General features: G+C 39.4%; 2 protein-coding genes and 1 pseudogene across 4 annotated transcripts in view; 2 read left to right on the plus strand and 1 right to left on the minus strand.

Annotated features, from left to right (window-relative positions):
- The first annotated feature begins 226 nt into the window (after positions 1-226).
- On the plus strand, positions 227-36869 carry PPP2CB (protein phosphatase 2 catalytic subunit beta). The gene is made up of 7 exons (XM_032329407.1): positions 227-711; positions 24581-24790; positions 26355-26528; positions 28959-29048; positions 29163-29324; positions 30866-30984; positions 36166-36869. Exons 1-7 carry the CDS (start codon positions 610-612, stop codon positions 36236-36238), a joined length of 930 nt encoding a protein of 309 aa, XP_032185298.1. The 5' UTR covers positions 227-609; the 3' UTR covers positions 36239-36869.
- On the plus strand, positions 12893-13007 carry LOC116582060 (annotated as a pseudogene).
- A 22226-nt stretch (positions 36870-59095) lies between the features above and the next one.
- Positions 59096-72089, minus strand: part of UBXN8 (UBX domain protein 8) — a 22977-nt gene continuing 9983 nt past the window's right edge. For 2 of the 3 annotated variants that reach the window (XM_032329409.1, XM_032329408.1), the window contains 5 exons: positions 69154-69276; positions 67589-67726; positions 66220-66261; positions 63208-63282; positions 59096-59754 (listed from right to left, as the gene is read on the minus strand). In XM_032329409.1, coding sequence (XP_032185300.1) covers positions 59557-59754; positions 63208-63282; positions 66220-66261; positions 67589-67726; positions 69154-69276 — 576 coding nt within the window. In that variant the 3' untranslated portion in view covers positions 59096-59556. The remainder of the gene's footprint in view (positions 59755-63207; positions 63283-66219; positions 66262-67588; positions 67727-69153; positions 69277-72089) is intronic. The other variant, XM_032329410.1, reaches the window with a different exon arrangement.

The raw sequence follows: 72089 nt of genomic DNA on the forward strand, positions 1-72089 counted from the left end.
AGGCTGTGAAGGAACGACCAGAGATATTAGGCCGGACCCCAAGCAGGGAAGGAAGATAGAGAAGGGAGGCGGGGGACAGAGCCGTCCTCCGCGCCCTCCCTCGGGGCCGTTTATCCGCCGAGCCACACGGGGGCGCTGCACCCTTCCTCGCGTCCCGAGCCCTGGCGGCGCCTCCTGCTCGCCTGTTCCTGGCGGAAATGCCCGGGCGATGACGGAAACCCAGAGGGAGGGGAGAGAAAGAGCGAGAGAAGGGGTGAGAGAGCGGGGAGAGGCCGGCAGGCGGGAGGCGGCGGCGGCGGCGAGTGGTTAGCGTCCGGCAGGTGCTGCGTCGAAGTCCCGCGCCGCACTCCCGCCAACCTCCCCGCGCCCTTCACCCACTCCCGGAGCGCGCAGCCGGGCGGGCGAGGGTCTCCTCGAGGCCGCGCGCCGGGAGCTGCCTGCTGGCCTTGGGCGGGGCGAGGGGCCCGCAGCCGCGCTCCCCCGCTCCCTCCTCTCCCGCTGGGAGCTGGCGGCCGCGGCGGCGGCGGGAGAGGGGAGCGGCGCCCGGGGCGGGGGTGGGAAGGGGCGGGGAGGGGGGAGGGAGGCGGCGGGCAAGGGGATCGGGCCGCCATGGACGACAAGGCGTTCACCAAGGAGCTGGACCAGTGGGTCGAGCAGCTGAACGAGTGTAAACAGCTTAACGAGAATCAAGTGCGGACGCTGTGCGAAAAGGTGAGAGAAAAGAGGAGAAATGCGGGAGCGCCAGGCCGGGTGGGGGCGACCCCGGCGGCCCGGCCCCTCCCCTCCCCTCCCCTCCCGGGCCTGTCCGCGCTGTGTCCGGCGTAGCCGGTCCCGGGCCCCGCGGGTCTGTGTCTCCGTGCTGGGACGCCCACCTGGGCGGCGGGACGGGCCATTCCACGACCGGACTCGAGAGCTGGCCGCCCCGGGCCCCTCTGCCTCCCCTCCGGACGCACCCTGCGGCCCCCTCCGGAAGCTCACTTCACTGGCCCAAGGGACCGGTGTAGATGGGAGGGGAGACGTGGCGCCGGCCTAGATTTTATTGGGGTCACCGACGCTCTCCTGGGGCTTACTGACCCTGACATTTCACACGAGGACTGGCGATCTCGGCGCTTTAGAATGCCGGCAAATTAATATAATGCAGTCTCTTATTTGGAGATGCACCGAAAGTTAACCTGGTGTTAGTGTTAATGAACTTGTTAATAGATGTTTTCTCAGGTGGATCGGGCCCTTGAAAAGCCACTAACTTGGAATGTGTCAAGCGTTTGTTTTTAGAGAGGTGGGTGTAATGGCAGACTGGTTTTTAAATAGAGGTTGGCTTTGGTTTACACCGACGGTAACTAGTCTTCGCACTGACTCTTGGAAGCATATGCGGATCGTCGAAAACGAGACGGTGTGTCTTAAGTGTGGTAACAGTGATTACTTGAAATGATACCTGGGGTACGTGTTTTTGGTGCAGGATGGCTCACTTCAGAAACTTTTTTTCTATTTCTATTATATGGGAAGTGCTTTGGGGTTTTGGCGGTTGTGGTGTTCTTTTCTATACGAAAGAGTAATACGGTATGCAGGTGGTTAACTGCTCACAGACGTTCTCGATTGGGTGATCTTGGACTGCTTTCTGAATTCTGTATCCATTGTTTTCTTAACCGCTCGAATTATTTCACTCTTCCTCTTTCAAGTCCAGAATTTTTCTCGTACAGTTTTTATAATCTGGACCAAATAATTTTCACACATTTTTTTTTGTAGAGAGGTGCTGTATGAGAGCACCTCTCATAAGATTTATTCTTAAGGTTGGGTTTGTTTGTATTTTTAAGACTTTCTTGGTAGTTTGTGTTTGGAAGTCAGAATGCCTCAGAAATGCATTGGAAGAGGAAAAAATAGGGCACTTTTAAGATTTTACAATTTAGGGATGAGGAATAATAGCTAATATTAAGATAGGATAGTGTTTTTAACAAGTGTAATGTTACCTAAGATCTTTATATATTAAATAACACTTTGTTAACACGGGAAAATTTCTTAAATAGAACTGCCAAGCCAATAGTGGTTTTTTTTCTTTCTGAAACAAACGTTACTTGTAGCTTCAAGTTGACGGTTTTCTTGTTTGATAACTTGTAATTTCATGAGTCTTAAAATTTACATTTTAAATTGCTTTCTCAAGGTCTAGTGTCAACATTAAGTTTTAAAGCACTTAGTTTTGAAATTAGTTGAACCTGTTAACCCTGCTATGAAAGTTAGATGTAGACTTGAAGTTTCGGACAAAGTTGGTGTTGAATCAGTTTTTCCCTTTGACTCTCTAATAATTTTAAGATACATTCCTAGAGAATAACATTGTACTGCTACTCAGTCATACTTAAAACTTTTTTTGTTTGTTTTTATGGATTTTTTTATTAATTTAATCTCTACACCTAACGTGGGGTTCAAACTCATAACCCTGTGATCAAGAGTGAGATGGCGGCTCTGACTGAGCCAGTCCGGTGCCCCTCCGTCACACTTAAATCTTGAGGAAGCTTTCTGTAGTTGTCAGGAGAGATTATTTGTACTTCAGCTCTTACATAAATTGGACTACCAATCACTAGGACCTTATAGGTCTGTATTTAAGCTTGTTATGTTCCTCACTTAAAAAAAAAATATTTGTACTTAATCTACTAAAATGTAATTTTATTTTTTTATTTTTTTAAAGATTTATTTATTTGAGAGAGCACGGGATTGGGGTGGGGGAGACTCAGTGCAGAACCCCATGCAGGGCTCCAGCCCACCACCCTGAGATCACGACCTAAGCCATACCAAGTCGGATATTTAATCAAGTGACCACCCAGGCGCTCCTAAACATGAATTTTTAAGTGAAAAATCCCCAGTCATTTATGTTGGCCTCCACCCCTTGTTGCCAGTGGAATGGAGAAGTGTAGTATTCCTTTCTCGCTACCCTTTTGAGCAGAGCTTAGTTTTACAACTGTCTTCTAGCTGCTGTGGCATTTCTTGGTGGCATATATAGTCTATCTTCCTACTTTAGCCTTTGGTTCCATTTTATATCCCTATCCCTAACATTATTTTTCCTGACAAGTGTAATGTTTACATATTTTAAACTCTGGTTGTCTGCTCTCTGAATTCAAACCCTGGCTTCACCCAGTCTCTTTGCACCTGATTTCTTTTTTGTAAGACAAGTGTAATTATTTGCCTATCTTAGCCTAGGATGCTTGTGAATTTTAAAATAATACCTGTGTAAAGTACCCCTAAGCAATAAGCTATTTTAGGAAAAGCCAAATAAAAATAGCTATTTCATTTTGTTTGGAATCTGTCATCTCATTTTCTTTTGGAGAAAGATGCAAAATAAATAGGTGTGTTGACATGACTTCTCTATGGAGAATGTACTTCAAAAGAGGTTTTATGTATAGAGGTTGTAGAACCCTGAAAAATACACTTGCAGTATTTCATGTGGTCCCTGTTACCTGGAGCACAAAGTACTAGGATTAGTAGCGATTTTGTGAAGTAACTTTAAACTCTTTGCCTTCTCTCCTTAATGCTTCCTCTCTCTTTCCAGAGAATGAGAAATGGCAGACATATAGAAAGAATGTAAAAGAAAAATAAAATGTTAAACCTAGTTAAACAAATCCTCTTTTTGTTTAATTCTTTGTGACTGGATTGGTTGTTTTTTTTTTTAATAACATGAATTTTTGGAGTCTCTTGAAAATATTACTCTATAGGAAGTTCTATTATATGGTGGTGATTTTTCCCCTCAAAATTAAATTCCTGTTCTAAATTGGGTTGCTTAAAAACTGAGGGAGTCAGCTGAAATTGAGACCAAAGTGGTACTGATAAAAGCCCTATTTTAAGGTAGTGGCAAAACTAAGATCCATTCTAATGCCAAATGGCGAAGAACTACAAAAAATATGGGTATGGATGGTCTGTCCTTTGAGGTTAATTTCTGTGAGAAAAAAATGGTTAACATAAAATAGTAAGATACGTCTTCTGAGATAACTAGCTCCTAAATTAAGGCAGTCCTGGGGCGCCTGCGTGGCTCAGTGGGTTAAAGCCTCTGCCTTCGGCTCAGGTCATGGTCCCAGGGTCCTGGGATCGAGCCCCTCAGCAGGGAGCCTGCTTTCTCTCTCTCTCTCTCTCTCTCTCTTTTTCTCTCTCTGCCTGCCTCTCTGCTTACTTGTGATCTCTGTCTTTCAAAATAAAATAAAATCTTAAAAAAAATTAAGGCAGTCCTGCTTTTGAAGCTAATTGCAAATTTGACTTATGTGTATGGAGAAACTGTTTCTGTGATTCATTTCTGGAACAGCAGTGTGTACAGTAATTTTAAAAAGATAGTGTGCCTGGAGAGCCAGTCTGGCGCTGTTCAGGACATTGTGTGACTAGAACTATATTTAACTCTTGGTAGCATTGCAGGAAGAGAAACTTTTTAGGTTCTTTTACCTGATAAACTTTATTTTTACTGAAGAACCTGGGTAATGATACTGTTAAGTAGATAGGAAATTTAGCCTGTTTGTGTGCATGCAGATCTTTAGTCTGATGATTATAAAGTACCTACTTAGAAAAATTCTGAGCCTTTTGTAGGAATATAAATACATAAATAATATGTAAGACTAATAGATAGTTTTCTGGATTGTGGCTTCAGCCTTGAGATAGAAAGATCATTAGGATATTAGTTACCTCATTAATGTGAAATAGCTTGCTTAAATTCCTGAATGCCTGAAACCATCTTAATGAAGATTAGAGTCTAGTAAAAATGATTTTGTGTATAGGAAAAATCTCTTGCATTACTGTTTTCTTTGATAGGTTGTAGCTAAAAATTAGGGTCTTAACAGGCAGAAAGCCTAACTAGTACTTCATTTTAATTTCCCTTGAGCTTTGGTGGTCTATCTGACAGAGTCTAAAATGTCATGATTTAGAAAGTAATTGCTTCCTTTCTTACTGTAACACAAAATGACCTGATTACAATGGAATATGAGGTTAAAACCCAATTCTGCTGACTGAAGCAATTGTTTTCCACGTGTATCTAAGCCAGCCTCTTAGCAGACAGGTAAAGAAACTGAAGCAAACTAGACTAGCATGAACTGTTAATGACAAGAGCAGACTTTTAAAATTAAATCAGTTCATTTCTCAACTTTATATATGATGTGTGAAACAGTATCTGTAGGAAGATAAAAAGAAGAGTCTACATTATATACTGTTTTTTTTTTTTTTTCCCCACATGGAGTAGTTTTTTGGTAGCATTTGTCTTCTAATTTGAAGACCTGTGGAAATTTTTTCTTCACCATCTTTTCTTCAGAATATATACTGTGAGAGACCTACTGAATGAAATCCTTCTTTGGTAAAAGGAAACCAAATACCAGACTTTGAAGATAAAATTAGAGCCAAAACAATCACTGTGGTTTAGACTATATTTACGGAACTTAGTCTAAGAAGTATGGCATTAAAATCAGACATCTAAAATCATAGTCAATGGATTATCTATTGTGTATGAGAATTTGAGTTTACTTTAGATTAAGTAGGAAATTTGAGTTATTTTGAACTGATTTCCTTATAATAATTCTTCATGTAAATGTAAGTTAAATGTAAACTTGATCTTGGTTCTTTAACTTGCATAAAGAAATATTTTCTTTCACAGTATTCCTTTACTAATGATTAAATCTTGTCTCTACTTTCTATAACATTACTTTTCAAATCTCAATTTCTTTAATAATCATATTAAGCTAGGAAATAGGGAAGCTCAAGCTTAGAATTGGTTTGCTGTCTCTTGTAGTCTGGGACAGTTACTGTGCTTTGCAAACTGCCATTTGATTGAAATAACTTTTGCACAAAAGAATTAAATGGTAATCTTGAGGTGCAAGCTGAGATAACTAACTTGTACTGTGATAGCACTATGATATAGTACAATGGAAGTGTGCAATATTCCATTGAAGATCTGCTAAATAATGTTTTATATAAGGACAGTCATCTTATTTTGAGAATGGGATGGGAAGGTGAGACTGTCTTGACCAATTCAGTCTTTTTTTTTTTTTTTTTTAAGATTCTATTTCTTTATATTTAGAAATAAATAGAGCATGGGGACAGGGGGCAGAGGGAGAAAGAGAATCTCAAACTTCTTGCTGGTTGTGGACCTCCACGTGGGGCTTGATCTCATCATCCTAAGATCATGACTAGAGCAGAAACCAAGAGTTGGATGCTCAGCCGACCCACCCAGGTGCCCCTCACTCATGCAGTCTTCTGTGAAACTTTGTTTGAAGTGACTTTTTAGCATGTGATTTTTTTTTTTTTTAAGATTTTATTTATTTATTTGAAACAGAGATCACAAGTAGGCAGAGAGGCCGGCAGAGAGAGAGGAGGAAGCAGGCTCCCTACGGAGCAGAGAGCCCGATGTGGGGCTCAATGCCAGGACTCTGGGATCATGACCCAAGCCGAAGGCAGAGGCTTTAACCCACTGAGCCACCCAGGCGCCCCAGCATGTGATTTTTTTTTTTTGAATGTGCCAAGATAGTGTGTAGGCTATCCTTTAATTTTGCTCTTTCCATTTCATAGAGAGGAAAGTAGTTACAAAGTTTCTTCTACCTTTGATAGATTTCCCATGTGATATTTATTCCTGAATAAGGAGAATTGGCTCAGTGTGGTCTTGCCTTTGCTTTGGTAGCAAGAGAGGCACTTGTTCTGTGGGAAATGAGGGGAAAAAAAGAAAAGAGTGACCGAATAAATGCTGTCATTGTGTTTTTGCACCATAAATTTAGCAAATTTTAGTTGTATTCCTGTGTGCCAGATGCTGTTCAAAGTGCCAGAAATTCAGCTGTGAACAGAAGAGGAGAGAGTGCCAGACAGTAATTCTTGGTAGGAAGAAAAAGCAGAGGATAGGGAAGAGAGATGGGCTTGAGCTTAGGAGGCTCTTTTAATAGAGTGGTCAGGGAAAGTGTTGCAAATTACTCATAAAGGTGGTTTGCTTTTGTGATCTGAAAGGGTATTGCAGGAATTAGAAGGCACAGTTCCCAGGACTGCTCTCAGTTGTGACGCCAGTTGCATGTTCAGTGGGTTTCAAAACTGCCCTCCCAAGTTCAGTAATTCACAGGAAGCCCACACAGAACTCACTGAAAGCTGTTATACTCGTGATTGTAGGGAAAGAATAACAAATTAAAATCAGCCAAGGGGAGAGACATGTAGGGCAGAGTTCAGGAGGGCCTGATACCTTCAATCTCTAGTTCCTTCAGAGGCAGAACAGACACTGGGTCACCCAAAGCTCTCATCATAAATCACCTTGTTAGACTGTCCAGTGGTCAAAGCCCTCTGGCAAAGATACTCACATGAAGCAGGACTTTTTGGGGCCTGGCAGTCACCTCCCAGTAGGCAAGAGCAGATGGCAGACCACTCTGTGGGTAAGGTTCTTAACTGCACAAATTTTTACTCCGTAACAAATTTTAGGTGACAAGACAGTTAATAAATAAGTGAAAAATAATGCCAAAATAAATGAAGAAAACATTGGGTAGATTTATCAGAATCATAGTGTATAGGATATGAGAATATTTTCCTGCTAATTAAGTTGTGTATTCTTTGTTGTAATTTCATAACATTTTCTTGATTCTGTAAACTCTTTGAAAATGCAGAAAGTTAGCCATTTAATGTTTAAAATACTCTTTCCCTTTAAAAAAAATTCTGCTGGATATTTTAGCATTTTTGTGTAGTCAAAATGTTCCAACTTTTCCTTAAGCTTTGTGTGTGCATAAACATCACTTGGAAAGGAAATAAAAAGTTCAGGTTCCTGGGGCGCCTGGGTGGCTCAGTGGGTTAAAGCCTCTGCCTTCAGCTCAGGTCATGGTCTCAGGGTCCTGGGATCAAGCCCTGCATCGGGCTCTCTGCTCAGCGGGGAGCCTGCTTCCTGCCTCTCTCAGCCTGCCTCTCTGCCTACTTGTGAGCTCTGTCAAATAAATAAATAAAAATCTTTAAAAAAGAAAAAGAAAAGAAAAAGTTCAGGTTCCTTAATTCCATCCCAGAGACTGATTAAGGCTTTGCAGGTTCAGAAATCTGCATTTTTAAAGATATCACAAGTCTTGTTATCTAGATATTCCAGACTGCATTTTGAGAAATGCTACTTTGAGGAATATTCTAAGATTCTGATTTACCTTTTTTAAGTTTGGATCAGCTTCCAACATCAGATTTCTCCTTTGTGCTTTCAGTGTTACAAGATGTCTCTAAGAATTTCTTTACTGAGATTTTTGCCAGTGTCACTTCTTCTGGGATATGTTCATTCTTTTCCCTGCAACCACTTTTCCTCATATATGTCAATAAATTTCCATATTTATTTATGTCACTTAGTCTGTGTATTTCCTGGCTGCGTATCTAGAGTCTCTCCAAGGGCAGCAGTATCCACATCCCACAGTCAGCCATTTCTTCTATATATTTGTTACTTGAATTTCATTTCCAGTTTTACCACTTTTCCTTTTCTTTGCTGCAGTTTCATCATTGTTGACCAAATCCCTCTTTTGAGTATCCATTTTTGTAAAACGTCACATGAGTTTATTGCTAAAAGGTAAGGGGGCAACACAGCTATATAACACTTTGCTGTCTGGGTATAAACTAATAACAAATGTGCTATGACCCATCCCTAAATGACCCAGTCACCTAAACCTTGGTGACTGAAATTCGTGCATATGGAAACTAAGACAAAGTGAGAACTGTCTATGTTAAAGAGAAATGACTGGGTAAGATTCAAATCCACTAAATAATTTTGTTCTAACTCCATTGGGCTACAACAGTATTTCACACATTTTCATCACCCTGGGAAAGAAAACTCTGCCTATTAGCAGTCACTCTCCATTCTCCACTCCCTCATTCCTTGGCAACCACTAATCTGCTTTCTTTATAGATTTGGCTATTCTAGACATTTTATATAAATGAAATCACTCAATATATAGTCTTTCTTTGGCTTCTTTCACTTGGCATAAAATGTTAAGATTCTTCTATGTTGTAGCATGTATCAGTACTTCATTCCTTTTTATGGCTGAGTAAAATTCCATTATATGGATATAGCTCTGTGATTGTTTTTATAATTAAGTTACTGCCATCTGGATTTTTTTTTGAAGTTTAAAATTAATTTTTCAGATTTAAAAAGTAATATACTTTTAGGGGCCCCTGGGTGGCTCAGTAGGTTAAAGCGTCTGCCTTCGGCTCAGGTCATGATCCCAGGGTCCTGGGATCGAGCCCTGCATCGGCTCTCTGCTCAGCAGGGAACCTGCTTCCTCCTCTCTCTCTCTGCCTGCCTCTCTGCCTACTTGTGATTTCTGTCTGTCAAATAAATAGATAAAATCTTTTTAAAAATTTGAACATTTATAAATGTAGGGGCAAGAACACAAATGCTCTTCAGTATTGCACCCACCTTCCCCATCCACAGCCCTCCTACCACAGAGACAAACATAGTTTTTTCACTCCTTGTTCCTGATGTGCAAAAAACATGTGTTGGGGAACGGGGTATTTTTGGTATATTCTTTTTATTAAAATGGGATCATTGGTATAACATTCTAAAACTTTTCCTTGAGTAATAGATTTTGACTTACATTGCATGCATGTACCTCGTTTTTTTTTTTCTTTCAACAGAGTATGATTTATTCTTATGTATGTTTCCAGGCTTGAAATTGCTTTGCACACAGACACTTGACTGTTGCTGAACTGAAAGGAAAGGTTTGCTTCCTTACATTAAAAAAAAAAAAAAAAAAAAAAGGGCAGCTGTCCATTTATTATTTATGGAAGAACCTTGTAACTGTATGGCTAAAGTAAAAAACACAAGAAATTGCAAATGTTGGCAAGTATGTAGAGAATAAGGAAACTTTGTGCACCATTGGTGAGAATGTAAATTGATGCAACCCGTGTGGAAAACTGTGGTGAGTTTTGAGTTTCCTCAAAAATTAAGAATAGAATTATCCTGGGACGCCTGGGTGGCTCAGTTGGTTAAGCAGCTGCCTTCGGCTCAGGTCATGATCCCAGCGTCCTGGAATCGAGTCCCACATCGGGCTCCTTGCTCCGCAGGGAGCCTGCTTCTCCCTCTGCCTCTGCCTTCCACTCTGTCTGCCTGTGCTCGATCTCGCTCGCTCTCTCTCTCTCTGACAAATAAATAAATAAAATCTTTAAAAATAAAAAAAAATTTAAAAAAAAAGAATAGAATTATCCTGTGATCCAGTAATTCACTACTGAGTATTTACCAACAAACAAACAAACAAACACACACAAATTAAACAAGATCTGTGCACCCTTTTATTTATTGTAGCATTATTAAAATGGAAGCAGCTGCAGTGGCCAGTTACAGATGAATGGATAAAGAAGATGTGGTACATACATAGTGGGATATTACTCAGCCATTAAAAAGAAAGAAATCTTGCCATTTGCAATAACATGAATGGGCCTAGAAGGTATAATGCTGAGTGAAATAGAGAAAACAAATACCATATGATTTCACTTATAAGTGGAATTTCAAAAACAAGACAAATGAACAAAGAAAAAAATGAGATGAAAAACCAGAGTCTTAAATACAGAGAACAAAGTGGTGGTTACTCAAGGGCTGGGGGGACATGGGGGTAGGATGAAATAGATAAAGGGGATTACGAATACCTTAAACACAGATGTATAGAATTGTTGAGTCATTCTGTTGTACACGTGAAACTAATATAGTGCGTGTTAACTGTACTTGAATTTTAAAAATTAAAAAAAAGATCAAATGTCATTTATGGAAGCACCTTTAACTATAGGAAGAAAGGCACCCTACTTATATTAACTTAGGTCTGTAGGATTTTTAACTTCATTTAATCTTACTTGTTTCACAGATCAGTCTGTTCTGTGGCTTTCCTCAGATGAATTTACCTGTAATAATTTTTTTTTATTTTTTAAAAAATACCTATAAAATATTTTAGATACTTTATATTTAGAGCCGATTATTTATGTATATATAGAGGGGAAAGAAAATTTGCGTACTGACTCCGGCAAAACCAAATTCAGTTGCTTTTCATTATTATGGCTCTGGCGATGGACACCAGCACAAAAATAGAACATCACCTGTTAAAAGAAATCTTAGTACATTTACATATTCTGCTTTCCTAAAATATGGGTAGAAGGGAATATAGTTCGTTTTTCCTATTTTATGTGAATGTCATTCCCAAATTGTTGTTTTCTCAGTTCTCTTCCTAAGATAGCTTTGGTTCATAGCACAAGAAAGAATATGTCTTAAATGGATGAGGAAGGCAACAAATTTGAATGGATACATAATACAGCATTGCGTGCAACAGTAACAGCCTCCTGCCACGCATTTACCATCCCCACAGTCATTCACTGTACAGGTTTAAACTTGGTCTTATATCCCAGAGATAATTAAAGTTTCAGTGCTAAGCGGAGAGCCTGCTTCCCTTCCTCTCTCTGCCTGCCTCTCTGCCTACTTGTGGTCTCTCTGTCAAGTAAATAAATAAAATCTTAAAAAAAAAAAATCACTCGTGGCCATTACATATAGGATCACAAGGTGTGCAGAAAAGGGTTGACATAGCAGTCCTGAGACCACTATCTGTAGAAAGGCCTCATTTCAAGGTCGCCCTTGGACAGTGTCTGGGAAACTTGAATTTGGGGAAGGTTCCCACCATCCCCTCTTAAGAATGACTCAGTGTGCCTAAACTGTTACACAAACGGTATGATTTCTGCTGAGCACATGCTTTCCTCCGGTAAATACTAGGCAGAGAGTACCTATGTTACCAGCTCCCAATTACAATTCCTGAGCACTGAGTCTCTAATGAGTAGACTTTTCCATGGTAGACAGCATTTCATACTCTGGTCAGAACTCATTGCTGAAGGCATTTAGTGTACTCTGAGGTGCGTCCGTCCCCCCCCAACCCAGGGGAGAGGACTCTTGGAAGCTTGCCCCTGATATACTCAGGACTTTGCTTCCCTGTGCCTTTTCCTTTTGCTGATATTACTTTGTATCCTTATGTTGTAAAAATTAATAACCATAAGTATGATTCTGTATTGAGTTCTGTTGGTCTTTGCAAATCACCACCAAACCTGGGAATGTTTTAGGGGGCCCCTGACACACAAAGGGTTTCACATTAAGAATTTTAAATATTAGATGAACTGTATACTTCTGCCATCCTAACACATAATCTCCCTGAAGGCAAGCCAAAGTGATCTTAAAATAATATGAGCACTTGGTGAGCTAGGAATATGAAGAAAGGGTGTGAGTTAAAAATCAAATGTTTCAAAACAACAGGGGATCTGTACAGTAGAGATAGAAATTTGGGGGGTGGGGTGGATATCGCAATGCCTGAGAACTACTTTCTTCACTACTATGTAGTTAGAAGCTCAGAGAGTATTACTGTGAAACATATACATGTTCTATATCCTGTTTTTTTGTTTTGTTTTTAAGATTTTATTTATTTATTTATTTGACAGAGAGAGAGAGAGACAGTGAGAGAGGGAACACAAGCAGTGAGACTGGGAGAGGGAGAAGCAGGCTTCCCGCTGAGCAGGGAGCCCAATGCGGGGCTCAATCCCAGGACCCTGGGATCATGACCTGACCCAAAGGCAGATGCTTAACCGACTGTGCCACCCAGGCACCCCTCTATATCCTGTTTTAACCCATCCATGTGGTTTTGTAAAATCTGTGCTGGTTTAAGATAATCATATATCCTTAAAAGAAAAATTGAATTGGAGAATATTTGTATTTTGGTGCTTTTCATTTTTGTATTTAAAGTAAATGATAAGGATTGCATATGAAGCAGAATTTCTATTTAGAGTTGGAACCGTCAGCTGAGTGTTGATTTAAAAAATAATAGTAATAAAGAGACAACACTAACTCCAGTTGAACCTTCCACTGATTTGTACTATTCAGTAGATTTTTTTTCCTGACCAAACTGGGAAGCTATCTTACGGATTAAACTTGGTCAGCTTTGCGCAGTGGCAATATCATAGCCAATGAGGTTTATCTGAGGCGCGATTATTGCTAACTGAAAAGTTGTTTCATTTGTGATTTTAAACATTTTTGAGCTATTTGTCAGACTCTGTATTAGATAACTAATAATTTAAAATTTCCTTCAGGTGTAATGGGAATTCCACTTGCAGTGACTCTACCCACATTCTAGTCACATGCCAGTGATGCATTAGGGCAGCAGCGAGCACGTCTCAGCTGGCTAGTGAAATGTAACAGGAGTGGCTGAGTGAGACTTCTGGGAAAGTTTTAGAAGATGGATAGACTAGGCTAGCATGTACTCTTCGGTCTTTTGTCCTTTCTGCCTTCTTGCTGAAATAGGGTACCAGAAACAGTGACTAGAGATGCACCACCCTCTTGTGACCATGAGTTGGCAATTCAGTTTACTGAGAGTGAAAAGAAGGTAGGTGGAAAGATGGAAGTAGTGCTGCCCTGTTGGTCCTTGAGAAGATGCACCAAGGGATGCCTACCTCCAGGCTTCTCAGAGCCTTCAGTTTGTCTGCTCTGCCTTCCCCACTGAAAAGGATAGTTTTAGTAACATAATGTTAAGTAAAATAACATATTTGCCATACAGCTGAATATCAACCCTTAAAGAATTTCAGTTTGGAAAAGAATAGCTATTTCCAGATTATATTGTGGAAGTAAGACTGCGTACTTTTTAAAGTTTTTTTATTTGAGTAATCTCTACACCCACCATTGGGCTCAGACTCACAACCCCAAAGATCGAGTTACATGCTCCTCCAACTGAGCCAGCCAGGCACCCCAGTACTGCCTGTTCTAGAATTACAGACCAATATATACCTTGTCTACATGTAAGAAAGTAAAAAGTATGTAAGTCTTAAGGTTACACAGTTAGATTTGAACCGGGGGAGAGTCCCTATTTCCTGGAAGATTTCTGTACATGTAATCTCATTCTAATGAAACCGTTGGCAAAGAGAAGTAAAAACATGAGCTACATTGTTCATAACTCTTGGAAAGGTCTACCAGGCTAATTTAAGCAGAAACAGAAGAATATTTGGTACCCTAGAATCAGAAGGGAAGCTGGAGAACCCAGGTTGGAAATTACACAGAAATTAAAGCACATGGAGTCAAAATCACACCTTAGAAAGGTTTTAGAATGCTGTAGAGAACAGCTCTTTTAGAATAGAACTTGTCATTGTCCCTACTGCGTAGAGTCACTTCAAATGAAAAGTCTGGGCTAAGTGCACCCAACTGACATAGATGAATCTGGAGATAAAGACTTCGTGATTTCTACAACATGTATGCGAACCTTCATTGTGATTTGTTTTACATATTCTAACATCAGTACCTTGGATTACTGTAATAGGACACTAATAGTCACTGAAAACAAGTTGATGTGAATAGGATACATGGCTTTGTAGCAGTGTGAACCTGCTTACCCTTTACATGATCTCTGTTATCTTACATGTAGGTTAAACAGAACAGAGGCATTAACATAGAAATTCTTAAGCTTTTTAGTCTCCTGACCCCTTTATACTCTTAAAATTTAAGGACTGAAAAAGTTTTTCTTTATGTAGGATGTATTATTGATACTTACTATATTGTCAATTAAAATTTCAAAAGAATAAAGTTTTTTCAGTCTCAATATTACAACTCTTGGAACTATTAAAACCATCAGTATTATAAATATCTCCTTACCCAGACTTATAAATAACTTTTTGATGTTATAATACAGGAAAATACAACTTTTTTAAAGGATTTATTTATTTGAGAGAGAAAGCACAGAGGGAGAAGCAGACTCCCCGCTGGACAGAGAGCCCTATGCGGGGCTCCATCCTAGGACCCTGAAGTCATGACCTGAGCAGAATGCAGACGCTTAACTGACTGAGCCACCCAGGTGCCCAGAAAATAAAACTTTAAATTACATTTTAAGTCAGTTAGTATAAAAATAATTACAGGCCATCTTCATTTAACAATTGAAACAAAGATGGCTAATTTAGAGCTTTATATTCCCAGATACTCACATAGTTTCTTAGGGTTTCTCAAAAATGGTCTTCACTATTAACACTGACTGCCAGTTAGTGATATTTTTAGACATACTATATTCTAGAGATATCTAAAGATATCTATTTAGATCTATTATCTAAAGATAATAGATGTCAGTATGTTTCTGTTATCTTGTGTGCTCTAAATATTTTCCCAGGATTCTCCTTTGTCTCTTTTTGTATAGAGAATTTTTTTTAAGATTTTATTTATTTATTTGTCAGAGAGAGAGCACAAGCAGGCAGAGTGGCAGGCAGAGGTAGAGAGAGAACCAGGCTACCTGCTAAGCAAGGAGCCCAATGCTGGATTCGATCCCAGGGACTCTGGGATCATGATCTGAGTCGAAGGCAGCTGCTTAACTGACTGAGCCATCTAGGCGTCCCAGAATTTTTTTTTTTTTCTTTAAAGATTTTATTATTTATTTGAGAGACAGCATGAGCAGGGAGGAGAGGGAGAAGCAGGATCCAGGGAGCCTGACTCGGGGCTAGATCTTAGGATCCCAGGATCATGACCTGAGCCAAATGCAGGCACTTAATCAACAGAGCCACCCAGGCGTTCCCAGAAATTTTTATTTTGTTTGGTTGAGCCTGTCTAAGCTAGCCTGTTGATGCTAGAGAGTTTAGCTGTTCCTCTCTTTATCTCTGGTGCCCGGCCTACAATAGACACTTTGCATATTTTGCTGCATGTACACATAAACATAACATTCAGGAATATTTTGATGTGTCAGGTGATTGCTGTGTATGTATGGTGTATATCAAAGTGAATGGTTTATCAGCCTGATGAATGCTGTCCCATACAGGGTACTATATGTTAAATAAATTTTACTTTGTTTTCGGTAACATTTCCTTTAATAGATTTTTACATATGATTAGCTTGTTAAATTCTTAATGTTCTGACTTAAGGATTCTCTTTAAACTCTTTCTGCAAAATTTTGGTTACTCACTCTTGTTTAACTTGAAAAACAAATTACTTGTTGCTTGCTAAGTAAATGACAGTGATTTTCTCATTTTAAGCCTGTTGCCATTGACTTTGTTTTCCAGCTTATAGTTCCATTGCAGGAGGTTATGTTACTTTTGAGAGACTTCTGCTGATTATTTTCTCAATCTTCAGATATTTTACTAGGATCCTGTTGACTTTGGGATTTGGTTTTCGTAAACTCCTTAAGGACTTTCTTCTTTACCCCCGATGCATTTGTGGTTTCACTGGCCTTGGCTGACTTTGCTATAAGTATTTTGCCCCATGACTTAAACCAGCTATTTGGAGAACATAACCTACTTAAAAATTAGAGCACCTTCTTAGAGTGGAGCTCCTAGACAGTTTTCCTTATCTAACAGGTGATCATGTAGTAGTTTTATGACTTGGTTTTTCATTTATATATCAAATGCTCTTTATATCAGATATCTGCTTTAGGTTTCATACATATAAAAGAAAACCTAAAGTAAGGGCTTAACCAAAGTAGCAGTTTTTATATTTTTCTTAATGTATAGGCAGATCCAGAAATAAGCACTCCAGGGGTGATACGGTAGCTCTACAAAGTTGCTAGGAAATCAGACACTTGTGTTATTTTTCTGTGGTTGCTGCAACAAATTACTACAAACTGGCTGCCTTAAAATAGCAGAAGTCTATTTTTCTCACAGCTGTGGAGGCCAGAAGTCCAAGATCAAGGTGTCAGCAGGGCCACACACCCTCTGGAAACTTGGAGACAATCTGTCCCTTGCCTCTTAAGCTTCTTGCGGCTGCTGGCATTCCATGGCCACATCACTTCATTCTATCTCTGTCTTCCTGTGTGCGTGTGTGTGTCTGTCTGTCTGTCTGTCTCTCTCAAAACTCCCTCTGCCTCATTTAGGGCCTGTCAGGATAATGTAGGATGAGCTGCTCATGTCAGAATCCTTAATCCCATCTTTTTCATGTAAGGTCATATTCACGGGTTTTGGTGATTAGGATGTGACTATATCTTTGTGGGTGTTTTTTCAGTCTGCCACATCTTCCAGCACTCTGTTCTGCTGTTGCTAGGGAGCAGTTCTTGTTCACATGGTCTCACGTGGCTTCTGGAATTGCAGCTGTCGTCACATAAATTCCAGGAAACAGAATGGAGAGTGTTGAAGTGCATGTCCCCTCCTTAAGGAAACTTTCTGGTTGCTACGTAACACTCCTTACGTCTCCCTGACCAGAACTTGAGTCTCATGGCCATTTGTAGCTGCATGAGAGGCTGGTGCTAGGGCTGACTATTCGTGTCCTCCCAGAATTTATATATGAAGCCTAATTGCCACTGTGGTGGTATCTGGAGGTGGGGCCTTTGAGAGGTAGTTTGGTAAAGCTCGCATGAGTGGGATTGGTGCCCTTATCAGAAGAGACACTAAAGAGATGATGTCTCTCTCACACTACTGTGTGAGGTGCAGAGGCATGCTTCTGAAAACAGGGTGTAAGGGTCCTCACCAGGAATCGAGTCGGCTGGCACTTTGATTTTGGACTTCACAACCTTCAGAACTGTGAGGGAGCAATTTCTGTTTTTCTGTTGTTGAAAGCCACCTAGTCTATGATACTTGTTATTGCAGCCCGAACTAAGGCAGCTGGAAAGTGTAGTCTTTGAGCTGGAAGCGTGACTGCCTTGGCTACAGTTAGATTAATTACAGAGAACAAAGAGAAGAGTAGATACTGAGGTTAGGCAGTCTTTGCCTCAGATCACTTTACATTGTGTTAGCTACTGTCAGTTGCTTTCCAAAGAAGATGTATAAATGTGCATGCTCACCAGAGGATTTGAGAATAGCCTTGCTTTAAAAAAAAAGAAAAAAAAGGGTAACAATGGGTAAATGTCATTTTTGCCAATCTCGTGAATGGAAAGGAAGCATATTTTTGTAGGCCTTGTCCTTTAATCACCACCTAATAATGCATCAGGTTACTCCAGATGTGGTCTGGCCAACAGCAAGGAAAATGGATAATTACCTGTTGTTTTTTCTGACTACTAATAATGATAAGAACAATAAACAAAAAAGTTAAAGGACAGGAGATAATCAGTAACTGAAAAGAGGCAGAGCAGGGCTGTGATCACTGAGTGACACAGTGAGGTACTATTCCTCAGTACACCCTGCCATTCCAAGCCATGTGGGTGAGCCAGCAAAACCCAGAGGATTTTCTTTGATATCCCAGTATCTCTGAATGGACACAATTAAAGTGGGACTTTAAACTCGTTTCTCTTTTGTCTGAGAAGTGGTAGAAATGGCTATTGGAAAGGAATAGGGAATGATAGGGACAAAATTGAATGCATCAAGGCTGCCCAAACTAAGACAACACGTTGATTGGGGAACATGTCCAGGGTCTCAGAGTATTCCCCTCTGGGAATGGAGTGAACCATAAAAATCCTCAGAAGTGAATAGGCATTCTAGACTCCACACTCCCCCTTGCGAGCCCTTTCACCCACTCCCTTGTCTACAAAGAGAATTGAAATAAACTATCTTGACTTTAAACCTGTGGTTCATTGGCAGAAAACAAACCAGTCTCACATGTGGTAGAGTGGGAGTTAATAAATGCTGCACACAATGGAAACAGTCAGCAAAACCAAAAGAACTGACAGAATGGGAAAAGATATTTGCAAATGACGTATCAGATAAAGGGCTAGTATCCAAAATCTATAATGAACTTATCAAAATCAACACCCAAAAGAACAAATAATCCAATCAAGAACTGGGCAGCAGATAAGAACAGACATTTCTGCAAAGAAGACATCCAAATGTCGAACAGACACAAAAAAGTGTTCAACATCACTCAGCATCAGGGAAATACAAATCAAAACCACAGTGAGATACCACCTCACACCAGTCAGAACGGCTAAAATTAACAAGTCAGGAAAGGACAGATTTTGGCGAGGATGCAGAGAAAGGGGAACCTTCCTTCACTGTTGGTGGGAATGCAAGCTGGTGTAGCTACTCTGGAAAACAGCATGGAGGTTCCTCAAAAAGTGGAAAATAGAGCTGCCCTACAACCCAGCAATCGCACTACTGGGTATTTACCCTAAAGATACAAATGTAGTGGTTCAGAGGGGCATGTGCACCTGAATGTTTATAGCAGCAGTGTCCACAATAGCCAAACTATGGAAAGAACCCAGATGTCCATCAACCCATGAATGGACAAAGAATACAGTGGAATACTATGCAGCCATCAAAAAATTGAAATCTTGCCATTTGCAACGACGTGGATGGAACTAGAGGGTATTATGCTAAGCAAAATAAGTCAGAGAAAGAGTTATCATATGATCTCTCTGCTATGAGGAATTTGAGAGGCATGGCAGGGGTCATGGGGGATAGGGAGGGAAAAAATGAAACAAGATGGAACCAGGGAGGAAGACAAATCATAAGAGACTCTTAATCTCACGAAACAAACGGAGGATTGCTGAGGGGAAGATGGGAGGGATAGGGTGGCTGGGTGATGGACATTGGGGAGGGTATGTGCTATGGTGAGTGCTGTGAATTGTGTAAGTCTGATGATTCACAGACCTACACCCCTGAAGCGAATAATACATTATATGTTAATAATAAATAAAAAATAAATGCCACACAGTGTGTTGGAGTAAGTAGAAGGCTTAGACTGATAGCTCAGCAACAAAGTGAGAACAGCATGGCAAGCAAGTAACAGCAAGTAAGGGAGAAACATAGCTTGGGAAATAGACAACCCAAAATTAAAACAAGTCTTACCCTGAGGAACAGAAAGAAATTACGCAGATGTGCCCACGTTATAAAACAACTCACTGTGATGTGAATTAAATAAAAGATTAAAAACAAAAGCATAGCACAAGCTGAATATTTAGGAAACAAGTTGAAGGCAAAACTAGTAGTAATAACAAGAAAAGCAGCATAGATGTAACAACGAAAAAATCTAACTGCCTCCAGAAAGTTAACACTTAGTCACAGGGAATGCAGGTGACAACAAAAAAGAAAGAGTGCCTGGTTGGCTCAGCCAGTTAAGCATCTGATTTTGGCTCAGGTCATGAGCTCAGGATTGTAAGATTGAGCCCCACATAGGGCTTCATGCTGAGTGTGGAGCCTACTTAAGATTCTCTCTCTCCTCCTCCCCCTGCTCCACCTTCCTCACTCTCTAAACATATTTTAAAAATTTTCTTTTTAAGTTCTAGATTAACATACTCTGTTATATTGGTTTCAGGTGTACAATATAGTGATTCAGTCCTCCATACATGACCTGGTACTGATCACAAATGTGCTGCTTAATCCCCATCACTTTAAAATGTCCCCTTAAGAAATTACGAGACTTGGGGACGCCTGGGTGGCTCAGTTGGTTAAGCAGCTGCCTTCGGCTCAGGTCATGATCCCAGCGTCCTGGGATCGAGTCCCACATCGGGCTCCTTGCTCCGCAGGGAGCCTGCTTCTCCCTCTGACTCTGCCTTCCACTCTGTCTGCCTGTGCTCGCTCTCTCTCGCTCTCTCTGACAAATAAATAAAATCTTTAAAAAAAAAAAAAAAAGAAATTACGAGACTTGTAGATCAGAGGAGTTTGATCTTACTAAGTTTCAGGAAATCTTAGACTTCTAGAACTGTGAGAAATAAATCTCTGTTGTTCCTTATGACATTAGTAACTATAAGATTTATAAAGGGAAAAAACAAAAGTGTCATTCTATAGTATGTATGAAAAATCCAAGAGACTCTATAAACTAAAGTTTTAAGTATTCCACATTATAAGAGTATTAAGTAAAAATCTGGCATAGGAGGTATTTTTTAAATCCCAGCATAGTATCAAATATAAATTACTTTGGATTATATCTGACAGTAGCAACAGCAAGTAGGTATTATTAGACAATTATGAAATTGAATAATAAGGGAGACCTAAATAATGGGCAATACCGTTTTCATCAGTGAAAAAAAACAGTATTCTAAAGATGACTATAGGGGCGCCTGGGTGGCTCAGTGGGTTAAGCCGCTGCCTTCGGCTCGGGTCATGATCTCGGGGTCCTGGGATCGAGTCCCGCATCGGGCTCTCTGCTCAGCAGGGAGCCTGCTTCCCTCTCTCTCTCTCTCTCTCTCTGCCTGCCTCTCCATCTACTTGTGATTTCTCTCTGTCAAATAAATAAATAAAATCTTAAAAAAAAAATAAAATAAAGATGACTATAAATATATGTAAATTCAATGCAATTTGAGTCAAAAATCTAATAGGTGGCTCAATGGGTTAATAAGCCTCTGCCTTCAGCTCAGGTCATGGTCTCAAGATCCTGAGATCGAGCCCGGCATTGGGCTGTCTGCTCATCCCCTTTCTCTCTGCCTGCTTGTGATCTTTCTGTCAAATTAATAAATAAAATATATTTTTTTTAAATCTAAACAAAGTTTTAATAGGCCTTGACAGAATAGTTTTAAAATTCATATGGCAGGCTTAATGAAGGGATCAAAAATAGATAATTTTGAATAAAAGAAATAAGGAAAGGAGCTTCAGTTCCCTGTTACCATGATTTCTCATCGTAATTAAATCAGACTTTTATTGATGCATGGGCAGTAGACCAGTGAGAAGGAAATCTGAGGCAAGGATTAAGACGCTGACACTTTATTCAGGGACTGTGCAAGCCCTAATAGATAAGGGGAAGGGGGAAAAAATCAGGCAAGAAAGCTGTGAAGCAGGGTGACCTATGATGTGTTACCTTGGGAAGTGGAGCTTCTGCCAAAGCAGACAAATACCTCAGAGAAGTTCATAAAAGGAAAAAAAACAGGTTGGCAGTTTATTTCCTTGTTGCCTTCATTCTCTCTCTCCTTCGGGTCAAGGTACACTCCACGAGATGACTCCTACATGTCTCCAGATTGTGCATCCTTCCTTCAGCCCCAGCTCAAGAAGCCAGATGCCCCCATCCCACCATGTGGCATTCCATCCACATCCGGAAGGAGAGGAGCAGCGGGGCGTAGTTAGGGCTTGAAGTGAGGCCCAGGCAGCTCCACCACCACTGCTTAGACTCTAGCCAGGCAGGGCGCCGTCAGCGGTGACTGCAGTGCAGTTCAGAGGACAGGCAGCGTCTTCAGAAAAAGAATTCTAAGGGAATCTAAGAGGGTGTACAGGGTTGTTTCAGTGCAGGTAAGAAATCAGGAAATAGAACGCTGGTCTTTACAAAAGGAAGCGCTGTATAAATAATAATGCTGAGCCTGCTGACTAGCCATTAGGAAAAATCAAGTCAAAAATGAATCACAGGGTGCCTGCCAGCTCAGTCAGAAGAGTGTGGGACTCTTGGTCTTGGAGTTGTAGATTTTGAGCCCTACATTGGGTGTAGATTACTTAAAATCTTAAAAAAAGAACCCTACATTATGTCATATAAACAAATTCTAGCTGAATTAAAGACGTGAAGTATGAAAAACAAAACTCGGATAAAAATGCAAAAATGCCTTTTTTGACCTCTGTGTGGAGAACAAATTTTTTAAAGATTTTATTCCTTTGAGACAGAAGCAGGCTGTACACAAGGGCAGGGGGGAAGGACAGAAGGAGTGGGAGAAGCAGACTCTCCACTAAGCAGGAAGCGTGACCCAGGGCTTGATCCCAGAACCCTGAGATGATGCCCTGAGCCAGAAACAAACACTTAACCAACTGAGCCACCCAGGCACCCCAGGAGAAAAATTTCTAAAACAAAACCCAGCCAAGCAGCACAGACCATAAAGAGGGAAAACTGATACAACTATATAGGGAAAATATAAACAACCAAATAAAAGCCCGATTTTGTGAGTTAGGCATTTCTCTCTCTCTCTCTCTCTCTCTCTCTCTCTCTCTCTCACACACACACACACACACACACACACACACAAAGCTGCTTTAAAAAAAAAAAAGTAGAGGTGCAAATTAAAAGATACTGTTTCACACCCATTGGCAAGAATGTTAGTCTGTTGACAGAGAGATACAGAGCAATAGGAACCTATGTATAGAAACTCAAAATTCATGTTTTTAAATGCTCCTAGATGATGACATCTGGCAGGGCAGAGAAATGTCCCTAAAATTCTACTCTCCTACCAGTTTCAGCTCTCCTCTTCTGGGTCCTACTTTAAGTTTCATCCTTAGTGTTTGACTTTTGTTGCTATATCATTTTCTATGCCATCACCCTGTTTCAGGTTGTTTCTTATTCTTGGTCCCAGTTCCTACGACTTGGTTTTGTGGTTTTCTGGTTTTCTGTTCCTAATCAGCCATAGACCTGGAAGCTGTAAATCTCTTACTAGAATTTTACAAAAAAAAAAAGAAAGAAAAAGAAGAGGAATTTTGCACATAACAAAAGGGCCAGAAGAAGGCCTAAAGAGCCAGAAGAAGGCCTAAGAGACTCTTCTGGCAGATTGGTGGGGAGGTACATACACTTTTATCATCATCTGTTTTAGTACTTCAGAGGCCTTTTTTAATTTTCTCTGATTCTGGGCTCTTTCTGTTAGGCAAAGTTGCTGGGTAGATGAGGTGTAAGGAACTTGAACTTAGTTCATTTATGTAATTTGCCATTGTTTATATATAAATCCTGTCCTTCAGGACCTTCTAGTTTTACTGATACATAAAATGGTTGAAATAAGGAAGTTGAACGTTAGCCTATGAATTGGTATAAGATGTTTATTTGCCAGAATTTTGAATAAGCGATTTGTTACTTTTATTAACCTTTTTAAAAATGCAAATAAGATTTATTGGTGTGGTGCATAAACAGTGTATCTTGGAACATTGAAAAAATTAAGATATTTTTTAAAAAGATTATTTCTTGTGGGGGGAAGGAAAGTTTGTTTTGTTTTTAAGTAGGCTGCATGCCCAACGTGGAGCCCAGCACAGGGTTTGAACTCCTCATCCTGAAATCAGAACCTGAGCTGAGATCAAGAATTGGATGTTTAACCGACTGAACTACCCAAGTGCCCCCCAAAAACAACTTTTTTGAGATCGAATTCCCCTAGATGTACTCCTACTGAATATAATGCATTTCATTTAGAGTGTACAGCTCATTGGCTTTTAGTATAGTCAGATATGGACATCCATCACCACAATATTTTCATTTCCCACAAAAGGAACCCCTGTACCTCTTAGCTTTTATCCCCCAATCCTCTCAGCCCTAGGCAATTTTCTGTCTCTGTATATTTGCCTCTTCTGAACAGTTCACATAAATGGAGTCATAATATATATGGCCATTTGTGACTGCCTTCTTGCAGTTAGCAATGTTTCCAGAGTTGTGACATGTATCAGTACTTTCTATTGCTGAATAATACTCCGTTGAACAAATAACACCACATTTTATTTATCCCCTCATCACTTATTGGACATTTAGGTAGTTTCCACTTTTTAGCTGTTATGAATAAAGCTGCCATGATCTTGTGTAAACTTAAGTTTTCATTTCTCTTAAGCCTATATCTAGGAACAGAATTGCTGGATCACATGGTAATTATGTTTAACGTCTTGAGGAACTGCCAGACTCTTCCATGGCAGCTGTACCACTTTGCATTTCCACCAGCAGTGCGTGAGAGTTCCAATTTCTCCACATCCTCAGAAACATTTGTTACCTTTTAAATTTAGCTATCCTAATAATCAGATCTCATTGTGGTTTTAGTTTTATGATTTTCTAAGGCTCATTTCAGATGTCTTTTTTCCCAGGCTTTTCTTTTACTGTGCAAGAAATGTTGCTTTTAATGATTTCTTTTTTTTTTTTTTTTTTAAACAGGCTAAGGAAATTTTAACAAAAGAGTCAAATGTGCAAGAGGTGCGTTGTCCTGTTACGGTGTGTGGAGATGTGCATGGTCAATTCCATGACCTTATGGAACTCTTTAGAATTGGTGGAAAATCACCAGATACAAACTATCTATTCATGGGCGACTATGTAGACAGAGGCTATTACTCAGTGGAGACTGTGACTCTTCTTGTGGCATTAAAGGTATGATTAATGAAATTCAATTTTACTTTTTTTTTCAAGCTTTAAACTTCCAAAAGGCGAGGATGGCAGTATTGCATATCATCTGTTATATTTTATGATCTATTCAGTTTACAGCCCCTTGAAATATAATAGTTGGTTTTACATCTTGGAAAAGAGAGAGAAATGAAAATTATACATTCAATGTGTCCTGCGTAATTCTGGTAAATTATTCCCTTAGATAATCCACAGCTGAAGTCTTGGAACCATCTTTTCCTTAGGTTTCCCTCATATATAGTCAATTTAATTCTTGCCTTAAGAAGTCTGTTATTCCTGTGTCTGTTTTTCTCTATCACACAGTTATGTCTACAGTCACTTCACAGCTTCAGTTACTGTAAAAGTATGGGAGCTAATGTTGCTGATCCCTCCAAATCTGCCTTACGTATGCTTCAAGATTAAATCTCTGTTATTTAACACTTCTTCTTACTACTCTTCTGTCCCCAAACTCTTCAGAGATTCCATGTTGCTGGTAGCTCAGACTGCTTGGCTGGCCCTTTATAGTGTAGCCTGAATTTGCCTGCCAGTATTTGGTAGCATAAACTCTGTATCTCTGATCAGAGTTTCAGTGCTCTGCCTGTCTTCATTATTTCCATCTGATTTCCCCATAAGGTTACTCTGACTTCTTAACTCTTCTGCCAAGACTTACTTAAACCCTACATCTTTCTTGAAGCCTTCAACCACTTTAGCGTTATTCCTTTTACTCTGAATTACTGAGAAACTTAATTTCCCACCCCTTACATATATCACATAGTGGCTTTTTACCGTGTATTATTTATGTCTCCTATCTCCTTGATGAGATGAATCCCTAAACAGAAGTCATGTATTATTACATTTATGTAGACCTGGTACCTAACTTTAAACGTGAGCTTAATGTTGGGCACATAATGGATAGTTAATACATATAAACTGAAATATGCATTTGCAACTTTTAGGTTAATTTGGTTTACAGAATTCTTACCAGACACATTCCTGACCAAATAGTATGCTGTAAGGTATGTCTCTCTGTTTTGTTGTGAAAAGGAGACTCTAAATACATTTGAAATCTTGCTCAAATTTGACAGAGGCCTGTTTTTGTTAGCAAATACAGTCTTTCTGTGGGAAATAAGAAAAGGGGAGAGAGGAATTAGTATATAAGGGAATTTATCTTAGGTCCAAATCTTTAGCCATCAGTATCCATTCAGCAGTAAGACATAGTGTTCTGAAAAGACATAGAAGACTGGTGAACCTTTGAAGATCAAGAGGATATTAAAGACCAAGAATCAGATACAGTTTTGTTACAATAACATAGATATCAGTTAGTAAGCATTCCAGTGAGGGTGGTATAAATAGTAATGAAGACGATGGACTATAAATATTTCAAAGGTCAGTTAATAATAAATGAGAAAATGTTTAACTATGAATAAGAATTAGCACTTAATGTAACAGCACACAAAAGAACCATTTTTTAAAAAAATGGGTCAGAAGTTAATGTGTTTAACACCAGTAAAAATATGCTTTGTACCATGAATTTCTTTTGCTTTTCCTGCAGGTGCGTTATCCAGAACGCATTACAATATTGAGAGGAAACCACGAAAGCCGACAGATTACCCAAGTATATGGCTTTTATGATGAATGCCTACGGAAGTATGGAAATGCCAATGTTTGGAAATACTTTACAGATCTATTTGATTATCTTCCACTTACAGCTTTAGTAGATGGACAGGTAGGGTATGTGCTTATACGGTGGGTGGGGCAGAAATAAAAGTAAGAGAAGATTTTCTGTTAGTAATTTAGGGTTTAGATTTACATGACATTTCTGTATCCCCTTGGCCTTCTCTGCCTCTTTTCATTATAATTAAAATTTCAGAATAGAGAATTAGGGTAAGTTTTATGTACATTGTGATCAGCAGATTTCCCTGTTGTCCTCAGATGTGTGTGTAAATATTATTGCTAAGGAATTTGACAATATGCTTTCCTATTAGAAATATCATAAATAAATGCTTAAGACCCTAAAGTACAATACTAGTGTAACGCAAAGCTGTTTTTTAAAACTAGCTCCATCTGTAAACACATTGTTGGCTGGTTACCATTAATAACTTTTTATTCCTATTTTCGTGGTAATTGCAAGCAATAATGTGTATTACATAAGAAGTGCATGCTTTGTTTCCACCTGTAACGAGTATTATAGACATACTGTAAAACATTCAGAAGTATAAGAAAATTGCACAAGTTTCTATATTCGAGTTTCTAAGAGATAAATCCCTGTGAACATGAACTGACTTAACTTTAAATATGAAGCATACAGTACCAGTAAATAACATGTGGTGCAAGTCTGCAATTCCTAAACTGTATAAAAGCCTAGAATTGTCATGGGCATAATAGATCACTCATAATTTGGTGATAGCCTTTTCTGTGTGGCCCTGACGGTCCACATTTTCCCAGCCATGATATTGGACACTGCAATAATTAATTTTAAAGAACAATATTTTGCCTAGACTTGGCTAAAATGAAAGAAAACAATGTGGACTTTAAGAGTTCACAAATTATTTCTAAATGACAGTGGAAGTACAATGTAGACCAAAAGTTTTGGATGTAAACAGGGGTGAAATGCAAGGAAATACATAATCTCACATTTCATTTTGTTAAAAAAAAAAAAAATTAAAGGAAATGTGAAATATTTAACTCAATGAATGGCCATAGTAAATAAACTTAATAATATTTATAATAAATAGTTTATGCATAAATAAATTTATAAATTATAAATAAAGTTTATAATAAATAAATAAACTTTAAGTAAATAGCCATAGTAAAATAAACTTAAAGGATTAAAGATAAAAGCAGACATGGAGGGGTGCCTGGGTGGCTCAGTTGTTTAAACATCTATCTCTTGATTTCAGCTCAGGTCATGATTTCAGGATCCTGGGATCAAGTCCCCAAGTCAGTTCCCAGCTCAGCAGGGAATCTGCTTCAGGATTTGTCACTCTGCACCCCCCCCCCCAAATAAATAAATCTTTAAAAAAGCACAAATGGATACCAAAAAATCACTAGGAATGAGGTCCATCAATATGGATCTGCTTACATATCACAGTAACAGGGCACAGCTTTATTATAATCAGATCTGGATACTTTTATGGGCAAATTCTACCAAACCTTTAAGGAACATGCATAATTTATGTTCTAGAGCTTAGGAATGGAGAGCTTCAAAAGTATCATCTCACTAAACCAGACATGGCAAGCACCAAAAAAATAAAACTAATTAAGTAGTAAAATAAGATAACATTAATTGAATAAGGAAACTTATACTGACTGTACTTGATCAGCAAAACATCAGAAACCTCATCAAAATCAGGAAAAAAAAAAAGCCCTCTAAAACTTTTTATTACTATTCTCTCTGATCAGAACCCTACAGGATAGGTCTGGGAATAGATATTTTATCCAAAACAAACAGAAAAATTGTATTTTTCAGTTTTGTTTTAGAAATCCTAGCCAGTGCACTGAGCATTAAAAAGAATTAAAAGGTATAAACATTGAGAAGTTAATAAATATTTTTGCTAACAACATGATTTATGTACTCAGAGAACTCTTTAAGAAAGCTGAAAAAGTGTTGGAGCCAGTAATAGGATTGGTAGTGTCCTTGCTGTTAGAGAAACAAAAAAATTCTATATGTTAGCAAAAAGTGTAATGCTGAGTCACAAGAATAGAGATCCCATTCACTAGAGAAGGGGGAAAACACTACACAAAATATTAGGATTATAAGGACAAAAGTATTTTAAAGTATTGGTAGCTTTCTCTAATAATGTGATTTTTGTTTCCTTTTTCATTGTATTTTATAAATTTTCCACAGTGAATTTTTTTTTTTAAGAATTTATTTATTTGACAGAGAGAGAGAGATCACAAGTAGGCAGAGAGGGGTGGAAGCAGGCTCCCCGCTGAGCAGAGAGCCCGATGCAGGGCTCAATCCCAGGACCCTGAGATCATGACCTGAGCCAAAGGCAGAGGCTTATTAACCCACTGAGCCACCTCAACGTGAATATTATTAAACTTCATTTTGTAAAGCAAATCTATTAGGATTTACATTTTGTAACCATTAGTTTTTTTACTCTCCATTAACTTTCAGCATTTAATAAAGACTTCTTTTTTTATTCACAAACAGATATTCTGCCTCCACGGTGGCCTCTCTCCATCCATAGATACACTGGATCATATAAGAGCTTTGGATCGTTTACAAGAAGTTCCACATGAGGTAAACTTAGTTTCAATTTTAAAAAGAAAGAAATATAATCACATTATGGTAAAGCTAAATTAGTTCAACTTGACTGTTAGTAATTTATAACATGTACTTAATTTTCTTGGCCAGGGCCCAATGTGTGATCTGTTGTGGTCAGATCCAGATGATCGTGGTGGATGGGGTATCTCACCACGTGGTGCTGGCTACACATTTGGACAGGACATTTCTGAAACATTTAACCATGCCAATGGTCTCACACTGGTTTCTCGAGCTCACCAACTTGTAATGGAGGTATGTCTTTTTCCTCGGGGATGAGGATCTTTATTTCAAATAAGTATATATTTCTGTAATAAGGCTTTGTGAAACATTCCTCCCTATTACCTAAATGAAATGAGAAAAAATTGAGTTGGTTTCAGCAAATAGGGGAAATTACTAGTTGGCCAGAGCAAAATTAAAACTCACTTTGGAAAATAATTTAGACATAGACAAAAGTTCCAAAAATATTATCAAAAAAATCCCCTTGTATTCTACATTGATTCCTCAAATATATTTTCATATTTTACTGTTCTGTCTCTGTCTTCCAGCTTCCCCTCCTCCACATGTTTCTTTTTCTTTTTTTTTCTCTTTTTTTAAGATTTTTTATTTATTGGGGTGCCTGGGTGGCTCAGCTGTTAAGCATCTGCCTTTGACTCAGGTCATGTCCTGGGATCAAACCCCAGTCAGGCTCTCTGCTCAACAGGAAGCCTGCTTCTCCCTCTCCCCCTGCCATGTTCCTTCTCTCACTGTATGTCTGTCTCTCTCGTCAAATAAATAAATAAATAATTTTTTAAAAGATTTTATTTGTTTGACAGAGAGACAGCAAGAGAAGAAACACAATCAGGGGGAGTGAGAGAGGGAGAAGCAGACTTCCCGCAGAGCGGGGTGCCTGATGGCGGAGCTCAATCCCAGGACCCTGGGATCATGACCTGAGCTGAAGTCAGACGCTTAAGGACTGAGCCACCCAGGCACTCCTGAATTTTATTCTTTTAAGTCAGGGAGTGACTTCAAGATGTTAGAGAAAACTTCACCCAGTTGAGGCAGGAGGAAGAGTGAGAACATGGTTATTAATAAGGAATATAAATTCATATGGTAAAGATAAACCTAATTATATCAGTAATCATAAGAAATGTGAACGGTTAAAATTTTTTACTTCCCTAAAATACTGAGACTCTGAATTAGATAATCAGAATTCAGCTGCTACTTGGGATGAATCTAAAACATAATGAAAAAATAAAACATAATGGCACTATAGACTAGAAGTAGAGGGAAAATGGTATATTGGTATATTAGTTAGATAATTATCCAAAATACAGCTAATAATGTGTATCAGAACAGCCTCTGAAATTAAAAATGCATATAGAAATAAGAGGTCTTTACTGATGGAAACTGGCCCAGTTGGCTAGGGAAGAAACAATTCTGAGTTTGTGTTTACCTAGTAATAGATTCAAAATATATAAAGCAGTAACTCAAGGAAAAGTAAGAAATCTTCCATCTTTGTGGAAGAAATTTTAATACGTACCTGAGCCAAGAGCCGAAGCATAGATGTCAGTGGAAGAGCGCCGTTCCCGAGCTCCCGCCACAGTACCCTGGCCCAGCAGTGCACTGCAGTGTTCCGTGCGGGTGCACAGTGTTAAGGATGGACACCCTCCCTATAAGGGAGCAGAGAAGACTACATTGCCACCAACAATATTTGGAATTTTTGAATTTACTTTTCTAAACTGACCCATGTCAAGATTACAATTTCATAGTGAAATGTTGTTTTGTGTTTTGTTTTTTTTTTTTAAACATTGCAGGGATACAATTGGTGTCATGATCGGAATGTGGTTACCATTTTCAGTGCGCCCAATTACTGTTACCGTTGTGGGAACCAGGCTGCTATCATGGAATTAGATGATACTTTAAAATACTCCTTGTAAGTAACCTGAAAATTGTTTAAGTTGTATGTAATAGCTTTTAGAAATGCAATTACTTAAATGCAATTACTAAAATTGGAGGATTTCTGCTTCTGGAATAGTGGAATGAGGAACGTGGCAAACCCTTTCCCCAACAGAAACAGTTATTTACATGGAAGGTTATTTTAAATAATTATTGTCTTTTTTTTTTTTTAAGAATTTATTTATTTATTTGACAGATCATAAGTAGGCAGAGAGGCAGGCAGAGAGAGAGAGAGGAGGAAGCAGGCTACCCACTGAGCAGAGAGCCCAATGCGGGACTCGATCCCAGGACTCTGGGATCATGACCTGAGCCGAAGGCAGTGGCTTAACCTACTGAGCCACCCAGCGCCCTAAATAATTATTGTCTTAAATAAATATTGTCTGAAATGCATACAGCCCATAGAGAAACACAGACTAGAAAATACACTAAATCTCAGTAATAGCCAGAATCTGTGGATTGGGCTCAGTATAACCTGTTCCCTCCCCGTCTTTCCAGATCCCGTGTACAGAAACTGCTTCACAGTCATTCTACTCTGGGACCTGCTCAGACTTTTTTCCTAGGTTTAATCTTTAAACCTTTGTTAATTTTTTTTTTTTTAATTTATTTGACAGAGATCACAAGTAGGCAGAGAGGCAGGTAGAGAGAGGAAGGAAAGAAGGCTCCCCGCTGAGCGAGAGCCTGACAAGGGGCTCGATCCCAGGACCCTGGGATCACGACCTGAGCCGAAAGCAGAGGCTTTAACCCACTGAGCCACCCAGGCCCCCTAATCTTTAAACCTTTGTTAACTAAACAACAGATTTATTTAGAGGTTCCCTCTGGGTGGGCATAAGCCACTTTGACTGGTCAGAGGTTATGCTCCAGCCCCCTTGGTCACTGAAATTTTAGGGCTCACCCTAATCCAGTGAACTCACTGGGACCATACATGGCTAGAAGTTGCTATCAGAGTAGAAAGAATACGTATTTTGGCTCACAATTCAACGAAGCATACTAGTACCTTGGATTTTCCTTGCTTGATTAGTCCTTAGAGGGTGCAGCCTTAAGGATGCACATAATGTCATTTTCCAGACCATCAGAGATGTATGTGGCTGGGATTTTAAGCCTGGCTTCCTGGGTCAGAGTAACTTGATCAGTATTGTGTTTAAACCTCTGGTATCATTGAGGGTTATATAACCTTTTGTTGATTAATCTATGTTTCAGTTTCCTAGGGCTGCTCTAACAAAGTACCACAAAGTGGGTGCCTTAACGGAATTTATTCTCACATTTGTGGAGGCTACAAGTTTGAAATCAAGGTTTTGGCAGGGTGATGTTTCTTGTAAAGGCTCTAAAGAAGAATCTTTTCTTGCCTCTCTCTAGCTTCTGGTGGCTCCTGAAATCATCACCCCAGTCTGTCTTCACCTGGCACTCTCCTCTGTGTGTCTCTTTCTTCTTTAATAAAGATACCATCAGATTGATGGGGTGCCTGTGTGGCTCAGTTGGTTGAGCATCTGACTTGATTTTGACTAAGGTCATGGTCTCGGTCATGAGATGGAGCCCCATGTTGGGCTCCATGTTGAGCATGGATCTTGCTTGAGATTCTCTCTCCTCTTCTCCCTCTGCCCCTCCCTGCTCATCCTCTCTCTCTCTCAGAAGAAAAAGAAAAGGATACCACCAGAGTAATTTAGGGCTCAACCTAATCCAGTAAGACCTCACCTTAACTAATAACATCTGTAAAGACTTTATTTCCAAATAGTGTCACATTCTGAGGTTCTGAACTGACATGAATTTTGGAGGTAAACTATTTGACTCAGCATAGTCTGTGTGTGGCTTAGGAATGTTTTCAAGAGGGACGCCTGGGTGGCTCAGTTGGTTAAGCAGCTGCCTTCGGCTCAGGTCATGATCCCAGCGTCCTGGGATCGAGTCCCACATTGGGCTCCTTGCTCCGCAGGGAGCCTGCTTCTCCCTCTGACTCTTCCTTCCACTCTGTCTGCCTGTGCTCGCTCTCACTCACTCTCTCTCTGACAAATAAATAAATTAAAAAAAAAAAAAGGAATGTTTTCAAGAATGCTCTAATTGTTCCTGTGTGGGTATAGCTAATATATGTGCACAGTCATCTTGTCTCCCAGTGGTGACTGTGATCCCAGGAAAGCTTTTCTTTGCTCTTCTTTTGTCTGTTACATTTCTTAAAAATTCAGCTACACTACAAATACATCCATATTGTTTTTGCACCTATATGTAGCTGGTTTTTAAATCCGTTAAAAAGATGCAGTTATACTGTCATTTACAGTTACTGTCGTGTATGTGTGTTTAACTAATAACTTGAATCCAAAGGAAGAATATGAAGAAGATAAAAATGAGAAGTTAATGTAACAAAATCTATACACACCTGCTCTTTCTCAGCTTCTTTAAGGGCATGAGATTATAGGAAAAAGTAACTATAAATGCATTTTGGGGATTTTAACATCGGTAGCAAAAAAATTAAGAAATGGAAAGCAACTTACTATATAGAAGTAAATTTCTCTAAATTGACTGGAATTTATAAACTGCAGTAGAATTAAGTTGTGTATTGTTAAGTTCTCAAGCAACCAATAATAATTTAGAAAATAACTGAACTTACTAAAGGATTTTAAATGGCACACTAGAAAATATGCTTTTAATAAAAAAGCAGTTGAAGTGGGAACCAAGAAACAAGACAAAAAAAGAAAAAATGGCAGGTATAAATCCAGTCATGTCCGTATTAAATGTGAGTGGTTTAAGTTATACAGTCAAAAAGGCAAAAATACTAGATTTTTTTTTTAAGATCCAGCTTTATATATCTACAGAAAGCATAATTTAGATTAAAAACAAATGGGTTGAAAGTAAATTAGGTGAAAAATATACCATGCTAACAGCAACCACATGACTTGAACTAGTTAATACTAATAATTAGACAAAACAGATTTCAAAATAAAAATTGTAAATTAGACATAAAGACATTTCACAGTGATGAAAGAGTCAAAGCATTAGGAGTATATACCAGTTGCAAACAACACACTTAACTATGGAGCAAAAAATGAACAGAATTGAAGGGAGAAATAGACAATTTGACAAGAGTTGGACTTTATTATGCCACTTGCAATAACAGAACTAGGCAGAAGATCACCAGTGACATAGAAGACTTGAGAAGTACTGTAACTTAACATTATGGGACATTCCACCCAACAGTGGCAGAATACAGTTTGGTCAAATGTACATGGAACATTCTCTAGGATTGACTGTATGCTGGGCTATAAACCAAGCCTCAGTAAACTTAAGACTACTGAGGAGTGTCTGGGTGGCTCAGTCAGTTAAGTATCCAGCTCTTGATTTTAGCTCAAGTCATAATCTCAGGGTCACGAGATCAAGCCCCATGTTAGGCTTCACACTGGGCATGGATCCTGCTTAAGATTCTCTCTTTCCCTCTGTTCCCCCTTAAAAAAAAATAATATTGAAGTCCTACAAAATATGTTCTCCAAATACAGTGGATTGAAAATAGAAATCAGAAGTAGAAGGGAAACTGGAAAATGTATAATTGTGGAAATTTACATACTCCTAAATGACCTGAATCAAAGAATAAATCATAAGGGAAATTGAAAACACAAAGTGCCAAGACATAGGAGAGACAGTGAAAGCAGTGTTTGCAGGGAAGTATATAACTGTAAGTGCCTATATTAAAAATCAGATTTTAGAAAGATCAAGTCCATAACCTAACTTTACATTTTAAAGCCCCTAGGAACAGAAGAACAACCTAAACCCAGTGCAAACCAAATAAAGAGGGAATAAATGGAAAAAATACCAAAGCCAGAAGTTGGTTCTTCTCAACTAGACTAGCCAAACAAAAATCAGTAAAGAGTCACATTACCAAAGTCACTGTAGACCTTACTGAAATAAAAAGAATTACAAAGGAATACAATGTATAACTGTCTGGCAACCAACTAGGTAACGTGCATAAAATGGACAATTCCTAGAAAGATAAACTGCCAAAATTGAGTCAGAAAATCTGTATAGACCTATAATAGGTGAAAAAGTTGAATTAGTGTTTTAAAACTTCCTACAAAGGAAAGCCCCCAAGCCCGGTTGACTTCACTGATGGAACGACTTAAAAATTTAAAAAGGAGGGCGCCTGGGTGGCTCAGTGGGTTAAGCCGCTGCCTTCGGCTCAGGTCATGATCTCAGGGTCCTGGGATCGAGTCCCGCATCGGGCTCTCTGCTCAGCAGGGAGCCTGCTTCCCTCTCTCTCTCTGCCTGCCTCTCTGCCTGCTTGTGATCTCAGTCTGTCAAATAAATAAATAAAATCTTTTAAAAAAAAATGAAAAATAAAAAGGAATTAACAGGAATGTTTCACAGAGACTAAGAATAGAATAGGAGGGATCATTTCCCAATGTATTCTTTGAGGTCTGTATTTCCCTAATACCAAAATCAAAGATAATTTAAGAAAATTACAAACCAATACTCTTTATGCTTATAGTTGCAAAAATCTGCAACAGAGTATTAAAAACTGAAGACAGAGTTGGTTCAAAATATGAAAAATCAAAGCAATAAACTGTTGGACAGAAAAACACATGATCATCTCAGTTAAGCCAGGAAAAACATTTGTCAAAATCCAGCACACTTTCCTAATAAAAATACTCATCCTGATAAAGTCATCTACAGAAACCTCACAGCTAATACCATTTTTTAAAAAAAGGTTTTATTTATTAGATTATAAGCAGGAGGGGCAGAGAAAAAGGAACAAGAAGATTCCATGCCAAGTAGGGAGCCCAACACTGCTCCCCTGGGATCATGACCTGAGCCTAAGGCAGACACTTTACTAGCCAAGCAACCCATGCATCCCTAATAACATCATTCTTAATCATGAAAGACTAAATGCTTTCCTCTAAAATCTAGAACTAAAAAAAAAAAATGTCCATTCTCACAGCTTTCATTCAACTGATAATTATACTGCAAATCTTTTCTGCCAGCCACTGAATCAGACATTTTGTCTGCTTCAGTTTTCATCGTAGCTCTGTGAGATCGTTTTACGGAAGAGCACACATGCAGTGACTTGCCCAGGGTTATTCCAGTCCTAAACATAGTAAAAGACCCTTTCTACAGGGTCTTATTCTTGGATTTGCTTTTAAATTCAAATCCTTTAACTACTTGCTTGCTTCTTTGCCATTTATAGCCTTCAGTTTGACCCAGCACCTCGTCGTGGAGAGCCTCATGTTACCCGGCGCACCCCCGACTACTTCCTGTAAATTCCTCCTGGGAAAAACCTGCCTTTGTATGTGGAAGTATACCTGGCTTTTTAAAATATATATATTTAAAAACAAAACAAAAAAAGCAACAGTAATGTATGTGTTTCTGTAACAAATTGGGATCTGTCTTGGCATTAAACATTATCATGGACCAAAATGTGCCATACTAATGATGAGCATTTAGCACAATTTGAGACTGAAATTTAGTACAACACTATGTTCTAGATCGGTCAGTCTTAACAGTTTGCCTGCTGTATTTGTAGTAACCATTTTCCTCTGGACTGTTCAAGCAAAAAAGGTAACTAACTCCTTCATTGCCTTTTGCACTTACTTGGAAATTTTAGTTATAGTGTTTAACTGGCATGGATTGGTAGAGTTGGAGTTTTATTTTTAAGAAAAATTCACAAGCTAACTTCCACTTAATCCATTACCCTTTATTTTATTGAAAATGTATAGTTAAATTAACTGAAGAAAAGATTCTTGGGAGTATGTTGTCATAACATTTTAAAAGGTTTCCCTTCATTTAAGTGACTGTTTTCTGTCGATCTGCATATTTCTGTGTACTTGTCATGACAGTGCTTGCATCCTATTTGGTGTACTGAGCAAATAAACTTTCCATTTTAAACAAAAATTGGTTTACTGTGGTATGCTTTAAATGAAAAGTTCTTTTTTGACACTTGATATAAAGCCTCTTAAAAAATAAATCTCTTGGGGAACCTGGGTGGCTCAGTGGGTTGAGCCTCTGCCTTTGGCTCAGGTCATGATCCTCGGGTCCTGGGATCGAGCCCCGCATTGGGCTCTCTGCTCAGCAGGGAGCCTGCTTCCTCCTCTCTCTCTGCCTGTCTCCCTGCCTACTTGTGGTCTCTGTCTGTCAAGTGAATAAATAAAATCTTTAAAAAAAAATAAAAAATAAATCTCTTGACCTGTGATAAACAGTTGTGTTGAGATAATTTATTGGCAATGTTTTTTGTGTCGGGCTTATATTCAGAAGAAAACCTCAAATAGTAGGCTGGAAAAGTTTAGAGCATAAAAACCATTTTTATTTCTAAACATTTTACTAGGTAGTTTATATTAATATATTCAAATATGTAGTATATGCTAAAACTAGAATGTTCTATAGCTAGGAAGAATCTTCTAAAAGCCAAAATATATTTTGTCTTTCTCCATTGCTCTAGAAATAAGAATTAATCTCCAAAAGAAAGTTTAGTAGAAATAGTAAGTAATAAATAGCTCCATTACTAATATATAAATTCCGAGGGGGGTGGATATAGAGTCAGTGTAAGGGTGAGTATCGGAGGGTGGAAGACACTAGAGAAAATTAGATTTTTTAAGTCTTTATAGAAGAAAACAAGATGGTAGAATAAATATCTCAATGGCAATGGATGGAGTTCTCTAGTTAAAAGACATAGGGTCATTTTTTATTTTTTTTAATCCAACTATGTCCTGATTGCAAGGCACATACCAAAAGCAAAAAGTCAGGCATGTTGAAAATTAAAAGATGGAATAGACTGAGAAGATACTAATCAAAGGAAACCTGAAATAGCTATATTAATATTAAAATAGACATTGAGACAAAATTTAAGAACAGAACATTAGTACAAATAGAGTTAACTCATAATTCTAAACTTGTATGTACATACCAGAATAGCCTCACTATGAAAATAAAAAATCCTGAAAAACCAGGTTGACAAGTTTTTATTATAATGGCAGAATTCAACTCATTGTTAAGTCAAAGATGTAGAGTATTTAATAAAACATTTTAATAAGATTTATATAATAGAAGGGCACCTGGGTGGCTCAGTCAGTTAAGTATCCAACTTGATTTTGGCTCAGGTCATGATCTGAGCCATAAGATCAAGCCCCATGTTGAACTCCATGCTCTCTCCCTCTTCCTCTGGCCCTCCCCATTCTTGTGCACTCTCTCAAAAAAAGGAAGTGGGGGGAGGGAGGAAGAAAGGAAGGAAGATGTAATAGACATAGGTAGATCTCTGTGCCCTAATAGAGCACACATTTTTGTCAAGTTTTTTTAATAGGACACCTCTGAGTACAATGCAATTTAGAAAATAGAAAAAATAAGAGGACATGATATTCTGTAGAAAATGTAAAAAGACCAAAAAATTACTAGAACTGATACATGAATTCAGTAAAATGGCAGGGAAAATATTGTTAAAATGTCTGTATTACCCAAAGCAGTCTACACATTTAAAGCAATCCCTAACAAAACACCACCAGCATTTTTCACAGTGCTAGAACAAACAATTCTAAAATTTGTATGGAACCATGAAAGACTCTAAATAGCCAAAGGAATGTTGAAAAGCAAAGCTGGTGGCATCACAATTCCAGACTATTATTACAAAGCTGTAATGATAAGACAGTATGGTAGTGGCACAAACACACATAGATCAATGAAACAGAATAGAAAACCCAGAAATGGTCACACAATGCTACGGTCAACTAATCTTTGACAAAGCAGGAGAGAATATCCAATGGGAAAAAGTCTTTCAGGAAATGGTGTTGGGAAAACTGGACATCAACATGCAAAAGAATGAAACTGGAGAACCTTCTTAAACCATATACAAAAATAAACTCAAAATGAATGAAAGACCTAAATGTGAGACAGGAAACCATCAAAGTCCTAGAGAACACAGGCAACAACCTCTTTGACATCAGCTGTAGCAACTTACCAGGTACATCTCCGGAGGCAAGGGAAACAGAAGTGAAAATGAATTATTGGGACTCCATCAAAATAAAAAGGTGGTACACAGAGAAGGAAACAACAAAACTACAAGGCAGCCTTTGGAAGGCGCAAAGATACTTGCAAATGATACATCTGATAAACGGTTAGTATCCAAAATTTATAAAGAACTTACACAACTCAACACCCCTTCATAAAAGTAATCCTGTTAAGAAATGGGCAGAAGACATGAATAGACATTTTTCAAAGAAGATACACACATGGCCAACAGACACGTGAAAAGATGCTCAAAATCAGGGAAGTAATGAATCAAAACTACAATAAGGTATCATCTCACACCAGTCAGAATGGCTGAAAATAACAACACAGGAAACAACAGATTTTGGCAAGGATGTGGAGAAAGGGAAACCTTACACTGTTGGTGAGAATGCAAACTGGTACAGCCACCCTGGAAAATAATACGGAATTTCTTCAAAAAGTTAAAACTAGAACTACCTTATGACCGATCAATTGTCTACTAGGTATTTACACAAAGGATACAAAAATAGTGACCCAGAGGGATACATGCACCCTGAAGCTTATAGCAGCATTATCAACAATAGCCAAATTATGGTAAGACCCCACATGTCCGTTGATGAATGGATAAAGAAGAGGTGGTATATGGGGTATTTGGGTGGCAAAGTTGGTTAAGCATCCATAAAAACCATAGAAGAGAATGAAATCTTGCCATTTGTAGTGAAATGGATGGAGTATATGCTAAGTGAAACAAATCCGAGAAAGACAACTACCAAGTGATTTCACTCAGTAATTTAAGAGAAAACAGATGAACATGGGGAAAAAAGATGCAAACCATAAACATATTCTTTAACTATAGAGAACAAACGGGACTACTGGGGAGGTGAGCGGTGGGATAGGGTAAATGGGTGATGAGTATTCAGGAGAGCACTCGTGGTGATGAGCACTGGGTGCTATATGTAGGTGATGAATCACTACATTCTACTGAAACTAATATTACACTATATGTTAACTAGAATTTAAATAAAAACTTGAAACTATTAAAAGCAAAAATTTTCAGAAGTACCTATTCTTTTTGGAATTTAAAGAGTTAAATTCAAGGGTAAATGAACTTTTAACTTCCATAAAACAAAATTTAGAAAAACTGGTTATGAAAAAATAAATTTTACATATGTGGACAAAACCTCTACAATAGCCAAAATAATTTGGAAAAACAAGAACGGGTACATTCACTTTCCAATGTCAGAACTTGTTATAAAACTATAATTTTCAAGACCGTGTTGTATTGGTATGCCCAGATACACAGATCAATGAACAAAATTAAGAGTCCAGAGGGTGCCTGGGTGGCTTAGATGGTTAAGCATCTGCCTTTAGCTCAGGTCATGATCCCGGGGTCCTGGGGTCAAGTCCCACATCAGGCTCCCTGTTTGGTGGGGAGCCTGCTTCTCCCTCTCCCTCTACTGCTCGCCCTGCTTGTGCTCTCTCTCTCTCAAATAAATAAAATCTTTAAAAAAAATTAAGAGTCCAGACATAAATCCTTACATTTATAGTTAATTATCCTTTGAGAAAGTGGTAAGGCAATTCATTGAGGGATTCTACAACAAATGGTGTTAGGACAATTCTATATACACATGCTACAGAAGGACAAATTTAAATGCATACCTCATACTGTAAACAAAAATTCACTAAAAACAGATCAGACCTAAACATAAGAGCTGTTACAAACTTTAGAAAACACAGAACCCTGAGGCACCTAGCTGGCTCAGTCAGAAGAGCATGGGACTCTTGATCCTGAGGTCAAGAGTTTGAGCACCATTTTGGGAGTAGAAATTACTTAAAAATAAAATCTTAAAAAAAAGAAAAAAAAAACATAGAACCCCTTTGAGACCTTGGGTTAGGCAATGATTTCTTAGGGGTGATATCAAAAGAAAGGTTCATAAAAATTTTTAATTGATAAACTAGACCTAGGAAATAAACATTTACACTTAAACAGAACTGAAAGAAAAGACAATAGACTGAAAGGAAATGTTTTCAAGACACATATCTGATAAAGGACTTATATCTAGAATTTAAAAGAACTGGGACGCTTGGGTGGCTCAGTCGGTTAAGCCACTGCCTTCAGCTCAGGTCCTGATCCCAGGGTCCTGGAATCGAGTCCCGCATCAGGCTCCTTGCTCAGCGGGGAGCCTGCTTCTCTCTCTGCCTCTGCCTGCCACTCTGCCTGCTTGTGTGTGCACGCCTTCTCTCTCTGATAAATAAAAAATTAAAAAAAAAAAGAACTGTTAAACTCGTTAATAAGACAACCCAATCAGAACATGGGCAGAAAATAAGAATAGACATTTCACCAAAGACATACAAATGGCTAATAAGTACATAAATGAAAGCTCAGCATTAAGGAAGTGTTAACTAAAAGCATAACTGAGGTAATTCACACTCATTAGAAAGGCTACAATAAATAAGACCTTCTTTATTAATAACAATTGCCAAGGAAGCCTGGGAAGATGACAGAGTAGGAGGAGCCTAAGCTTATCTTGTCCCACAGATACACCTAGATAACAGACACATCAGTGCAACTAACCCAAAAAACAATCCAAAGACTGGTGGAACAGACTCTCCATAGTTAATCATAGAGAGGAAACCACATGGGAAAGAAAAGTAGTAGGAAAGGTAGAGTCTCAGGAATCAAACTAACCAGTAGAGAGGGGAAAATTAACCAGTGAGATCAACCACAAATGGAAGGGACATCATAGTTATGAAGAAAGGAGAGGAAAGTCCACACCACACTGCCAGACACAGGGGAGCTGCTCTGGGAATATGACTCCCCGTAGCATTTGGCTTTGAAAACCAGAGAGGACTAACTTTGTTAGTTCTTGCAATCAGTGGGGCTTAACAGTGGGAACTTTAAAAATCAGCAAGTTTGGCTCTGGGAAAGCCGGAGGGAATAGAAAACTGAGTGCCTGCCCTTAAAGAGATGGTGTAACAATCTTGCTGAGATACCGCATAGAAGCAGTTGTTGGAAAAAATACCTGGAGTAAATGGGAAGGCGATTTAATCTCAGAATGTGTATTAGAGGGGGAAAGATCTTTAGGGGACTTCTCCAAGAACAAAAGAGCTGATGTACCATCTCCCTCCTCTACATCCAGCCTAGACATGCACCCACCTATAGGAACCAAAATGAACACACCACCTAACTTGCTAACAATGTGCACCCTATCCCAAAGTTCTCCTTCCGCTGCCCTACTCAAACTATCCCACTTGGCAGGAGTCCCTACAAAGTAGCTGACATGTCTCTTTCTGAAAACAGCCCCCATAGTAGCCAACACAATTCCAAAGTGAGTCTTGTCCTGGAGAGAGGAGAAGATAACCACACACACCAGCTCCAGTGCAGCCCCAGCAGTGGACTGCGGACAGACATCTCGTCTGACTGCAGGCCCTACATCAGTGATAGCCTCTCAGGGGACAATGCAGGGAGTACACCCTCCAGGTAGGTGCATTCCAGCAGACTGAGGGCAGCATCTGATCTGTCTGCTGACACCACCCCACTTCATACCCAAGGTGGTCCCATATAGGCCCCTTACCAATACAGGAAACAAACTGCCCACAACAGGCAAAGATGGCTATTGCAGCCAGCGGGACTGAAGGTGAATGTGGCTCAACCACCAGAACGGGGTGGGTGCAACACACATGAGAAATTCCCATGAAGCACCAGTTTCTAGTGAGTGGGACACTGTACTGCAGGGCACTAACAGGACCTCTTCTTCATAAGGCCAATACTTTGAAAAGCAGGAGACACGGATAACTTTCCTAACACAGAGAAACAGACACAGAGTTAGATAAAATGAAGAGACAAAGTATACAACCCAAATGAAAAAACAAAAACAAAACAAACAAACAAACAAAAAAAACAGGACAAAAGTCACAGCAAAAGAGCTAAATGAAATGGAGATATATGCCTGATAGAGAATTCAAAGTAATGGTCATAAAGATACTTACTGGACTTAAGAAAAGAGTGGAGAATCTCAGTGAGACTCTCAACAAAGAGATAGAAACATAAAAAAGAACCAATCACAGATGAAGAACTTAATAAAAAAAAAACACTAGATGTAATACATAGTAGATTAGAAGAGGTGGAAGAATGGAGGAGTAATCTGGAAGGTTGGGTACTGGAAAGCAACAGAGAAAAACTGGGGAAATTAAAAAGGATAAGAAGTGAGAATAGATTAAGGGAACTCAGTGATCTCCTCATTCACATTATTGAGATTCCAGAAGAAGATAGAAAAAAGGAGGTAGAAAGTTTATTTGAAGAAATAATAGCTGAAAATTTCCCTAATGTGAGGAAGGAAACAGATATCCAGATCTTATTGGGGGCACAGAGAGCCCCCAATAAAATCAATCCTAAGAAGGTCCTCACCAAGACACATAATAATTAAAATGCTAAATACTAGTGATGAAGAGAGAATTTTAAAGCAACAAGAGGAAACAGTTACTTACAAGGGAAACTCCATAAGGCTATCAGCTGATTTTAATGCAGAAACTTTGCAATCCAGAAAAAAGTGACATAATATACTTAGAGTGCTGAAAGGAAAAAACCTGCAAACATGGCTGCCTGGGTGACTCAGTCTGTTAAGCATCTGCCTGCGGCTCAGGTCATGATCCCAGGGTCCTGGGATCAACTCCTACATTGGGTTCCTTGCTCAGTGAGGAGCCTGCTTCTCCTGCCTTCTGCTCCCCTTGCTTGCTCGCTTGCTCTCTCTCTCTCTCTCCAACAAATAAATAAAGTCCTAAAAAAAAAAAAAAAAAAAAAAACCAAAAATCTGCAAACAGAAATGCTCTATTCATCAAGGCTATCACTCAGAATAGAAAGGAAGATAAAATTTCCATACAAAAGATAAAGGAGTTCATTACCATTAAACCACACTCACAAGAAATGTTAATTAAAAGGTATTCTCTGAGTTAAAAGAAAAGGCCTTGGGCGCCTGGGTGGCTCAGTTGGTTAAGTGACTGCCTTCAGCTCAGGTCATGATCCCAGAGTCCTGGGATGGAGTCCCACATCAGGCTCCCTGCTCCTTGGAAAGTCTGCTTCTCCCTGCGACTTTCTCCCCTCCCATGTTCTCTTTCACTGTCTCTCTCTCAAATAAATAAATAAAATCTAAAAAAAAAAAAAAAGAAAGAAAGAAAGAAAGAAAAGAAAAGGCCTTAATCAGGAGTAAGAAAATTATGAAAGAAAAACATTTCACAAGTAAATACAAACATCATAAAGATAGATGAATCACTTATAAAACCAGTACAGAGGTTAAAGCACAAACACAGTAAAATCAACTATATCTATAAAAATCAGTCAAGGGAGTCAGGAAATAAAAGTATAACATCACATACATAAAACTTTGGGAAGAGTAAAAATTTAAAATGGATTCAGGGTGGGAAGGTGGGTGAGCCCAATGGTGGGCCTTAAGGAGGACATGTATTGCATGGAGCACTGGGTGTTATACACAAACAATGAGTCTTAGATCACTACATCAAAAACTAATGACATACTGTATGGTGACTAACATAATAATAAAACAGATTCAAACTTAAGAAACTATCAATTTTATATAGACTGCTATATACATAGGATGTTATATATAAGTAACCACAAATCAAAAATCTGTAATAGATACACAAAAAGAAAGAAAAATGAATACAAGCATATCACTAAAGAAAGCTGTCAAAACACAAGAGAAGAGAGCAAAAAGCAGTAATAACAAGGAAGTTTAGGGGCACAATGAACAAGGAAGTTTAGGAAGTTTAGGTGGCTCAGTCTTTAAGCATCTGCCTTCAGCTCAGGTCATGAACCCAGGGTCCTGGAATCAACACCCACATGGGGCTCCCTGCTCAGAGGAAGTCAGCTTCTACTTCGCCCGTTCCCTCCCCCTTCTCTCACTGTGTCTCTATCAAATAAATAAATAAAATCTTTTGAAAAAAATTAGAGGGAAGTTTATAGCAATATGGGCCTACCTCAAGAAGCAAAAACAAAAACATCTTAAGTAAACAACCTAACCTTAAAACCTAAAGCAGCTAGAAAAAGAAAAAAGCCAGGGTGCCTGGGTGGCTCAGTAGGTTAAAGCCTCTGCCTTCAGCTCAGGTCATGATCCCAGAGTCCTGGAATGGAGCCCCGCATCGGGGCTTTCTGCTTCTCGGGGAGCCTGCTTCCCTCCTCTCTCTCTCTCTGCCTGCCTCTCTGCCTACTTGTGATCTCTGTCAAATAAATAAATAAAATCTTTAAAAAGAAAAAGCCTAAAGCCAGCAGAAGGAAAAAAAAATAAGATTAGATCAGAAATAAATGAAAGAGACTAAAAACACAATAGAATAGATCAATGAAACTGGGAGCAGTTCTTTGAAAAGATCAAGAAAATTAATAAACCTTTAGTGAGACTCATTAAAAAATGTGAGAGAACTCAAAATCAGAAATGAAAGAGGAGAAATAACAACTGACACCACAGACAAAAAATTATAAGAAAAAATTATGGAAAATGTATGTGCCAAAAAATTGGACAATCTAGTGGAAAGGAATAAGTTCCTAGAAACATAAAACCTTCCAAAACTGAATCAGGAAGAAATGGAAAATTTGAACAGACTGCTTATTAGCAGTGAAATTGACTCAGTAATCAAAAAAAACTGCCAACAAACAAAAGGCCAGTATCAGATGGCTTCCCAGGTGAATTCTACCAGCATTTAAAGAAGACTTAATACCAGGGCGCCTGGGTGGCTCAGTGGGTTAAAGCCTCTGCCTTCAGCTCGGGTCATGATCCCGGGGTCCTGGGATCAAGCCCCACATCGGGCTCTTTGCTCAGCGGGGAGCCTGCTTCCTCCTCTCTCTGCCTGCCTCTCTGCCTACTTGTGATCTGTGTCTGTCATATAAATAAATAAAATCTTTAAAATAAAAAAAAAAGAAGACTTAATACCTCTTCTCAAACTATTCCAAAAAATACTAGAGAAAGGAAAGCTTCCAAATTCAGAGGCCAGCATTACCCAGACACCAAAACCAGATAAAGACCTAAACAAAAAAAAAAAAAAAAAAAAGAGAGAGAGAGAGAACGAACTACAGGCCAATATCTCTCCTGAACATAGATACAAAAATCCTCAACAAAATATTAGGAAACTGCATTATACAATAAACATAACAAACATCAAGAAAATCATTCACCACAATCAAGTGGATTTATTTATTTACTACAGGGATGCAAGTGTGGCTCAGTATTCACAAATCAATCAACACAATACATTATATCAACAAGAGAAAGGATAAAAACCATAGGAACATTTCAATAAATGCAGAAAAAACATTCAACAAAGTACAACATCCATTTATGATAAAAACTCTCGACAAAATAGTTTTTAAAGGAAATATGCCTCTACATAATAAAGGCCATATATGAAAATCCCATAGCTAACATCATACTCAATGGGGAAAAACAGATTTTCCTCTAAGATCAGAAATAAGACAAGGATGTCCACTCTCACCACTTTTATTCAGTGTAGTACTGGAAGTCCTAGTCACAGTAATCAGACAAGTAAAAGGCATCCAAATTGGTAAGGAAATAAAACTTTCACTGTATGAAGATGACAAGATATTATATATAGAAAACCCTAGGGACTCCACCAAAAAACTACTAGAACTGATAAATGAATTCAGTAGGGTCACAGGATACAGCATTAATATACAGATGTCCACGGCAGGGGCACCTGGGTGGCTCAGGTGGTTAGCATCTGACTTTTGATCTTACCTCAGGTCTTGAGCTCAGGGTTGTGAGTTCAAGCCCCATGTTAGGGCATGCTGGGCATGGAGCCTACTTAAAAAGAAAAGAAAAGAAAAAGCAAAAAGAATCCACAGCCTTCCTATACACTAATAATGAAGTAACAGAAAGAGAAATTAAGGGTGGCTCAGGTGGTTAAAGCCTCTGCCTTTGGCTCGGGTCGTGATCCCAGGGTCCTGGGATCGAACCCTGAGTCGGGCTCTCTGCTCTGCAGGAACCCTGCTTCCTCCTCTCTCTCTGCCGGCCTGTCTGCCTACTTGTGATCTCTATCAAATAAATAAATAAAATCTTTAAAAAAAAAAAAAAAAAGAAAACAATCCCATTTACAATTGCATCAAAAAGAATAAAATACACTGACCTCTACCTCTGAAACTAATATTACATTATATATTAATTGAATTTAAATTAAAAAATTTTAAGAATACTTAATGAACTAAGCCAAGGAGGTGAAGGGCCTGTATTCCAAAAATTATAAAACACTGATGAAAGAAATTAAAGATGACACAAATGGAAAATTATCTATACTCACGGATTGGGAGAACCAATATTGTTAAAATGTCCCTACTACCCAAAGCAATCTGTAAATTCAACATAATCCCCATCAAACTACCAACAGCATTTTTCACAGATCTCAAACAAATTACCATAAAATTTGTATGGAGCCACAAAAGACCCCAAATAGGCAAATCAATCTTGAAAAAGCAACACAAAACTACAATTATCATAATCCCAGATTTCGAAGATACACTAATCAAAACAGGATGGTATTGACAAAAAACAGACACACAGATCAACAGAATAGAATACAGAGCCCAGAAATAAACCCATGCTTCTATAATCAGTTAACCTATGACAACCTATGACAGAAAAGGCTAGAATATACAATAGGAAAAAGGCAGTCTCTTCAACAAATGGTACTGGGAAAATTGGACAGCTACATACAAAAGTATGAAACTGAACCATTTCCTTACAGCATACACAAAAATAAGTTCAAAAAGAATTAAAGACCTAAATATGAGACCTGAAACCATAAAATTCTTACAAGAAAACATAGGCAGTAATAACATTGACATCAGCCATAAAAATATTTTTTTAGATAGGTCTCCTTTGGCAAGGGAAACAAAATCAAAAATAAACTATTGGGACTACACCAGAATAAAAATCTTTTGCACAGTGAAGGAAACCATTAACAAGGCAAAAAGACAACCCACTGAATGGCAGAGGATATTTGCTAATGATATATCTGATAAGGAGTTAATATCTAAAATATATAAAGAACTTATACAACTCATTACCAAAAAAAGCAAATTAAAATTCAGCAGAGAATATGAATGGATGTTTTTCCAAGGAAAATACACAGATGGCCAACAAACACATGAAAAGATGTTCAATCATCACTTACTATCATGGAAATGCAAATCAAAACTACAATGAGTTACCAATCTTTTTTTTTTTTAAGATTTTATTTATTTATTTGACAGAGAAAGAGATCACAAGTAGGCAGAGAGGAAGACAGAGAAAGAGGGGGAAGCAGGCTCCCTGCTGAGCAGAGAGCCCGATGTGGGGCTCAATCCCAGGACCCTGAGATCATGACCTGAGCTGAAAGCAGAGGCTTAACCCACTAAGCCACCCAGGCACCCCAGTGAGTTACCAGTCTTAAAACTTAAACCTGTAAGAATGGCTAAATTAAAAACACAATAAATAACAAGTGTTGGCAAGGATGTGAAGAGAAAGGAACTGATGGGAATGCAAGCTAGTATAGCCATTATGGAAAAAAGTGTGGCGATTCCTCAAAAAATTAAAAATAGAATTTGATCTAATTTGATCTAATAATTCCACTACTGGGTATTTACCCAAAGAAAATGAAAACACTAATTTGAAAAGACATGTGCACCCCTCTGTTTACTGCAGCATTATTTATAATAGCCAAGACATGGAAGCAATCCAAGTACCCACTGGTAGATGAATGAATAAAGAAGATGTAGTAATACAAAATGGAATACTACTTGGCCATCAAAAAGAATGAAATCTTGCCATTTGCAACAATGTGGATAGATCAGAGGGTATAATGCTAATTGAAATAAATGGGTCAGAGAAAGACAAATATATGATTTGACTCATCTGTGGATTTAAAAAAACGAATGAACATACAAAGATTTCTTAAAGACAGAGAACAGACTAGTGGTTGCCAGAAGGGAGGTGGGTGAGGGGATGCGTGAAATAGGGGAAGAGGATTAAGAGTACACTTATCTTGATGAGCACTAAGTAATATATGGAACTTACAAATCACTCCATTGTACACCTGAAACTAATATAACACTGTATGTTAATTATACTTGAAGGAAAAAGAATAAGTGTTTGTGAGAATGAGAGAAATTGGAGCCCTCTTACGACACTGGTATAAAGAACTGTAAAATGCTGCAGCCCCTTTGTGAAACTTGGCAGCTTCTTAGGCGTAAAATTACCTTATGACCCAAAAATTCCATCCCTACATATCTACCCAAGAGAAACTAAAATACACGTTCACACAAAGATAAGTATGCCAATATTTACAGCAACATTAATTCTAATGGTCAAAAACTGGAGACAATCTGAATGTCCATCAACTGCTGAATGGATAGGCAGAAATGTTAGATTCATACAATGGTAACGTACCACCAGTTGGAAACGTATTACAATATGGATGAACTTCATAACGCGCTGGTGACATGACAAACTACATATTATGATTCCATTTATATGAAATGTCCAGAAAAGATAAATTCCGGGACAGAAGTAGATGAGTGGTTGCCTTGGGCTGGCCAGTGGGAATGGGAAGCAACTAAATAGGCAAGAGAGATCTTATTGGAACAATGGAAATGTTCTAAAACTCATCTATGGTCATGGTTGTAAATTTTTTTTTTAAAGATTTTTTAATTTATTTATTTGACAGACAGATCACAAGTAGGCAGAGAGGCAGGCAAAGAGAGAGAGAGGAGGAAGCAGGCTCTCTGCTGAGCAGAGAGCCCGATGTGGGGCTCGATCCCAGGACCCTGGGATCATGACCCGACCCGAAGGCAGAGGCTTTAACCCACTGAGCCACCCAGGTGCCCCTCATTGGGTAAATTTACTAAAAAAATTTTCTTTTTTTAAATTTTTAACTTTATTTTTACTTTTTCTTAATTTAAATTCAATTAACTAACATATAGTGTGTGTTTCAGAGATAGAATTCAGTGATTCATCAGTCCTCCATAATACACAGAGCCCATTCCATCACATGCCCTCCAATGTCCATCACCCAGTTACCCCATCCCCACCTTCCTCCAGCAACCGTCAGTTGATTTCCTATGATTAAGAGTCTCTGGGTGCCTGGGTGGCTCAGTTAAGCATCTGCCTTCAGTTGAGGTCATGATCTCAGGGTCCTGGGATCGAACCCCACCTCAGGCTCTCTGCTCAGTGGGGAGTCTGCTTCTCCCTCTCCTCTCTCTAGTCTCCCTCTCAATCTGTCTCAAATAAATAAATAAAATCCTGGGGCACCTGGGTGGCTCAGTGGGTTATACTTTAGTTATACATTTCCCTATAAAGACTGGTTTGGTTGCATTGCACAAAGTTTATTGTGTTCTGCAAACAGTTTTACTAAGGTATAGTTTATATACAAAATTTTCCCATTTCAAGGGAACAATAAAAGATTTTTGGCTGGGTCATTCAGTAGAGTATGTGACTCTTGATCTTGGGGGTTCTGGGTTTGAGCCCATGTAAGTAAGTAAGTAAGAAATTACTTAAAATCTTACAAAAAACAAAAGATTTTTAAAAAGATTTTATTTATTTATTTGACAGAGACAGATCACAAGTAGGCAGAGAGGCAGGCGGGGGGTGGGGGGCGGCACAAGCTCCCCATTGAGCAGAGAGCCTGAAGCAGGGTTTGATCCCAGGACCCTGAGATCATGACCTGAGCCAAACTAAATATTTGTATTGTAATAAAGGAAAATCTGGAAATTATGAGCCAAGTGTTTACTACTCCATAAAATTTTTTTAAAAAAATTAGAGCAAATTTCAAAAGAAATAGAAGTTTCCAAAGAAAAGAACTAAAGTTGGCCCTTGAAGACCAATAAAATATAAAACAGAGGCAGGCACAAATGAAAGCATGAATTTATAAAATAAAAGATACAGAAGGGGAGAAAAGATACAGAAGGGGAAAAAGTAAGAAGGTCTATGAATAAGACTTGCCAATAAATTGAAAACAGAAGCAATGAGCAAATTACTAGAGTATCTTGACCTCATTGAACATTAAAAAAAAAACAAATGCAGTCTAAATACTTATCTTGGGGCACCTGGGTGGCTCAGTGGATTAAACCTCTGCCTGAGGCTCAGGTCATGGTCTCAGGGTCCTGGCATTGGGCCCCGCATCATACTTGCTGCTCGGCGAGGAGCCTGCTTCTCCCTCTCTCTCTGTCTGCCTCTCTGCCTACTTATCTCACCATTAAGGTAGTTGAATCACTCATTTAAATCTTAAAAAGAATACACTAAGTACCATTGTTCATAGCAGCATTATTCACAACAGCCAAAAGGTGGAAACCACCAAAATATCCATCAACAGACAAATGGATAGACAAAATGTAGTGTACACAGCCAGTGGAATATTATTCAGCCATGAAAAGGAAACTGATTCATTTTACAACATGGATGAACTTTAAAAACATGCTAGGTGTGATAAACCAGACACGGAAGACAAATATAATCCCACTTAAATGAGATACTGAAAATTGGCAAATTCACACAGACACAAAATAGAACAGAGATTACCAGGCCTGGGGAAAAGGGAGGAGGCAGCGGGGAGATCATATTTAACGGGAACAGAGTTTGGGGCTGATTAAAACGTTCTGGAAATAGTGCTGCAGAATATTGTGAATATACTTTAAGCCACTGAAATAAATACTTTAAAGTGGTTCAAATGGTAACATTTGTTATATTTTACAATAAGACAATTTAGAATCAGCTTGTTGTATTCACACATGGAGGGGGAGAAAAAGGCTAGTGGGATTCTCACCAGGATCTACTGAGTCTCTATGACTTTGGAGAATAGACTTTTTTTTTCCACCTTGTGTGTGTCAGCCTGTGAAGATGACATACATCTCCTTTAAGTCCTTAATTTCTCTCAACAATGTACTAATATTTGGTGAATTCTTGCCATATATTTGATTTTTTTTTCTTTGAGATTTTATTTATTGACTTGAGAGAGAGAGTGAGAGGGCAAGGACAGGGGTTCCAGGCAGAGGGACAAGCAGACTCCCTGCTGAGCAGGGAGCCCAACACGGGGCTCGATCCCAGGACCCTGAGACCACGACCTGAGCAGGGCAGACACTTAACTGACTGAGCCACTCAGGTGCCCTTGACTTGTATTTGATTTTAAAATGTTGTCAACGACCGCTTTCTTTCCATTTTACTTTCCAATTGTTTATTGATAATAGAAATAAGGGCTTTAAAAAATATATATATTGTGCCTGTATCTAGGAGCTATACCAGTGGCACCTAATTCTTATACTTACTCACCAAAAATTATTTTGGGGGCATCTGAGTGGCTCGTTTGGTTAAGTGTCAGTCTCTTGATTTGGGCTCAGGTTGGGATCTCAGGGACGTGAGAGTAAGCCCCACATGAGACTCCGTGCTCTGTGGGGCATCTGCTTGAGATTCTCCCTCTGCCTCTGCCACCCCCCTTCAGCGGCTCGCTCTCCCCCTCTTACTCCCTAAAAAATCACTTTGGATTTTTTGTTGTTCTAACAAAATCATGTTTTCTGTGAATACAAAGCTTTTTTTTTTTCCTTCCTGAACTTTATGACTCTTTTAAGTTAAAATTTTTTAAATAAACTCTAACCCCAACATAGGGCTCAAACTCACCACCCCAAGATCAAGAGTCACATCCTCTGCGTGCTGAGCCAGCCACGTGTCCCTATGATTTTTCTTATGTGTTTCTTATGGCATTAGAGAAGAAAACCAGGATTCCATGTTAGCTGGAGGTTTGGGGAGGGGCTTGTTATTTATCTATTACCGCTGTTTCCATTAGACAGCATCTAATTGGGCATTATTTTTAATCCAATCAAACACTGTCTTTAACTGAGGTATTTAGGCCATTTAAATTTAATGAGATTATTGGTATGGTCAGGTTTAAATCTGTCATGTTACTTTTTTTTTTTTAAAGATTTATTTATTTGACAGAGACACAGAGAGAGAGGGAACACAAGCAGGGGGAGTGGGAGAGGGAGCAGCAGGCTTCCTGCTGAGCAGGGAGCCCAACACAGGGCTCAATCCCAGGACCCCCCCACCACCATCATGACCTGAGCTGAAGACAGATGCTTAATGACTGAGCCATCCAGGCGCCACTTTCTATTTGTTTTCTGTTTGTACCGTATATTCCGTTTCTTTCATAATTTTTTTGGATTAAACATATTTTATTCCCTGTATCTCCTTAGTGCGTTATTAGCGATACTTCTTGGTTTTGTTGCTTTAGGGTTGGTTGCTTTAAGACTCATCGGGTGGTGTACCTGTTTAACTTAAGTCTCCCTTCAAATGATATTACACCACTTTATGTATAGAACAAGAACGTTTTACTAGAATTTCCACTTATCCCCTCACACTTTGTGCTATTATTGTCATACATCTTCCTTTTACAAGCATTAAAAATCCCATCTAAAAAAAAAATCCCATCTAACATTACTTTTGTTTAAACAGTAGATTATCACTTAAAAGGATTTATACAAGGAAAACCTTTTCTGTACTCACTCATGTAAATGGATACTATTTCCAATGCTCTTTATTCCTTCGTGTAAATTTGCACTTCCATGTGGTTTAATTTTTGTTCTGCCTTAAAGACTTACTTGAAAACTTCTTTAAAAAAAATTTTTTTTTTAATTTATTTAGGAAAGAGCACAAGTGGGGTGAGGGACAGAGGGAGAAGCAAACACCCCCCTGAGCAGGGAGCCCAGCGCGGGCTGGATCCCAGCACCCTGGGACCATGACCTGAACCAACCGCAGAGGCTTAGCCGACTGAGCCACCCAGGGCCCCTGAATATTTCTTACTACGGGGCAAGTCTGCGAGTGACGAATTCCTTCAGCGTGTGCATGTCTTCCATGTTCCATTTTTTTTTTTTTAAGATTTTACTTATTTATTTGACAGAGATCACAAGTAGGCAGAGAGGCAGGCAGAGAGAGAGGGGGGAAGCAGGCTCCCCGCTGAGCAGAGAGCCCGATGCGGGGCTCGATCCCACCAGTCTGGGATCTTGACCTGAGCCGAAGGCAGCGGCTCAATCCTCTGAGCCACCCAGACGCCCCTTCCACGTTCCATTTTGAAACTCGGTTTCAGCCGTGATCGTATAGTGGTTAGTACTCTGCGTTGTGAAACTCGGTTTCAGTAGGCACAGAATTCTATGACGACTCCTGCTGGGAGCCCGCTTTCCTCACCTCCACTAACAGGGGGCTGCCTGCTATCACCTTGACCTCGGGGTGGGGGTGGAGTGCCAGGTTTTTCTGGACGCCTGCCCCCCCCCCCCCCGCCCGCAGCTTTCCGTCGCGCCCGCACACCTGTATGAGCGAGAGCGTCCTTCTCCATGCTCTTTCCCTGGGTGGCCCGTTGCCTGCAGCTGGTGGGGTTCTGGGCTTGGCAGGAGCGGGAGAGACGCCCCATGGTCCTAACCAGCCTCCATCTCGGGCAGGCCCTCTGGGCTTCGGCTTCGCAGTGAGGCTTTCTTAGCATTCCTGCTCCTCCCACCGGTGGCCGCCAAACTCGGCCTTTACCTGCGGTGGGTGGAGGCTGCTGGTTTTCCGCGCCTCCCCCAGCACCCGCAAACACCTGTCTGAGAGCGGCCGCTGCCCCTCCCCCAGCAACAGAACTAGTTCGCGTCTACTCGTCCCCCAGGAACAATAAACCTTCCCCTGTGTCTCGAGAGCGGCAGGTCGCTTTTGCCTGTACCGCTTCTCCAGAAACGGTAAATCTTTGCCAATGTCCTGTGGTCACCTGCTGACCGGCCTGCAGTGGCTTAACACTTGGGGGAGAAGGATCCCCGCGAGATCGCGGAGCTTTAGGCTGGCTTCTCGGCAGCCACCAGTCACCCCAGCTGCTGCCAGGAGGGCTCGCCCTGGTCTCCTGCGCCCCCCTTGCTCCCTCCCGTGAACCCTTCGGGAAGGCTGGTGGGGAAGAGCTTTCCGCCGCGCGCAAACTCCGTGTCTGCAGCCCCAGGTCAGGACCCTGCAGTCACCCACACACCCACACCGAGAAGGTCCTTAAGGTGTAATGCTCTGCTGTCACCGTCTGGAATTCTTCCTTTTTCCAGCAAGTTTTCCCACATTTCCATCTGGCGCTAAAACTCACAGATTCAACAGCCAGTCCCATCCAAAGCGATACAGAAGCACACACCTGGTCGTTAAACACGTTTAAAATCTTAGCTGGGCTTTTCCTCGCTGTTTGTAGAACACCCACAGGGCTGCCGTGTTCTGCCAAAGGGAAAACGTGCGGTCGGTGTGCCCCTCTCTCCTCCTAATGGATTACCCCTCTTTGGAATTCGGTTCCCTGAATTCTTTGCAGCCTCAGCGATCTGAGGCTCAAAAATGTTGTGATTTTTTTTGTGTCATCCAGCTGTTTCTTGTTAGAGCGAGGGAAGCAATCTTTGCAGCTTTCTTTATCCTGAGTAGAAGTCCAAAACTGCTGGATGGTTTAGAACTTGGTATTTTTAGGATCTCAGTTTCAGCTGGCAGAACAATTAACTCATTAAAACTAGTTCCCCAACGGCCACCACCTCCCCCGCATTTAAAGGAGAATGTCACATTTAAAAAAAAATTTTCCTTTAGGAAAAAAAAAAAAAAATCCCTTTAGAAAAAGTTCCCTCCCTCTTTAGAAAAAGACAGCTTTATGTTTTTTATTTTTCCCCCGTGACAAAATACCCCTTAGTATGACAGGCATATTAATGGGGCAACCGAAAGTGAGATTTATGTTGTTTCAATAACAGGTAACTATTGTATTTATTAAACTCAAATGAGTTATCTGCCACATCAGGCCATTACAGTGAAGTTTACAAAGTGAAGCATGGGACACCTGGGTGGCTCAGTTGGCTGAGCGTCTGAACTGGTTTCTGCTCAGGGCATGTCTCAGGGTCGGGCAACGGAGTCAGCTGGAGATTCTCTTCCTCTGCCCCTCCGCCGCACTCTCCCTCTCTCTCTCTCTCAAATAAATCAATCTTTGAGACACCTGGGAGGCTCGCTGGGATCCTTCTCCCCCAAGTCTTCATCTACCGCAGGATTAGAAAATGATAAATCTTTAAGGCTGCCTGGGTGGCTCAGTGGGTTAAGCCTCTGCCTTCAGCTCAGGTCATGATCTCAGGGTCCTGGGATCGAGCCCCGCATCGGGCTCTCTGCTAGGCAGGGAGCCTGCTCCTTCCTCTTTCTCTACTTGTGATCTCTGTCAAATAAATAAAATCTTTAAAAAAAAATAAAGAAAAAATGATAAATCTTTAAAAAAGAAAAACTAGTGAAGCATGAATAGAGATGAAGAATAATACAATTTGGGAGAATTCTCTAAAGATATGTGGCTTGTGTGCTAGAGAGAAACAGGTTATAGTGCACTCAGTCATTCTGACTGCCAGCCATGTTTCAATACTCAGAATATTCTGTGTGTAAGATCTAAGTCTTTTAAGTTTTTCAATTTTATTCCTCCACGGAAGTATATTACTAAAAACAATAACAAGCAGGCCAAGTAGAAATAGCATTCAAGTTAGTTTTCCCTGGGGCTATTTTTTTTTTTTAATCTAAAGCTATTTTAAGTCACAGCTTTCTCATATATCAGTTGACAAACTTACAACTCTGTCCTTTTTTAAAATCATAAGCCTGTTGATATCATGGGAAACTACACAAAATTAGGAAGAGTATAACGTAATCCAATGTATCTTTCATTCACCTTTAATACTTATTTAGCTATATCCCCCACTTACTGTCCTCTCCCCATTATTTTTTGAAGCAAAATTTTACCAGAATTCCTCTGCCTACTTGTGATCTCTGTCAAATAAATAAATAAAATTTAAAAAAAAAAGAAAAATGTATCGCTATGCAAAGAAATGGCATTAATGATTTTTGTGTTAGAAACTATGGGGACAGGAGGCAACCATTCCACAAATTTTAAGGACCATCTGTTAATTGCTAAACTTTTGTCTTTTTAAACATGAAAAATGTTTTTTTTTTAAGATTATTTATTTATTTATTTGACAGAGAGAGAAATCACAAGTAGGCAGAAGTAGGCAGAGAGGCAGACAGATAGAGATGGAGAAGCAGGCTCCCTGCTGGGCAGAGAGCCTGATGTGGGGCTCGATCACAAGACCCTGGGATCATGACCTGAGCCGAAGGCAGAGGCTTAACCCACTGAGCCACCCAGGTGCCCTGAACAAAGTTTTTTTTTAAAAGATGTATTTATTTTAGGGGCACCTGGGTGGCTCATATGGTTAAGCATCTGCCTTCGGCTCAGGACATGATCCCAGAATCCTGGGATCAAGCCCCATGTCGGGCTCCCTGCTCAGCCGGGAACCTGCTTCTCCCTCTCCCTCTGCTTGTACTTTCTCTGTCAAATAAATAAAATCTTTAAAAAAAAAAAAAAAAAGATTTATTTATTTTAGTTGGGGAGGGGCAGAGGGAGAGAGAGTCTCAAGCAGACTCCCTGCTGAGCATGGAGCCCAATACAGGGCTCGATCTCACAACCCTGAGATCATAACCCACACTGAAATTAAGATTCTGACACTTAATTGACTGAGCCACCCAAGCGCCCCATATTTTTTTTTAATGAAAATCATTTTCTGTAGTCTGTATCCTTGGACATGGATGTGGACAGACAACTGAAGACAGAACCTATGAAAGTCTGCGATCAGAACAGTTGAATATGGAAGCATCTGTTCATTTTCTTTTGTATTTCTATCTGCATTTGAGTCTATTTCCAAAAATATTGGACACTTACTGACTCTTCAGAAGGAACCCTAATTAAGACAAATTACCAGCCCCAGAAACCAAAGAATCTATCCACAACAGTAAAAGTCATTCATCCTGAAGACATCTTTATACTGTTGGGGGAGGGACGCCTGGGTGGCTCAGTTGGTTAAGCAGCTGCCTTCGGCTCAGGTCATGATCCCAGCGTCCTGGGATCGAGTCCCACATCGGGCTCCTTGCTTGGCAGGGAGCCTGCTTCTCCCTCTGCCTCTGCTGCCACTCGGCCTGCCTGTGCTCGTGCGTTCTCTCTCTCTTTCTCTGGCAAATAAATAAATAAAATCTTAAAAAAAAAAAAAAGATTATACTGTTGGGGGAAATGTCCTTAATGTTTCTTATACTAGTTTCTCTTGCCACATAACAAATATCCCCTCGTCAGAGTCAGCTACCTCAATTCCAAAGTAGCAAAACTTCTTGGTAACTTTTACAATAATCAGTTTTTCCAAGGGGTCTAAACATTTGGGGTCCTTTTTTTTTGTTTTGTTTTTGCTTTTTTAATCAATTGTACATAAGTATAAAGTACAGCAGGACACACAGAAAACTGTAATTTTAGTCACATTTACTTCTGGATATTAAGATTATGGGTGATTTTAATTTTGTTTTTACAACTTTGTGAAGTTTTGAATTCCTTTTATGATTAATTTAAAACATGAAACTTTTTCATTTTTTTCAATGTGGGATATTCCAGAGACAAAAAAAAAAAGAGGTTGAGACAGCTTATTATTTTCAAACATGTATTAAGCATCTACTATATACTAGGTACTTCTGGAGGAAAAGAAAGATATAATTCTTGCTTTTTTTTTTTTAAGATTTTATTTATTTATTTGACAGAGAGAGATTACAAGTAGGCAGAGAGACAGGCAGAGAGAGAGGAAGGGAAGCAGGCCCCTGCTTAGCAGAAAGCCCAACACGGGACTCGATCTCAGGACCCCAAGATCACGACCCGAGCCGAAGGCAGAGGCTTAACCCACTGAGCCACCCAGGCGCCCACAATTCTTGCTTTTAAGGAATTATGTATTTGGGGAAACAAAAATACAGCAATAATACAGTGTAATAAATTCTACACAAGAAGTAAAAGGAGCATTAAAGAGAGGCCAATACACACAGGAGTCAACTTAATTGACTCAACACACATAGGAAAAGAAAAAGTGAGTGACCATAACAAAGATCTTTTTATACCACACTTGTGAGTTGAACTTGGTATTACTCAAGTACATGAATATAACACTGCAGGAAGATGAAATAAACTATATACATATAGTTTATTATATAGTTTATAGTTATAAACTAAAACTATATATATTTTATATATATATTTTATATCATCTAACTATAAGCTATATAATAAACTATATATATATAGTTTATTTCATCTTCCTGCAGTGTATATATATGTATACATATATGACCACAGGTCATATATATACATACACACACACACACACACACACATTCCTACTTAATAGACTTTAGAGAGTCTGAATTGTGAGACGGTCAGAGTGGCAAGGTGGACTGCAGAGGCAGGAAACAGACTCGTATGACTTTGTTTTTCAACATAATGATAAATGATGTCAGCTAGGAAAAATACAGATCATTGAGTATCTTACTGTAGACATTTTTATCTAGTCTTCATTTGGTACATGGTAAGATGGCACATTCCAAAAACTATTATATGCAGAGAGTAATCCTTTTCTAATCCTTTATGTCCACATGTTCCCAAGGACATCAACATTAAAGTGTTTCCCTCCTTTAGCTCAATCAAGGGATGGCATAATTTTAATGTGAATCCTTTATTGTCCTGTAAGGCCATGGCATCGCTGATTTTATGGAGAACAGGCAGTTCTCCTTTCTTCATTAGTTGTCTGCTCGTTGTCTTCCACATTGAGTACAGTATCCACAGTTATTCCTATGTCCTGCAGGGACCAGCCTCCCCCCACTTCCAGAGGGCGTCTGGGAAAGGAAGTAGACAGGCTGTATTGGGATGTGTGGTACCCAATTTTCATCATCCAGTCAAATAAGACCTAAAGGATAAAAAGTGTAGCTATCAAATACTGTGCACAGTTGTGTCCCTCTAGAACATCATATTTTATAATTCTTCCACTGTGAAATCATGCCCCTCGGAGTAAAGAAACAGAACCATCTACAGTTTAAAGGAAAATAATACTCCTAGAACTGTGAGATGCAAATTACCTTTAATACCTTTCCGAAGTTTCAGAGAAGACCTAGGGACTAAAAGTACCTACAGATAGCAGGGGCATTTAACAATTAGCAAAGCCCCAACCCTAGGAAATGGAAAGGCTATTCAATTAAAAATTATGAATAAAGGTTAGCACCTGCAAAAAAAAAAAAAAAAAAAGATTATTTCAATCAAAATCAAAGCCACTAGTCAAAAATCATTCAGGAACTTTGTCACCAAAGACATGTCCAGGCCCCAGTGACTACCTTATGATAGCCCAATTTCCAATGGGCTATTCCTATTAATTGAGAACATTTCTTGTTATGAAGATTTCCATAGTAACTGTCAAAACTTCCATTTCCTATTGCCTAAAAATGCCTGCCAAAGAACTGTTTGCTTTCTTCTTAGGAAGAAAGCTGGATACTAGAATGTTCTTGGGGGAAGCTGGAGTTATCAGTTACAGATAATCTCTGACTTTTCCTGCTAACTACCATCCAAGAACCTACTGATATTCCATTCTTCTAGGTTATAAAGCTTCATAATCTTCCAGTATTTGGATACACTTTCATTCAACCAATCCCCATATAAACACCTATATCTTTGATCATTTGTCTTATTTTTTTTTAAAGATGTTTATTTATTTATTTGTCAGAGAGAGAGCATGAACAGGAAAAGCAATGAACCAAAAGATATATTTTAAAGATTATGAGGGCTGCCTAGGTGGGTTCAGTCAGTTAAGTGTCTGCCTTCGGCTCAGGCCATGATGCCGGGGTCCTGGGATCCGAGCCCCTCATCAGGCTCCTTGCTCAGCGGGGAGCCTGCTTCTCCTTCTCCTTCTGCTGCTCCCCATGCTTGTACTCTCTCACTAATCTCTCTCTGAGTCAAATAAGTGAATAAAATCTTTTAAAAAAGAAAAAAAAGATAATATGAGTAAATTATCCCATAGGAACAGTGGCCCAATTTGTGTTCACAAGAAAAACTAATGAGAATCACTGTTTCTTCCACACACTGCCCAAAATTTTGTACTCTTTTTTTCCTTTTTTAAGATTTTATTTATTTATTTGTCCGAGAAAGAGCAAAAGCACAGACAGCTGGAGGCAGAACAGGCAGAGGCAGAGGGAGAAGCAGTTTCCCCGCTGAGCAAATAGCCAGATGCGGGACTTGATCCCAGGACCCTGGGATCATGACCTGAGCCCAAGGCAGACGCTTAATGGACTGAGCCACACAGGCGTCTCAGTACTCTTCTTTTTATTTTTGACAATCTGATAGGTACAAAATTCTGTCCCAACTTATTTTGCACTTCTTTGATTTTAAGTGAGGCCTAACATTTTTATGTCACTTTTTTTTTCTTTAGGAAATCCTTCATTTTTTTTTTTTTAAGATTTTATTTATTTATTTGACAGACAGAATGAGAGAGATCACAAGTAGGCTGAGAGACAGGCAGAAAGAGGGGGGAAGCAGGCTCCCTGCTGAGCAGAGAGACTGATTCGGGGCTCATCCCAAGACCCTGGGAGCATGACCTGAGCCGAAGACAGAGGCTTAACCTACTGAGCCACCCAGGCGCCCTCCTTCATGTTTTTTTTTTGTTTTTTTTTTTTTAATCTGTCATTCTACTCAGTTTACCTCTTCCTTGATTAGTATACTCCCTATAAAGAAATGACTATCATATGTAGATATAAAATATATTTTCCAAAGTTTTAACTTTCTGAATTTGTTCTTTTTCTTTTGGTAGTAAGATTTTATTTCCTTGAGAGAGAGAAAGATCACAAGCTGTGGGGAAAGGCAGAGAGAAAGGGAGAAGCAGACTCCCCACTGAGCAGGTAGCCCCATGTGGGGCTCAATCCCAGGACCCTGAGATCATGACCTGAGCCAAAGGCAGACGATTAACTGAACCCAGGTACCCCTGAACTTCTTCTTTATAGAATTTTGCATTTCTATGTAATCAAATCCATCAGCATTTTCCATTATAGTTCACAGCATGCTCATCATAGAAGGCTAAATGCAACAATCATTACAGAAAACCATTTAGATATATTTCTAATACAATGCATAGTTAAGCGCACTTAAAAATAGAAATACACCAAAATATTAGCAATTGGCCTTGGCATCAGACTGCAGATCAAGTCTTTTTTCTCTCGACTTTTCTGTTGTCCAAATTATTGCTAATGAACACAGCACTGTTTATGAGAAAAAAAACTCTATTAGAACAAAAGGAAATGACCCCTAAAGAATGATCTGAAAATTACATATAAGCAATAGGGTGTAAGTTAATAACCCATCAAGGATAATGGGAACAAAGCTAAGACTGGCTGCTTGCTAGGGATTTGAGAGCATCGTTATCTACCCAGCTGTGAAAATGTAATTAACTCAAAAAAATAAAAAACCATTTAGGGGCACCTGGGTGCCTCAGTGGGTTAAAGCCTCTGCCTTCGGCTCAGGTCATGATCCCAGGGTCCTGGGATGGAGCCCCATGTCGGTCTCTCTGCTATGTGGGGAGCCTGCTTCCTCCTCTCTCTCTCTGCCTGCCTCTGCCTACTTGTGATCTCTTTCTGTCAAATAAATAAATAAAATCTTAAAAAACAAACAAAAAATGAAAAATAGGAAAAGAACGGGATAAAAGGGGCACCCAGTGGCTCAGTTGGTTAAGTGGCTGCCTTCGGCTCAGGTCATGATCCCAGGGTGCTGGGATGGAGCCCTGCATCGGGCTCCCTGCTCAGCAGACAGTCCGCTTCTCCCCTCCCTCCGTCTCTGTCTCCCAGCTAGTGGTCTCACTCTCTCTCTGTCAAATAAATAAGATCTTTAAAAAAAAAAAAAAAAAAAAAGAACTGGGGAAAAAAATGCAGAAATCACAGTTCAAAAAGATCCAGAATATGGTGAAAAAATAATGAATACTGTTGTGCTGAAAATAAATAAAAAATAAATAAATTTAAAAAAAAATCCAGAGGGGCGCCTGGGTGGCTCAGTGGGTTAAGCCGCTGCCTTCAGCTCAGGTCATGATCTCAGGGTCCTGGGATCGAGCCCCGCATCGGGCTCTCTGCTCGGCGGGGAGCCTGCTTCCTCCTCTCTCTCTCTGCCTACTTGTAATCTCTCTCTGTCAAATAAATAAATAAAATCTTTAAAAAAAAAAAAATCCAGAATACCTAATTATCCAAATTTCTGTAACACCGAGTACATACAAATGCCCTTGACCATCCCTGAAGGGAAACCCAGACAAGAGAGTGGTATGGCCTCCCCCACTGCATGGGAGTAGACTTACCAAATTCAACAAAAATATTTCTCAAAATACAAATGGCCTCACCTGTGAACTGCAAGACTTAAAAAATCTTCTTCTCAGGACACTCCCACTTGGACATCGGAGGGCAACAGTAACTACCTGAGGAATAAAAATGTTCAAGTAAGAATTCCAATCTGCTGCTCTTCGCGGTTCCAAAATGGCTACTCCTATGACACGTCCCTAATTCTAAACAGCTTGTGGGGGGGGGGGGTTGTAGGCATTTAGCTCTGAGAGTAGTACGCCAACAAAAAGGTCCAGATAAAAATCACTCTAAATATAAAAATGCCTCCTGAAATGGAAGAACATCTTCCTATTGACTGACATCAATGATGGCACCTTCCAGAGAGGACACCAGAAACTAGATGCTTCTGTCTAGATAATATCAAGGTTGCACAAGGGCTTCAAAATTCATCTACCAAACCAAGAAGGTCCAGTGGCACCTCAGAATCTAGAGAAAAACACCGGACTAGAAGGAAACAAAAGTTCCCATGTGACTCTATCATCGTAGGCTGTGCCCAGAGGAGTAGGTCCTAGTTGCAGGGATAGAGCTTCTGCTCCATCTGCTTTACGGATTGGGTTTCCACATCATTTCTTCCTGATTAAACAGTTAAATAGCTAAATAGAGCCTGGAAACTGTTAGTTAATATTAAAAGTCATAAAAAGTCAGATGAGGAAGTCATTTTTTCTCATGTTTATTAAATGATAACTGTCAGGAAACCCTTTTTTATTTTTTAAAGATTTTGTTGATTTATTTGACAGAAATCACAAGTAGGCAGAGAGAGGCAGGCAGAGAGAAAGGGGAAAGCAGGCTCCCTGCTGAGCAGAGAGGCGGATGTGGGGCTTGATCTCAGGAGATCAAGACCTGAGCTGAAAGCAGAGGCTTAACCCACTGAGCCACCCAGGTGCCCAGGAAACCCTTTTTAAAAAGATTTTATTTTGCAAGAGAGCAAGAAAGAAGGAGCACAAGCTGGGGGAGGTGCAGAGGGAGAAGCAGACTCCCTGATGAGTAGGCAGCTGACCTAGCACTGGATCCCAGGACCCTGAGATCACAATCAGAGCCCAGGGCACCCAAGTGCCGGTCCTCTCATTTTTAAATTTTTACCATATTATTTAGAGCACTATGGATGGGGACGCCTGGGTGGCTCAGTTGGTTAAGCGGCTGCCTTAGGCTCAGGTCATGATCCCAAAGTCCTGGAATCGAATCCCACATAGGGCTCCTTGCTCGGTGGGGAGCCTGCTTCTCCTTCTGCCTCTGCCTCTGCCTGCCACTCTGCCTGCCTGTGCTTGCTCTCGCTCTCTGACAAATAAATAAAATCTCTAAAAAAAAAAAAAAAAGAAAAAATAATAAAGAACAGTATGGATGGTTGTAATACTAAATAAATAACACTAAAAGAATCAAAATGTACTGCTTAAGTAAGAACTGGATTATGTTTCAGATCCCTTTCTCTATCAGAAACCATGCAGTCTTTAGTTTTCTCGATTAGTCCATTCTGAAATGCAAGCAAGCTTTGGCCAGAACAGGAATTTCCTTATGGCCCATTATCATAGAGTCACAGCTACCCCATACACATATATATATAGTGAAAGCCCCACCAATCTGTTCTGTAGGAATGATGTCATGTGCTTTAAAAACAGAATTCATAAAAGGTGTTCCCTGTTAAACCTGAGCTATATTTAATTACTTCTGTATGACAAATGGTTGTCATGGATACCAACCCAGCGCTTGATGTGAAGGGAGAAGGTAGAGCGTGCAGGTCAGGACAGACACAGCGCAGACTTGGATTTGTTGGGTATAACAGAAAGGAATTAGAAGTTGTTTTTCTTTTTTTGTGTTTCTCCTGGAGGTTCGGTGTCTGGATCGCACCCTTCATTGTCTCTACTATGACTTTTGGATTTTCCTCAGACATCCAAAATCCTCAAATGAAATGTTGTGATGTGGTGATAAAAATGAGACCCTCCCGGTGGCTTTCCTGGTGGCCTTCCTGGTAGACTCAAAACCGTTTTTTGCTTTGTTTTGTTTTGTTTTTTAATTTGACACAGAGAGATCACAAGTAAGGAGAGAGGCAGGCAGAGAGAGAGGGGGGAAGCAGGCTCTCCGCTGAGCAAAGAGCCCAACATGGGGCTCGATCCCAGGACCCTGAGATCATGACCTGAGCTGAAGGCAGAGGCCTAACCCTCTGAGCCACCCAGGTGCCCCTCAAAACCGGTTTTTAAGGAGTCTAACCATTGCTGAGCCCTAAGACCATCAGGGCTTTCCTTTGCGGCTTTAAAGGACTTTGGGGCTTTAAAGGCCCATGCTCCCAGGACATGAGAGACCCCTCTGGACCTCAACCTGGGGACCGCAGGAAGGCAGCGGACATGGCTGCAGGACAGCTGGGCAGAGAACAGCAGCCCAACACGGAGCAAAGGGTCAGTTGAACCCCGCCCCCCAAAACTGCAAACCATCCTTCAACTCAAACATCTACACAGTAGCTGCATTCTTCAGTTCCTCTGTCTTAGGGGGAAAACTACAATTTGAAGTCATCTGCCTATACTGATTCTGTTTGAATATTCAAGTAACTCCTGGGGCACATGGGTGGGTGCCTCAGGTGGTGATCTCGGGATTCCAAGATGGAGCCCCAGGATGGGCTCCCAGCTCAGCAGGGAGCTTCTCACTCTCCTTCTGCCTGCAGCTCTGCCTGCTTGTGCTCTCTCTGTCAAATGACTAAATAAAATCTTAAAATAAATAAATAAATAACTCCTTTGCTGAGCTCAAGTTTGGAAAAGCCCATGTATCCTTTCTCTGCCCCATGAAGTGGGAGGGCTCTTAATGCCCCACCGTCAGCGGACAGGGGACGGACCGTGGGCTCCAAAACAGGACGGAGCGGAAGGGTTTGAGATGACACCACATTCAAAACTGACTTAGTTACAATGCAATCCCCTACACACAGGTACCCGCTCCGTTTTCTAAACCCAAACCGAGATAAGAGGTACTCACTTGACGTTAAACAAAACAGAAAATATATTTAATTTCCAAAGGAAAAAAAATAAGCTTACTTCTTCAGCTGTTTCAGGAGGTTCTTCAGGTAGATCAAGAACCTAAAGATAAATTGGGATTTGTAAGAGGAATGTAAACATTTTGAAGGGAAAAAAACCAAAAACCAAAAAACAATGCCAGCAAGAAGAGTTCCTTTTAATACACAGTTCAGGCATATCTAAGATTAATGAAATCTTTTAATAGATATTTATAAAAAATACGTAATACGAAAGAGCTCAATTAATAAACATTTTTGGGGAAGCAACTCTGTGCTGAACAGATGATAGTAACAGGAGGTGAGCTGACAGCTAGCTACCCATCCATGCACATGTAACAATCTTATTTTTATGATATTCTAAGATACTGTATAAAATATATTATTTAAGGAAACAGAGGATAAATATTAACTTCAATAGACACCCCCAAATTATTTATGTGCACATGTGCATATATATCACATCTTAAGTGCATATTTTTCTTGACTGGCACTTCTAAGGGACTGGATAACCACCATTCACTTTGGTTGTCTTCATGATTTACTCTGCTTTCCTATTTCTATTTAGCCATTACAAAACCAGGTGTTCAGACCATTTTCTCTCATTAAACAGTTGCCAGCAATTTCCCCTTAGGTATACTTTTTGTTTTTTAATACCGCAGACTCATGTTTTATAGCATTTTATCTAACCAGCATGAATTGCATTTTATCAAATAAACCATTTGTTTTTCTCTGGTATCAAAAGCACAGGTGAGGGGCGCTGGGTGGCTCAGTGGGTTAAGCCGCTGCCTTCGGCTCAGGTCATGATCTCAGGGTCCTGGAATCGAGTCCCGCATCGGGCTCTCTGCTCAGCAGGGAGTCAGCTTCCTCCTCTCTCTCTCTCTGCCTGCCTCTCTGCCTACTTGTGATCTCTCTCTGTCAAATAAATAAATAAAATCTTTAAAAAAAATAAAAAATAAATAAAATAAATAAATAAATCTGAGCACTGTTCCAAAGTGAATGGTTGCTAACCCCTTTCCTAGCAGGGCCACTGAGAAAAATGACACTTGCTAAATATGGCTTAATAGTGTCTTAGCAACCTGTAGGAATGTTTTGGTTAATAAACATTGTATTTTTCATTTCTACCTAATTGGATTCCCTCGTCAGAAATAACTGAGTATTTTCAAAACCTATTAGCATCTTTTTTACATCTTCTTTCTGCGTGGCGTTCAGAACATTCATACCCAACAGGAAGAGTGATTCTCAATGAAGCTGATCCCTTTGCAGGGTAGTGGGAAGACACCATCTGGATCCAAAGCCAGTCCTAATCTTCACTCACTGTGCCACCTGGCCCAGACAGCAGTATGCCTATCGCACAGGGATACGATTACATGAGTAGGCATTTAGGAATGAACCTCCTTCCGCGTGGGCTGCTCAGCAGATGGCGAGATTTTGGTTAACAGCTTAGGCAAGTTTCGTCTCTTTGCTGCTTCTCTGTTTGATGTTTTAAAAGCCGTCTGGCTCTCATTTTCCAGCACCAAATCTTTGTCACCCTAGTCAAAAAAAAAAACAGACTATTTCTAAATGCTCTCTATTACCAACTTTATTCTGTTCACAGTGGTTATTTCTTTTACCCCAATGGCATTTCAGTAAAAAATATAATTTAGTTCCGGTGCCTGGCTGGCTCAGTCAGTAGAACAAGCAACTCCATCATGAGTTCAAGCCTCACATGGGGCAGGGAGCCCACTTAAAAAAAGGGGGGGGGATTTAGTTATTATGTGGCCCAGAAACTTAAAGTATTATCTCCTTAGACAAGAAAACATGGAGCTTAACATCTTCTAGAAGCTGGTGCGCCTGGGTGGCTCAGTGGGCTAGGCATCTGTCTTCAGAAGGGGTCATGATCCCAAGGTCCTGAAATTGAGCCCTGTGACAGGCTCCCCACTCAGCAGGAAGCCTGTTTCTCCCTCCCTCTGCCTGCCTCTGCCCCTGCTTGTGCACTCTCTCTCTAGGTCAAATAAAATCTTTAAAAAAAAAAAAAAAAAGAAACTACCCTTATCCAGTTCTGGGGCTCCCTCTGATAGATATAAGGCTGGAGGGATCTTTCCATTTTAACTGATCCCCAAGTTTTTCAGTAGGATGGAAAAAAGAAGAAAACCTGGATGATAACCTTTTCTCCTTTCATTAAAGAAAGCAAGACAGTGCAAGGGATTATGCCTCAAAAGGTTGTGGAAATAGAGCATGTATGTAAAAACAGGTCTGCGTATATGACCATGAAATACTTTCATAGCTGAACATGGTCCTAGTATCCTGTTATATATAAACATGCTTAAGTTCTCAAATTCAAACTCTCATCTTTCTTTTGAATTAATCACTTTAGAAGGCAAAGGATTTTTTATTCCAGAAACCATAAAGATTACTTTTTGTTAATATTATCCATTAAAACTTTCTTCTGTGCAAAATAATTGCCAGATTCTCAGACACATGCTTATCTGTAACAAATTCCTCTGAACTTCCAGTAGCAAATGATGAAATTCAGACTCAATGGCAAGGGAAAAAAAGACCCAAAGGTTAATTTGGCTTTAGGGAAACAGAGTCAAACATAATGAGCAAAATGTGAGCTTATGGTACCAGGGAGATCTTAGTTAAGGAAAGATCTGAATTTCCTCCTATAAAATATGGTGATTAGTCAACAGTTCTCTCAATGACTACCTTATGTTAAAGCTTATCAAGCACCTAAGTTATACACTCTTTCCGCACCAAAAGCATTTAGCCCTTCGACACACAGATATGCTCTATGTATAATCACGATCAGTAAAGACTCCCAAAAAACAGACCATATTACTAATTTAACCTCATTTGAAAATAAAAAATTAAATATCTGTGATATACATTGTATGTACTTATCCATTGCACACAATATACATCAACTGCATATACATAATAGCCGAATTCAAAATACGGAGGGAGGGTATTTTCTAACCCCAAGCTTATGGCCCTTGCTCAGCTTCCAGGTTTCACCCGTCATCTGGTAAAAGCGTTCTTCCAGTTTTTTCAGCTTCATTTCCTGGTGAGGTTTTAGAACATTCTCTATGTATCTGCTGGCCTGTTCAAAAAAATAAAAGAGGCATTGTTATTATGCCATTCCTAAGATTTTATGTTGTCTATAAAGTAATAAATAGGAACCAGGAGAAGAAATTGTATTCTCATACTAACTCAATTTTGCCCAAAAAGCAGCAGCCTCTACTTCAACAACACTGTCTACAAATCTGCATTTGTACGTAATGCTGATAAAAAACAAATGTTCTATATGTATGCTTATTTGGGAGTCTGCCTCTACCCCTTTAGTGTGTTTTCATTTCTTTTTTCCAGTAAAGTTTTATTTTTTAAGTAATCTCTACACCCAACGTGGGGCTCAAACTCATGACCCTGAGATCAAGAGCTGCGCGCTCCACCGACTGAGCCTGCCAGGCGCCCCTGTCCTGCGTTTTCAGTGCGATGAAAACGTACTAGGAGCTAGGGATGTAAAGATGCCTAGGACAGGATCCTTGACTTCTAGGAGCTTTGACTCAGAGCCGTTTGTTGAAAGCATGCCCAACACATGAAGTTGCTTGGAAGAGCGTTCACTGAATAGCTTAATCACAGTAAAGTTGAACATTATCTTTGGACTTAAAATGAAAAACAGAGACTAAAATGAGAGAGAGAAACAGGAATTTCAAAAATCACACTGGAATTTTTAGGTTAACGGTGCAATATTTCAAAATTCTAGGGATTTTTAATCTGTTCTTTGCCAAATCAAACTATCAATCAAGTATCAGAAGAGAAAAATCACCATTTTACAATGCCAAGCCTCAAACATTTTACTTATCAGCAGGTACCTTTTACATATCTGCACAAGTCGGGTCCTCCACCATCCACATACATAGACTATACAGAGACACTAATTATCTTTTGTCCAAAGAGAGAACTTCAATGGGTTAAAGACTTCTGCCAAACAAAAGAATCCTAACTTTATAGACCTTTAGGAATTACAGACACCAGTTAACAGATAGTTGGCATCTAGATGTCCCTATAATTTACTAATTATCAAGCAAGGCTTTACAATTAATAGTCACTTCTACTGGAAATAACATGATACAGGTCAAATATTTACAAGAGAATTTCTTATGAAAGATCTTGCAAGGACACTTTTATTGTTCTAAATTCAGATTAGGGTTGTTACAAATGTAGTAATCTCCCATCTCCCAACAAATACAGAGGCTTTTACTCTTGTGCCTTGTTTTCAGCCTTCACTTGTTTACTTTAAAAGGAGTAATTTGTTCACCAGAAGAACAAGTTGTTTAGAAGCTGAAACATATTGATAACAAGCTGAAAACAAGTTGGTAGCTTTCATAATATTAGTGCCCTTGTACCAAAATATTAGTGCCCTAGTTTGTTAAAGCAAACAAATTAAATAAATAAATAAATAGTTTATGTTTTTAATATTTAGATGAAAGTCCACATGAGTCCCTGCTTTTACAAAGATTTTGTTAATGATCAATCTGGCAACTGCCTCGGTCTGACAGTTCAAGGTCAAGAAATAAGTGTTAGATGATCATCCACAGTAAATGGAATTCCTAGCTATCAAACACAATCTTGAATAGGTTACAGCAATGCTCTGAGCAGTGCTCAGAGGGAAAGTTATACTTGTAAACATCTAATTAAAGAATGATCTTAAATGAAGAAGTTAATTTTATACCTTAAAAAACTGTAAAAAGAACAAACTAAACAGAGAATAGAACAGAAAAACAACCAGAACCAAAACTGGTTCTTGCAGAAGATCAACAAAACTGACAAACCTGATGAAGAAAAGGAGAAGACAAATAATTAAAATCAGAAATGTGAGGATATTACTACCAGCCTTACAGAAATAAAAAGGATTAGAAAAACAGTATTAGAACAATTGTAGACCATCACATCAGAAAACCAAAATAAAACAGACAAATTCCTAGAAACACAAATTGCCTAAACTGATTCAAGAAGAAATAAGAGGGGCGCCTGGGTGGCTCAGTGGGTTAAAGCCTCTGCCTTGGGCTCAGGTCATATTCCTGGTCCTGGGATCGAGCCCCATGTCAGGCTCTCTGCTCAGCAGGGAGCCTGCTTCCCCGCCTCTCTCTCTGCCTGCCTATCTGCCTACTTGTGATCTCTCTTTCTCTGTGTCAAATAAATAAATAAAGAAGAGGAAATGGGAAATCTCAACAGACAATATTGAATCAGTAATTAAAAACCTCCCCAAAAAGAAGAGCAGGACTAGATGGATTCAGAAGTGAATCCTTATCAAACCTTTAAAGAAGAGTTATTAACACTGATTCTATTGATATTCCAAAAAATAAAAGAGGTGAGAACAATTTCTAATTAATTCCATGAGGTCAACATCCTCCTCACACCAAAGACACGGAAGGACAATACAAGAAAAGTATAGACCAGTATCTCTTATAAATATAGGTGCAACAAATTCTAGCAAACTGAATCCAATAGCATACTAAACGGGTTATATGCTAGCTAAGTATTATTTACCCCAAGAAAATAGTTCGGCGGTTCCTCAAAAAGTTAAAAATAGAATTACCATATAACCCAGGAATTCCACTCCTATGTATGTACCCAAAAGAACTGAAAACAGGTACTCAAAGACTTGTGTCCAAATATTCATAGTGGCACTATTCATAATAGCTAAATGGTGGAAACCTAAATGTCAATCAGCAAATGAATGGATAAACAAATTTGATATATCCATATAATGAAATATTATTCATCCACAAAAAGGACTGAGGTATTGATACCTGTGTATGGATGAACCCCAGAAGACATTATGCTAAGTCAAAGCAGCCAAACACAGAGGTCATATGTTATAAGATTCCATTCATATGAAATGTCCAGAAT

The sequence above is a fragment of the Mustela erminea genome, chromosome 21 (genome assembly GCF_009829155.1).
Source record: "Mustela erminea isolate mMusErm1 chromosome 21, mMusErm1.Pri, whole genome shotgun sequence".
Classification (NCBI taxonomy): Eukaryota; Metazoa; Chordata; class Mammalia; order Carnivora; family Mustelidae; genus Mustela; species Mustela erminea.

Excerpts from the sequence above, each read along its gene's own strand:
- PPP2CB (XM_032329407.1), top strand. The coding sequence starts at position 610 with ATGGACGACAAGGCGTTCACCAAGGAGCTGGACCAGTGGGTCGAGCAG. Across the intron at positions 26,529-28,958 it reads CAGCTTTAGTAGATGGACAG|ATATTCTGCCTCCACGGTGG; the intron begins GTAGGGTATGTG and ends ATTCACAAACAG. Across the intron at positions 29,325-30,865 it reads CTCACCAACTTGTAATGGAG|GGATACAATTGGTGTCATGA; the intron begins GTATGTCTTTTT and ends TAAACATTGCAG.